Consider the following 58,517-nt stretch of genomic DNA (forward strand, 5'->3'; position numbering starts at 1 on the left):
AAAATCATCTCTATTTCTGTAATATGTCTTCCATTCTATCAAATGAGACCAAGAAATCGCAAATACAACTATAAAAAACATACTAAAAACACTGCAAAGTCGCTGTTTTAATCAAAAATCATGATTTCAGTTTTTTCTCATTATACACAGTGTGCTGCAGGATCTGTTTTATGTGGTGCACACATACCACATAGATGTATTCTCTCATATCTAGGCCCAAATGTACCACTCACAGTTTATCAGAGTGAGCTGAGCTCATGGCGTAGATCTACGGTTTGGACACTCACCGTAAAGCCGTAGATCTATGCCACTACGATTCTTAACCCTGAAAGGGTTAAGAATCGTAGTGGCATACACAGTGTGATAAGGCCTGTTCTGGAAGAAAATGCCAAACAGGACCTACAGTACTCAGGAGGAAAAGGCACTCCCAGGACACAGTGTCTCATCAGTCATTGCTGCATCTTCAATTAAGGTAAGTGTCATTTATTCTTCATTTAGTAGAGTAGTACATGCACAATATATATTGTGCATGTACTACTCTACTATTGTGCATGTATCCTTCTCTTTGTGTAGGAAAATGTATATTTCATGTGGTAAAAAATTTTTTTTCATACTTTTGGGTGTCTTGCACGGATTAATTTGATTTCCATTATTTCTTATGGGGAAAATTCATTCGCATACCGATCATTTCGCATAACAATCAGCCCTCTTGCACGGATTAAAGTCGCTATGCGGGGGTCCACTGTATTTACAGGTCTCCCTCAACATTCACGTTTTCAACTTTCACAGGCTTCACACATTTGCGAATTCCCAACCGCCAAATCCCCAGCCACCAAATTCCCAGCCGCCAAATCATATTTAAGTTTCCCGCCACCTGCAAGTCCCTACTACCCTCCCTCCGACCCCCGCAACTGGCAGCCAGCCCTCCCACCACTCAGTGTGGCGAGTGTTTTGTTTGTTCATTATTTGCTATTAAACTACAGTATAAATAATGTAAACCCATTCATGACTGTACAGTGGACCCCCGGATAACGATTACCTCCGAATGTGACCAATTATGTAAGTGTATTTATGTAAGTGCGTTTGTACGTGTATGTTTGGGGGTCTGAAATGGACTAATCTACTTCACAATATTTCTTATGGGAACAAATTCGGTCAGTACTGGCACCTGAACATACTTCTGGAGTGAAAAAATATCGTTAACCGGGGGTCCACTGTATATTGGAATGGCTATTAGGAAAGGTATTAGACAGTGGCATCATGTGTTTACTCTTGAACACTGAAAAGAATTAAACATTTCTGCTACAGCTAATAATAACAATAGTAATAATAATAATAATAATAATAATAATAATAATAATAATAATAATAATAATAATAATAATAATAATAATAATAAATACGATATAATTGAAGAAGGAAATTGTACAAAAATACGAGGGAGTGGTTGACACATCGTCAGTGTGACTTTGTTTATGCTGGAGTGAACATTAGTCTCCCTGCTCTACCAGCGATGGCATCGATTAACGATAAATCTGACTAGCGATACATTTTAACGCAAAAATTTTGCCTCGATTAGCGCTAAAAAACTCGACCAACACTATTCGTTCCGTCTGAGACGCGTCCACTTCTGGCCAGTGTTTACAAGCCAGCCAGCCACCGCGGTCGCTTCCAAGCATACAATCGGAACATTTCATATTATCACAGCCTTTTTAGTGATTGCACCTGCAAAATAAGTCACCATGGGCCCCAAGAAAGCTTCTAGTGCCAACCCTACAGCAAAAAGGGTGAGAATTACTATGGATATGAAGAAAGAGATCATTGCTAAGTATGAAAGTGGAGTGCGTGTCTCCGAGCTGGCCAGGTTGTACACAAAACCCCAATCAACCATCGCTACTATTGTGGCCAAGAAAACGGCAATCAAGGAAGCTGTTCTTGCCAAAGGTGCAACTATGTTTTCGAAACTGAGATCGCAAGTGATAGAAGATGTTGAGAGACTGTTATTGGTGTGGATAAACGAAAAACAGATAGCAGGAGATAGCATCTCTCAAGCGATCATATGTGAAAAGGCTAGGAAGTTGCATGACGATTTAATTAGAAAAATGCCAGCAACTAGTGGTGATGTGAGTGAATTTAAGGCCAGCAAAGGTTGGTTTGAGAGATTTAAGAATCGTAGTGGCATACATAGTGTGATAAGGCATGGTGAGGCTGCCAGTTTGGACCAAAAAGCAGCTGAAAAATATGTGCAGGAATTCAAGGAGTACATAGACAGTGAAGAACTGAAACCTGAACAAGTGTTTAATTGTGACACTGACAATGTTGTGAAACACTTTAGGAATGTCATAAGGGAACGGGAGGTACAGGCCTCTATGGACAGATATGTTGTGCGACAGAGGTCCAGTGACTCTCAAGCTGGTCCTAGTGGCTTAACCCTTTCAGGGTCCAAGGCCCAAATCTGGAGTCACGCACCAGTGTCCAAGAATTTAAATAAAAAAAAATTTGTTATTTTTTCTTATGAAATGGTAGAGAATCTTTTTGTGAAGGTAGTAAAACAAAAAGTACGAAATTTGATGGAAAATTGACGAAATTATGCTCTCGCGAATTTTGATGTGTCAGCGATATTTACGAATCGGCGATTTTGCCGACTTTGACTCCCATTTTAGGCCAATTACATTATTCCAGTCAACCAAATTCTTAGCTATTTCACTAGTATTACTTCTATTCTATCGATTGAGCACAAGAAATCGCCAAGTCAACTGTTTCAACTACAAAATAAAGTGATCGGAAATTGTTAATTTGGCCAATTTAACACAAAGTTCAAAATATTCCAATTTCAAAATAGGGTCCAGAATAAACAATGTAGGTATTCCTGGCACTAAACTAACATTTCCTCTGTTCATTAGTTATGTTTTGAGGCTTTACAAATAAATTCCATTTTGATTTTTTATTCACATAATGAATTTTTATTCACACCAAAAAATAGAAGATTTACTGTTATGCAATACTGTAATAATTGTATAAATATCATCACCATATTTGTGAATGTATATTAGACCCACCAGCTGACGTGTATTAGATGTGTGAGGTCGTTTGTTTACTCTTGAATATCGGCAAAAATTTAACATTTCCGCTACTTTGAGCTCAGTTTCAAGCCATTTCCAGTGCTAAAACCAATCAAAATCATCTCTATTTCTGTAATATGTCTTCCATTCTATCAAATGAGACCAAGAAATCGCAAATACAACTATAAAAAACATACGAAAAAACACTGCAAAGTTGCTGTTTTAATCGAAAAATCATGATTTCAGTTTTTTTCTCTCATTATACACAGTGTGCTGCAGGATCTGTTTTATGTGGTGCACACATACCACATAGATGTATTCTCTCATATCTAGGCCCAAATGTACCACTCACAGTTTATCAGAGTGAGCTGAGCTCATGGCGTAGATCTACGGTTTGGACCCTGAACGTAAAGCCGTAGATCTACGGGACGGACCCTGAAAGGGTTAATTGAGCTATGTGTAGAAAGAAATTTGGTAATAAGTAATACATATTTTATGAAAAAGAGGATAAATAAATATACAAGGTATGATATAGCACATAATGAAAGTAGTTTGTTAGATTATGTATTGGTGGATAAAAGGTTGATGGGTAGGCTCCAGGATGTACATGTTTATAGAGGGGCAACTGATATATCGGATCATTATTTAGTTGTAGCTACAGTTAGAGTAAGAGGTAGATGGGACAAAAGGAAAATGGCAACAGCAAGTAAGAGGGAGGTGAAAGTGTATAAACTAAGGGAGGAGGAAGTTAGGGTGAGATATGAACAACTATTGGCAGAAAGGTGAGCTGGTGCAAGTATGAGTAGTGGGGGGGGGGGGTTGAAGAGGGTTGGAATAGTTTTAAAAATGCAGTATTAGAATGTGGGGCAGAAGTTTGTGGTTATAGGAGGGTGGGTGCAGGAGGAAAGAGGAGTGATTGGTGGAATGATGAAGTAAAGGGTGTGATAAAAGAGAAAAAGGTAGCTTATGAGAGGTTTTTACAAAGCAGAAGTGTTATAAGAAGAGTAGAGTATATGGAGAGTAAAAGAAAGGTGAAGAGAGTGGTGAGAGAGTGCAAAAGGAGAGCAGATGATAGAGTGGGAGAGGCACTGTCAAGAAATTTTAATGAAAATAAGAAAAAATTTTGGAGTGAGTTAAATTAAGAAAGCCTAGGGAACGAATGGATTTGTCAGTTAAAAACAGAGTAGGGGAGTTAGTAGATGGGGAGATGGAGGTATTGGGTAGATGGCGAGAATATTTTGAGGAACTTTTAAATGTCGATGAAGAAAGGGAGGCGGTAATTTCATGCACTGGCCAGGGAGGTATAACATCTTTTAGGAGTGAAGAAGAGCAGGATGTGAGTGTGGGGGAGGTGCGTGAGGCATTACGTAGAATGAAAGGGGGTAAAGCAGCTGGAACTGATGGGATCATGACAGAAATGTTAAAAGCAGGGGGGGATATAGTGTTGGAGTGGTTGGTATTTTTGTTTAATAAATGTATGAAAGAGGGGAAGGTACCTAGGGATTGGCAGAGAGCATGTATAGTCCCTTTATATAAAGGGAAGGGGGACAAAAGAGATTGTAAAAATTATAGAGGAATAAGTTTACTGAGTATACCAGGAAAAGTGTACGGTAGGGTTATTATTGAAAGAATTAGAGGTAAGACAGAATGTAGGATTGCGGATGAGCAAGGAGGTTTTAGAGTGGGTAGGGGATGTGTAGATCAAGTGTTTACATTGAAGCATATATGTGAACAGTATTTAGATAAAGGTAGGGAAGTTTTTATTGCATTTATGGATTTAGAAAAGGCATATGATAGAGTGGATAGGGGAGCAATGTGGCAGATGTTGCAAGTATATGGAATAGGTGGTAAGTTACTAAATGCTGTAAAGAGTTTTTATGAGGATAGTGAGGCTCAGGTTAGGGTGTGTAGAAGAGAGGGAGACTACTTCCTGGTAAAAGTAGGTCTTAGACAGGGATGTGTAATGTCACCATGGTTGTTTAATATATTTATAGATGGGGTTGTAAAAGAAGTAAATGCTAGGGTGTTCGGGAGAGGGGTGGGATTAAATTATGGGGAATCAAATACAAAATGGGAATTGACACAGTTACTTTTTGCTGATGATACTGTGCTTATGGGAGATTCTAAAGAAAAATTGCAAAGGTTAGTGGATGAGTTTGGGAGTGTGTGTAAAGGTAGAAAGTTGAAAGTGAACATAGAAAAGAGTAAGGTGATGAGGGTATCAAATGATTTAGATAAAGAAAAATTGGATATCAAATTGGGGAGGAGGAGTGAGGAAAAAGTGATTTTTTTCAGATATTTGGGAGTTGACGTGTCGGCGGATGGATTTATGAATGATGAGGTTCATCATAGAATTGATGAAGGCAAAAAGGTGAGTGGTGCATTGAGGTATATGTGGAGGCAAAAAACGTTATCTATGGAGGTAAAGAAGGGAATGTATGAAAGTATAGTAGTACCAACACTCTTATATGGGTGTGAAGCTTGGGTTGTAAATGCAGCAGCGAGGAGGCGGTTGGAGGCAGTGGAGATGTCCTGTCTAAGGGCAATGTGTGGTGTAAATATTATGCAGAAAATTCGGAGTGTGGAAATTAGGAGAAGGTGTGGAGTTAATAAAAGTATTAGTCAGAGGGCTGAAGAGGGGTTGTTGAGGTGGTTTGGTCATTTAGAGAGAATGGATCAAAGTAGAATGACATGGAGAGCGTATAAATCTGTAGGGGAAGGAAGTAGGGTAAGGGTCGCCCTCGAAAAGGTTGGAGGGAGGGGGTAAAGGAGGTGTTGTGGGCAAGGAGCTTGGACTTCCAGCAAGCATGCACGAGCGTTTTAGATAGGAGTGAATGGAGACGAATGGTATTTGGGACCTGACGATCTGTTGGAGTGTGAGCAGGGTAATATTTAGTGAAGGGATTCAGGGAAACCGGTTATTTTATATAGCCGGACTTGAGTCCTGGAAATGGGAAGTACAATGCCTGCACTTTAAAGGAGGGGTTTGGGATATTGGCAGTTTGGAGGGATATGTTGTGTATCTTTATACGTATATGCTTCTAAACTGTTGTATTCTGAGCACCTCTGCAAAAACAGTGATTATGTGTGAGTGTGGTGAAAGTGTTGAATGATGATGAAAGTATTTTCTTTTTGGGGATTTTCTTTCTTTTTGGGTCACCCTGCCTCGGTGGGAGATGGCCGACTTGTTAAAAAAAAAAAAAAATCTGGATTGTACAATTTCCGCACTGGACGAAATCTGGGGGTCCACTGTATTTTAAACCAAACACAAGGTCAGAGGTCTGCTTTTCCCATCATGTACCAGGTGTGGCAAAATTTTTTCTTATACTGTACTATGCACACTCATTGCACACCCCCATTCTCTCATATCTAGGCCAAAATTTACCACTCACAGCTTATGTGAGGGAGATGAGCTAAAACACAGATCTGTGAGAGCAATAGTGGCATCCATAACGTAGCTCTACGTAAGAGACAGTGAAAGGGTTAATTTCTGTGGTCCTGACACTGAAAAGGTCAAACGATCTGTGTAAGCGACACAGGCACCAATCATGTAGATCTACACGAGTTTCAATAGAGCACGTAATTCTGAACACACAACAAGTAAGTGTTTTCTATTTAAGTCTGTATCTTATAATAAAAAACAGCTTTCATGCTTTAATTTTACATTTTTAACCAAGAGTTAAATTCACAATCAGGAACTTAAATCTAAAGTAGTGGACCTTTGACCTAGTGTTGAACCTGTTGTCGTCAGACCAATACCTGGCCTTTCCCCAAAATTACTTATCGACTTCAAATTTATTTAAAAGCCAATACGTACTAGAATAAAAATCTACCCCTGAACTGATGGAGTAATCACTTGTTAAATTTCAACACTAAGCACTTTGCTTAACCCCTCTCACATATTACAGTTTATTTATACATTTAATCAAAATACCTCAATTATAAGGAGAATTACAAAAATAGAATTAACATTTACTACATACAGTGGACCCCCGGTTAACGATATTTTTTCATTCCAGAAGTATGTTCAGGTGCCAGTACTGACCGAATTTGTTCCCATAAGGAATATTGTGAAGTAGATTAGTCCATTTCAGACCCCCAAACATACACGTACAAACGCACTTACATAAATACACTTACATAATTGGTCGCATTGGGAGGTGATCATTAAGCAGGGGTCCACTGTATAATACTGTACACAGGTACAATGGGCTCCTCTAATTTACCCTGTCTTTTAAGTCTATATGTTATTACATAATAAAGTTGAGAAGAAATTATACCAAAAAAGGTAAACTAAAGGACTTACTATTCAATCTTATATATTTGTCCACCTTTGTGTGGCTGGGTTGCTCTCTGCACTGTGTATTTACTCGAGCCTGGACAGACCTCTGACCTGTCTCTCCTAACCCCCCTTGGCTATCTAATGTGCTGGTGCTCCTGCACCTTCCTCGCACTTAACTAAAAGGATATGATCCCACACTAGAGTTCTTGATGTAAATCAAGTAGAGTTGGACTAACAAGCAAAAGCAATGACTCCCACAGCTTCCTTCAGTCAATGCTACAAGCATCCTGTAAACACATTAATGATATACTAAAACCTTACTAAAGTGTTGACAGTGACTTATGACATTACAATATGCACTCTACAGGCTGTGGATGCTCTATCAGGCTTCTTTCCTTTTTAGGAAAACATTTTATTAATACAGGCAATGAAATGTCAATGACATTATTTATTTATTCTGACATTTCAAAGACATCTTATTTCTTCAAAAGCTCAAGGAAATTTCAAATATTTCAAAGATGTCTGATTACTGTATTACAGAATGGATATAAATGCACTGGAAAATGTACAGAGGTGGATGATAAAGTTGATCCCATGAGCATAGACTGAGGGCCCTGAATCTGCACTCTCTAGAAAGGTGTAGAATTAGGGGGATATGATTGAGGTGTATAAATGGAAATCAGGAATAAATAAAGGGGATGTAAATGGCATGCGGAAAATATCTAGCCAAGACAGGACTTGCAGCAATGGTTTCAAGTTGGAAAAATTCAGATTCAGGAAGGATATAGGAGAGCACTGATTTGGTAACAGAGGTGTGAATGAGTGGAACTCCTGTGTACAGTCATAGAAGCTAAAACATTGTGTAGTTTTAAAAATAGGTTAGATAAATACATGAGCGGGTGTGAGTTGGACCTGACTAGCTTGTGCTAATAGGTCTGACGCCGTGCTCCTTCCTTAAGTGGATGTGACCTGGCTGGGTGGGTCACTGGCCTAAGCCGGAGGGTGACATGGACCTGCCTTGCATGGGCCAGTAGGCCTGCTGCAGTGTTCCTTCTTTCTTATGTTCTTAAGGGGGTGCAGAGCAAGGGAAGTACAAAAGGGACCAACAAACCCCTAGCTGTCTGTAACGTAGTTCTGGATTAAGTTCCTAAAGTCAGTTCCTTATCAGTCATACTGTGGTGCATACACTGGATGCATACAGCTTGCAATAACAGCCTGGTCAATCAAGTCAGCAACTGGAACTGTATACCTGAAAGAACCCTTTTGGGTTCTTTCAGGTATACAGAAATAAGATTAGAGACAAAATAGGCCCACTTAAGAGTTGTTCAGGTCAGATCACTGAAAGTGATAAGGATATGTGTGAAATTTTCAATACCTACTTCCTCTCAGTTTTTACCCAGGAAGATACTAGCGAAATTCCAGAAATAACAAATTATGTAGAACAGGACGATAATAAACTATGCACGACTGCAGTAACTAGTGACATGGTCCTCAGACAAATAAAGAAATTAAAACCTAACAAACCCCCAGGTCCTGATGAGTTGTTTGCAAGGGTTTTAAAGGAATGTAAAGAGGAACTTAGCAAACCTTTGGCTAATCTTTTTAACATATCACTACACACTGGCATAGTTCCTGATAAGTGGAAAATGGCAAATGTAATACCTATTTACAAGGCAGGTGATAGGTCCTTAGCTTTAAACTATAGACCAATAAGCCTTACCTCAATAGTGAGAAAATTTATGGAATCAATAATTGGCATGGCAATTCATAGCCATCTTGAAAGGCATAAACTGATAAATGAATCTCAACACGGTTTTACTAAGGGGCGTTCCTGTCTTACGAATTTACTAACTTTTTTCACTAAGGTGTGTGAGAAGGTAGATCATGGTAATGAATATGATATTGTGTATATGGACTTCAGTAAGGCTTTCGATAGAGTTCCACATCAGAGGCTGTTGAGGAAACTTAAGCCACACGGAATAGGAGGAGAAAATTTTTCCTGGGAAGAGGTATTGTTGGCAAATAGGCAGCAGAGAGTTTGCATAAATGGGGAGAAATCAAAATGGGGGCACGTCACAAATGGTGTTCCGCAGGGGTCAGTGTTGGGCCCTTTGTTGTTCACAATTTACATAAACGACATAGATGAGGGAATAAATAGCGACATAAGCAAATTTGCTGATGACACCAAAATAGGCTGTCCAATTCATTCTAATGAGGACATTAGTGCACTCCAGGATGATTTGAATAGACTGATGCAGTGGTTGGAGAAGTGGCAGATGCAGTTTAATATAGACAAATGCAAAGTTCTAAATGCTGGACAGGACAATAACCATGCCACTTATAAACTGAATAGTGTAGATCTTAATACTACTGACTGCAAAAAAGATTTAGGAGTTCTCGTTAGCAGTACTCTGAAACCAAGACAACAGTGCACAAGTGTTCACAATAAAGCTAACAGAATCCTTGGCTTCATATCAAGAAGTATAAATAACAGAAATCCTCAGGTTGTTCTTCAACTCTATATATCCTTGGTTAGGTCTCATTTAGATTATACTGCACAGTTCTGGTCACCATGTTACAGAATGGATATAAATGCACTGGAAAAAGTACAGAGGAGGATGAAAAAGTTGATCCCATGTATCAGAAATCTTTCCTATGAGGATAGACTGAGGGGCCCTGAATCTGCACTCTCTAGAAAGGCACAGAATTAGGGAGGATATGATTGAGGTGTATAAATGGAAAACAGGAATAAATAAAGGGGTTGTAAATAGTGTGCTGAAAATATCCAGCCAAGACAGGACTCGCAGTAATGGTTTCAAGTTGGAAAAGTTCAGATTCAAGAAGGACATAGGAAAGCACTGGTTTGGAAATAGAGTTGTGGAAGAGTGAAACAAACTCCTAAGTACCATCAGAGGTTGGATAAATATGTACATGAGTGGGTGTGGGTGGGCATGAGTTGAACCTGACTAGCTTGTGCTACCAGGTCTGATGCCATGCTCCTTCCTTTAAGTGGAAGTGACCTGACTAAGTGGTCATTGTTCTAAGCCAGGGGGTGGCATGGACCTGCTTTGCATAGGTCAGTAGGCCTGTTGCAGCATTCCATCTTTCTTATGTTCTTATGTCTACAACTGGGCTACTGGGGTGGTGACCCCTGATATTGCCTAACAGTAATCTACCACAGAGACCCTGTTTATAAAGGTAACCAAGCATACAGTGTGCTTCCCAGATTTCAGTTGACATTAAGTGTGACACACAAACCTCAGATACTAGCTTGAATCTTACAAGGAGCTACCATTTCTAAACCACTCACCTCTGGTGGAAAAGGTCACCAAAGAGCTGTCTTGCAGCAGCCAAAATAGTTGAGGTTTTACCTGTACCAGGTGGTCCATAAAACAGCAAATTTGGCAACTGAAAAAAAATACAGATGTTACTATACAGCAAGCCTAACAAAGATGTTACAACAGTTTCTGAAAATAGTTTTAGTGAAACAAATGAGGTTTGCCACTGCTCAAGAACCAAACAGAATGGATTAAAAACATAATGAAAGCAAAAGGACAGAAAAACAGATATCAATGTTTTGTATTTTCTGAGTTCCCTGGTAAGGCTCGCAAATATTCATGCATTTAAGGAATACTTTTTTGAACTTTTTTTTTTTTTACAGAGAGTATATACAGTATATCAAACACAAGGTAAACTTAAGACAGCTATGTGATGCTTGTGATAAACTCCATTCACTGAATATATTACAATATCTCTTGCTATCATTTTAAAGTCACAGCAATGAGTAATTACCAGCTTTAAAGTGTACCAAAACAAGAAAATTTATAACATTTATTATACATCAGTGAGTTGTATTATAATAATAAATACTAATAAGAATAATAAATCCTAGGTAGTAGGTTGGTAGACAGCAACTGCCCAGGGAGGTACTACCGTCCTGCCAAGTGAGTGTAAAACGTAAGCCTGTACTGTACTTGTCTTACATGATGGTAGGATTGCTGGTGCCTTTTCCGTTTCAGAAACATGCAAGATTTCGGGTACATCTTGCTACTTCTACTTGCACTTAGGTCACACTACACATACATTTTTTTTTTTTTACCAAGTCGGCCGTCTCGCACCGAGGCAGGGTGACCCAAAAAGAAAGAAAATCCCCAAAACGAAAATACTTTCATCAATCAACACTTTCACCTCACCCACACATAATCACTGTTTTGGCGGAGGTGCTCGGAATACAACAGTTTAGAAGCATATACGTATAAAGATACACAACATATCCCTCCAAACTGCCAGTATCCCAAACCCCTCCTTTAAAGTGCAGGCACTGTACTTCCCATTTCCAGGACTCAAGTCCAGCTATATAAAAATAACAGGTTTCCCTGAATCCCTTCACTAAGTATTACCCTGCTCACACTCCAACAGCTCGTCAGATCCCAAATACCATTCGTCTCCATTCACTCCTATCTAAACACGCTCATGCATGCTTGCTGGAAGTCCAAGCCCCTCGCCCACAAAACCTCCTTTACCCACTCTCTCCAACTTTTTCGAGGACGACCCCTGCCCCGCCTTCCTTTCCCTACAGATTTATACGCTCTCCATGTCATTCTACTTTGATCTATTCTCTCTAAATGACAAAACCATCTCAACACCCCCTCTTCAGCCCTCTGACTAATACTTTTATTAACTCCACACCTTCTCCTAATTTCCACACTCCGAATTTTTTGCATAATATTTACACCACACATTGCCCTTAGACAGGACATCTCCACTGCCTCCAACTGCCTCCTCTACATACATGTACAAGCATATATATACACACCCCTCTGGGTTTTCTTCTATTTTCTTACTAGTTCTTGTCCTTGTTTATTTCCTCTTATCTCCATGGGGAAGTGGAACAGAATTCTCCCTCCATAAGCCATGCGTGTTGTAAGAGGCGACTAAAATGCCGGGGGCAAGGGGCTAGTAACCCTTTCTCCTGTTTAAATTACTAAATTTAAAAAGAGAAACTTTTCGTTTTCCTTTTTAGGCCACCCTGCCTCTCTGGGATACGGCCGGTTTGTTAAAAGAAAGAATAATAATGATAAATACTACTATGATTAATAATGATAAATAATTATTTCTTTTAAACATGCATATTACAGACAATTAGTCTATTAAATCAGACTAACAGACTAAGTCTGTTAAATCAGAAAATAAATACTCTATACTCAGCAGACTGCAGTAACAACACAGTTCTGGCCTGAACTTTGTCCATTAAATCATGAATTGTCTGTAAAAAACAATTCTCATTTAATGGACAGTCTGTCAAATTTGAAATTAATTTACCCAGTGGACCCTAAGAAAAACGGGTAATTCTGGATTTAACAGGATTTTGTCCATTTCTGAATGTTGTCTGGCCACAGATTTTGCTTGTTAAATCCATAGGTTGGTAGACAGCAACCACCCAGGGAAGTACTACCGTCCTGCCAGATGACTGTGAAACAGAAACCTGTAACTGTTTTGCATGATGGTAGGATTGCTGGTTTCTTTTTCTGTCTCATAAACACGCTAGATAACAGGGATATCTTGCTACTCCTACTAACACTTTGGTCACACTTCACAGACACGCACATGCATATATATATACATACATCTAGGTTTTTCTCCTTTTTCTAAATAGTTCTTGTTCTTCTTTATTTCTTCTATTGTCCATGGGGAAGTGGAAAAGAATCTTTCCTCCGTAAGCCATGCGTGTCGTATGAGGCGACTAAAATGCCGGGAGCAATGGGCTAGTAACCCCTTCTCCTGTAGACACTTACTAAAAAAGAGAAGAAGAAAAACTTTATAAAACTGGGATGCTTAAATGTGCGTGGATGTAGTGCGGATGACAAGAAACAGATGATTGCTGATGTTATGAATGAAAAGAAGTTGGATGTCCTGGCCCTAAGCGAAACAAAGCTGAAGGGGGTAGGAGAGTTTCAGTGGGGGGAAATAAATGGGATTAAATCTGGAGTATCTGAGAGAGTTAGAGCAAAGGAAGGGGTAGCAGTAATGTTAAATGATCAGTTATGGAAGGAGAAAAGAGAATATGAATGTGTAAATTCAAGAATTATGTGGATTAAAGTAAAGGTTGGATGCGAGAAGTGGGTCATAATAAGCGTGTATGCACCTGGAGAAGAGAGGAATGCAGAGGAGAGAGAGAGATTTTGGGAGATGTTAAGTGAATGTATAGGAGCCTTTGAACCAAGTGAGAGAGTAATTGTGGTAGGGGACCTGAATGCTAAAGTAGGAGAAACTTTTAGAGAGGGTGTGGTAGGTAAGTTTGGGGTGCCAGGTGTAAATGATAATGGGAGCCCTTTGATTGAACTTTGTATAGAAAGGGGTTTAGTTATAGGTAATACATATTTTAAGAAAAAGAGGATAAATAAGTATACAAGATATGATGTAGGGCAAAATGACAGTAGTTTGTTGGATTATGTATTGGTAGATAAAAGACTGTTGAGTAGACTTCAGGATGTACATGTTTATAGAGGGGCCACAGATATATCAGATCACTTTCTAGTTGTAGCTACACTGAGAGTAAAAGGTAGATGGGATACAAGGAGAATAGAAGCATCAGGGAAGAGAGAGGTGAAGGTTTATAAACTAAAAGAGGAGGCAGTTAGGGTAAGATATAAACAGCTATTGGAGGATAGATGGGCTAATGAGAGCATAGGCAATGGGGTCGAAGAGGTATGGGGTAGGTTTAAAAATGTAGTGTTAGAGTGTTCAGCAGAAGTTTGTGGTTACAGGAAAGTGGGTGCGGGAGGGAAGAGGAGCGATTGGTGGAATGATGATGTAAAGAGAGTAGTAAGGGAGAAAAAGTTAGCATATGAGAAGTTTTTACAAAGTAGAAGTGATGCAAGGAGGGAAGAGTATATGGAGAAAAAGAGAGAGGTTAAGAGAGTGGTGAAGCAATGTAAAAAGAGAGCAAATGAGAGAGTGGGTGAGATGTTATCAACAAATTTTGTTGAAAATAAGAAAAAGTTTTGGAGTGAGATTAACAAGTTAAGAAAGCCTAGAGAACAAATGGATTTGTCAGTTAAAAATAGGAGAGGAGAGTTATTAAATGGAGAGTTAGAGGTATTGGGAAGATGGAGGGAATATTTTGAGGAATTGTTAAATGTTGATGAAGATAGGGAAGCTGTGATTTCGTGTATAGGGCAAGGAGGAATAACATCTTGTAGGAGTGAGGAAGAGCCAGTTGTGAGTGTGGGGGAAGTTCGTGAGGCAGTAGGTAAAATGAAAGGGGGTAAGGCAGCCGGGATTGATGGGATAAAGATAGAAATGTTAAAAGCAGGTGGGGATATAGTTTTGGAGTGGTTGGTGCAATTATTTAATAAATGTATGGAAGAGGGTAAGGTACCTAGGGATTGGCAGAGAGCATGCATAGTTCCTTTGTATAAAGGCAAAGGGGATAAAAGAGAGTGCAAAAATTATAGGGGGATAAGTCTGCTGAGTATACCTGGTAAAGTGTATGGTAGAGTTATTATTGAAAGAATTAAGAGTAAGACGGAGAATAGGATAGCAGATGAACAAGGAGGCTTTAGGAAAGGTAGGGGGTGTGTGGACCAGGTGTTTACAGTGAAACATATAAGTGAACAGTATTTAGATAAGGCTAAAGAGGTCTTTGTGGCATTTATGGATTTGGAAAAGGCGTATGACAGGGTGGATAGGGGGGCAATGTGGCAGATGTTGCAAGTGTATGGTGTAGGAGGTAGGTTACTGAAAGCAGTGAAGAGTTTTTACGAGGATAGTGAGGCTCAAGTTAGAGTATGTAGGAAAGAGGGAAATTATTTCCCAGTAAAAGTAGGCCTTAGACAAGGATGTGTGATGTCACCGTGGTTGTTTAATATATTTATAGATGGGGTTGTAAGAGAAGTAAATGCGAGGGTCTTGACAAGAGGCGTGGAGTTAAAAGATAAAGAATCACACACAAAGTGGGAGTTGTCACAGCTGCTCTTTGCTGATGACACTGTGCTCTTGGGAGATTCTGAAGAGAAGTTGCAGAGATTGGTGGATGAATTTGGTAGGGTGTGCAAAAGAAGAAAATTAAAGGTGAATACAGGAAAGAGTAAGGTTATGAGGATAACAAAAAGATTAGGTGATGAAAGATTGAATATCAGATTGGAGGGAGAGAGTATGGAGGAGGTGAATGTATTCAGATATTTGGGAGTGGACGTGTCAGCGGATGGGTCTATGAAAGATGAGGTGAATCATAGAATTGATGAGGGAAAAAGAGTGAGTGGTGCACTTAGGAGTCTGTGGAGACAAAGAACTTTGTCCTTGGAGGCAAAGAGGGGAATGTATGAGAGTATAGTTTTACCAACGCTCTTATATGGGTGTGAAGCATGGGTGATGAATGTTGCAGCGAGGAGAAGGCTGGAGGCAGTGGAGATGTCATGTCTGAGGGCAATGTGTGGTGTGAATATAATGCAGAGAATTCGTAGTTTGGAAGTTAGGAGGAGGTGCGGGATTACCAAAACTGTTGTCCAGAGGGCTGAGGAAGGGTTGTTGAGGTGGTTCGGACATGTAGAGAGAATGGAGCGAAACAGAATGACTTCAAGAGTGTATCAGTCTGTAGTGGAAGGAAGGCGGGGTAGGGGTCGGCCTAGGAAAGGTTGGAGAGAGGGGGTAAAGGAGGTTTTGTGTGCGAGGGGCTTGGACTTCCAGCAGGTATGCATGAGCGTGTTTGATAGGAGTGAATGGAGACAAATGGTTTTTAATACTTGACGTGCTGTTGGAGTGTGAGCAAAGTAACATTTATGAAGGGGTTCAGGGAAACCGGCAGGCCGGACTTGAGTCCTGGAGATGGGAAGTACAGTGCCTGCACTCTGAAGGAGGGGTGTTAATGTTGCAGTTTAAAAACTGTAGTGTAAAGCACCCTTCTGGCAAGACAGTGATGGAGTGAATGATGGTGAAAGTTTTTCTTTTTCGGGCCACCCTGCCTTGGTGGGAATCGGCCAGTGTGATAATAAAAAAAAAAATATGGCCAAAATAAAAAACTGGTGACTAAAGTTTGATCTTGCAACACCCACTGAGTACATGCTGTACCTTTATATTCTGAATTGACATACTGTGAATCTTTTCATTCAGAACATTATAAAAGCACTCACATCAGCACCCTGCAGTGTACTTTTGAGTACAGACACAACTTCATCTTGGTAAGCAACATCTTCTACTGTTTTTGGCCGGCTGAAAAGAAAAATCTCTCTTAAATAATATCTATGGTATTTTATTATCTTGACCAAATAGCAGTTATGAGATTATATTGAAAAATTAGTACAAATAATTTTTTCATGCTCAAGAGGTATTTTCAGTTTACAAGTGTTTGCCAACACACTTTACCCATTAATGAAAAGTGAGCCCACTTGGAGATAAATAAGACACAGGTAAAAAGAGAGGTAGCACAAGCTTCACTTAAAGTAACCCGTACCTGTCACTCAAACAGGCACCTATCACTTGCTCTAACACACCGTTGTTAAACAAATTTATATAAAGCAAACTACATGTAAACGACAAAGTACAGAGGATTAAGGACAATAAATTTCTGAAGCAGTGACAATGAATAAAACAGTAAGAGTTCCAAAGTGTACAGTGAACCCTCTTATTAATCAACTAATAGGGAAAGGGGATATACATGTATAATACTGCCAGCTGTCCAAAACTTCCAAATTATGAAATTAATTTTTCATGATTGTCCAACTGTCTTCTGAAGTAGTGGACTTGGTCCACTGATGTGGAAGATAACCAAACACTAAGAATATAAGCATTGTACAATACTGTATGGCAATTTTATGTGCCTTTTCATGGAGGAGAGACGAGGTGTAAACTGTCGTAATCAATAATGGTGACTCAAAATAAGTTATTCTGGGGTCAGAGATGCTGTAAAGCTCAACTAGCATCTACACTAAATTTAATGAGATGTTTTACATATTTACAAAGGAAATTTTTTTAATGAAGGCATTAATCAATAATTGTTGAAATAAAGTCCACTGTAAAAACCAAATGAGAAGTCAAGAAATAAGAGAATATTAATAAAAACAAAGTTTCAGGAGCAGCCGAGATATTACACAAGTTTAAAGAGAACGTAAAGGTAAACTGGTAGACAAATAGTAAATTTTGTTAAAGGTAACTGGGAGGCCCATGTAAACTATAGGCCTTTAGCACTGGTAAGTTAATAGATAAGAGGTAAGTGTTGTTGCAAAAATTCTTGAATATGCCATTGAATAAAAAGATTCTTATTATTCACAAGAAAGTGCTAAAACAGAATGGATCATGTAACAGATAAAAATAGATCAAACAAATGGAGAACAAAAATGGTATCCAAGAGGAATACTAATAATGCTGAAGGTCCCAAAAAGATGAATGAAATGTGAATCTCTGATGGTATCTAAGAAAATAGAGGATTAAGATATGCTTGCAGACAGCTCACCTGTCACTGAAACAGCACACTCCTTGGATCTGAAGAAATAATCCATCTGTACAATAAGAAAGAATGACAAGAAAATAGTCTGTGAAATGACTAGTGCAGACAGTGACATGCTAAAAATGACAGAGGCCAATACAGCTAAGAAAAAAAAGTATTAAGACAACAAGGGCAGGGCTTACATTAATACAGCATAAAACAGTGTAGAGATGGTTTGAAAACTTTACAAGGCATGATGGGCTTCATAAACATTAGTAGTGTAAGAGCATCAGTTGATTATGTTGCTGAGGGAAATTTCTCTGGAAAACGTACAGAGGAGGATGACAAAGATGATCCCATGTATCAGAAATCTTCCATATGAGGATAGACTGAGGGCCCTGAATCTGCACTCTTTCGAAAGGCGTAGAATTAGGGGGGACATGATCGAGGTGTATAAATGGAAAACAGGAATAAATAAAGGGTATGTAAATAGCGTGCTGAAAATTTCCAGCCAAGACAGGACTCGCAGCAATGGCTTCAAGTTGGAAAAATTCAGATTCAGGAAGGATATAGGAAAGCACTGGTTTGGTAATAGAGTCATGGATGAGTGGAACAAACTCCCGAGTACAGTTACGTTGTGTAGTTTTAAAAATAGGTTAGATAAATACATGAGTGGGTGTGGGTGGGTGTGAGTTGAACCTGACTAGCTTGTGCTGCTGGGTCTGGTGCCATGCTCCATCCTCGAGTGGAGGTGACCAGACTGGGTGGGTCATTGGGCTAATCCAGGGGAAGGGGGGTCATTGGGCTAATCCGGGGGGACGACATGGACCTGCTCCGCATGGGCCAGTAGGCCTGTTGCAGTGTTCCTTCTTTCTTATGTTCTTATATTCTTTGCACAAATGAATTCAGATTACACAGAGTCCCACACAAGTGTTTAATGCTGTCAAAGACAGGTATTTTGGAAGCAAATATTGTCAAGAAATTACATTAGCAAACAAAATTGTACAATTGGGTTCAAGGCAGCTAAATATAGGTTCAGCTTGCTTTTCTGTATAAATGTAACAGATGATTTCAAGTGCAAGCCTATGGTAATTTACTGCTCAGGTCAAGACAGCCTGTTTGCCTGTTATTTTGCACTAACAGTGCAACATAGATAACTGAAACCATTTGTTGATTGGTTCAAGCATTAATTTATTTCTACAGCCGAGATGTACCCAGACACAAAGAATCTTGCATTGAAGTTCTCCTCTTTCTTGATAATTCCCATAGGCCTCCTTAAATGTTGCAGTCTGTCTATCCAAGTGTCAAGGTTGAATTTTCACCACCAAATATGACACATTTGATACAGCTACTGAATCAGTGAGTCATTACAACACTTAAGTGGCACTACACACAGAAGGTCATGAAAAAATTCATCACATCATGGATCCACTTATGTAAAAATGGCACAAAAGAAAGTGCCTAATCAACCATAAATGCAGGCGGAGGTCAATTATGGCTTTCTGTAGTGAATAATTTCTTGTTTTTCCTCAGTAAATACTGTAGTCAGATCGAGGAAACAGTCTGTGACATGCAAAGGATTATGAGAAATTCCTGAAGTAAACTTAAACGAACTATTAGAAGACTATGACGACAAAGCACGTACTGAAGAAATGTTGGAGGACCTCAATTCCCAGTTAGGAATGATGCAGATAGAAGAGGATGATGAAGAACAACTTCAAGATATGTAAAGTAAAAGGACACAAGTGCAACTAATGTGACATTTTATTGTGGCAACGTTTCGCTCTCCGTAGCAGTAGCAGTAGCAGCAGTAGTAGCAGTAGTATAGTAGTAGTAGAATAGTAGTAGTATAGTAGTAGTAGTAGTATAGTAGTAGTATAGTAGTAGTATAGTAGTAGTATAGTAGTAGTAGTAGTAGTATAGTAGTAGTATAGTAGTAGTAGTAGTATAGTAGTAGTATAGTAGTAGTAGTAGTAGTAGTACAGTAGTAGTATAGTAGTACAGTAGTAGTATAGTAGTAGTAGTAGTATAGTAATAGTATAGTAGTAGTAGTAGTATAGTAATAGTAGTAGTATAGTAATAGTAGTAGTATAGTAGTAGTAGTATAGTAGTAGTAGTATAGTAGTAGTATAGTAGTAGTAGTATAGTAGTAGTAGTATAGTAGTAGTATAGTAGTAGTATAGTAGTAGTAGTAGTAGTAGTAGTATAGTAGTATAGTAGTAGTAGTATAGTAGTAGTAGTAGTAGTATAGTAGTAGTAGTATAGTAGTAGTAGTATAGTAGTAGTATAGTAGTAGTATAGTAGTAGTATAGTAGTAGTATAGTAGTAGTATAGTAGTAGTATAGTAGTAGTAGTATAGTAGTAGTAGTAGTAGTATAGTAGTAGTAGTAGTAGTAGTAGTAGTAGTAGTAGTAGTAGTAGTAGTAGTAGTAGTAGTAGTATAGTAGTAGTAGTAGTATAGTAGTAGTAGTAGTATAGTAGTAGTAGTAGTATAGTAGTAGTAGTAGTATAGTAGTAGTAGTATAGTAGTAGTAGTAGTATAGTAGTAGTAGTAGTAGTAGTAGTAGTATAGTAGTAGTAGTAGTAGTATAGTAGCATAGTAGCAGTAGTAGTACAATATGTTAGAACAATTAACTTGCACATGAGTAAACGATATAAAGGCTATTACTTGGGAAACATAAAAATTGGTTAGGCAAATATTTCTATTGGAGGCTGGATAGAGAAGGTCTGTTTCAATGTTCATTCTCTGTAATGTGCTTGTGTAGTATTAACAGGAGAGACTACGTGATGGCAGGATTTACTGTTTTCAGGAGGATTCTTACTAAGACTTCAGAGATGGTGAAGCTACCTTTGTTTTGTTTAATTGGGTCTGGTGCAGTGCTCCATCCTTGAGTGGAGATGATCAGACTGGGTGGGTCATTGGGTTAATCCAGGGGGGGGGGTCATTGGTCTAATCCGGGGGGGGGGGGGACATTGACCTGCTCCGCATGGGTCAGTAGGCCTGTTGCAGTGTTCATTCTTTCTTATGTTCTTAATTGTATTAGAAACAGCTATTAGTGAAGACTCGAGGCATTTGCGTCTGCGGAAATTAGTTTCTTTGATCACTAGTTGGGCTTCCCTGAACTTCATGAGATGATTGGTGGAATTTCGGTGTTGTACACAGGCGTTGTTCAAGTTATCGTTCCTACATGCATAAATGTGTTCACTGAGGTGGGTGTCGAGGTTTCTTGCTGTTTCACCTACATAAATCTTGTCGCAGCCTCCACAGGGTATAGTGTAAACCCCTGCGTTGACTGGTTCGTGGTGCTTGGATTTTGTTCTGGTTAGATCCTTTATCGAAGTGCTGGAAGCGATGGCGACTCTGGTGTTAGCTTGTGAAAGTACTTTAGAAACGTTCAGTGCAACCTGGCTGTTGGGAAGAATTATAATTTCATTATAATTATAACACAAGCACATTACAGAGAATGAACATTGAAACAGACCTTCTCTATCCAGCCTCCAATAGAAATATTTGTCTAACCAATTTTTATGTTTCCCAAGTAATAGCCTTTATATCGTTTACTCATGTGCAAGTTAATTTTTCTAACATATTGTATTACTTCTACTACTACTACTACCACCACTACTATTGCACCTCACTCTGAGCCTATATGTACCCTCTGTGTCCATGTACTGTTTGTAACAGCTTGACAAAGCTCCTGGAGAGCAAAATGTTGCCACAATAAAATGTCACATTAGTTGCACTTGTGTCCTTTTACTTTACATATTGTCGGTAATTCTACCAACTTTATTACAACTTCAAGATAAACAGTAAACACTGTGAGAGTTAAGCGAGAAATTCCAAGGTGTTTAGAGCAGGTGATGATGCCTTACTGTCACTGGTGTAAAATACTAATGTGAAACCAAAACAGACACAATTACATAAAAACACATGAACTGAAGAACACTAGCAGGTCTACTGACCCATACATGGCAGGTATGGACCAAAAGGCCAGCTGCTGCTATCTGTGACCTGGGAAGGGAGAGAGTGAATAAACTGTACAGGAGAAAGGCTCTTTATACAAACCCACAATGTGGAATTGTTTAAAATATACATAGTTTCCTATACCCATAATGCATAATTAACCCTTAAATGGTCCAAACGTATATATACGTTTTTTCAACATCTGAAAGTATGTAAAAAAATGTAGATGATCTTTTTTGTTTTACATTTGAAAACGTGTAAAAAAAACTTTTATCTACATTTTTTTTTTGTTATATTTGAAAATATGTAAAAAAAAAAGTAGATCTACTTTTGTAGCACTACGAATTTGAACGTCGATCTCTTTGGACCGTTTAAGGGTTAATTAAAAGATACAGTTTCCTTAAGTCAATTAATTGTTATTACAGTCATATTGGTTTTCAGCACTCTAAAAAACATAAGGTGAAATACAAACCTTTTTTCTCCAAAGCACAAAAATGTCTTAAAATTTGTAGACTTGTGTTATTGTGCCTATTTTTGTGTTGTCAAAGAATTTACTTATGTGCCCACTCCAGTACAAGCATCAACCATTGAGAACCCTACATTCACATCAACACAAGAACCATATTCATCCTCTTCAGCCTATGATGGCCACATCAACCATCTCCACAAACTCCCCATAGTCTTCAGATTAGTTAGTGCTAAATTAGATTACAGGCTGATTTCTAGAAATGTAACCTATGCTCTTGCTATTTGTGGTTGCGTGCGTGCGTGCATGTGTGTGGTTGCGTGCGTGTGTGTGTGGTTGCGTGCGTGTGTGTGTGTGTGGGTGGTTGCGTGCGTGTGTTTGCGTGCGTGCGTGTTTGCGTGCGTGCGTGTGTTTGCGTGCGTGCGTGTGTTTGCGTGCGTGCGTGTGTTTGCGTGCGTGCGTGCGTGTGTGTGTGGGTGTGTGTGTGGGTATGTGTGGGTGTGTGGGTGTGTGTGTGTGTGTGTGTGTGTGTGTGTGTGTGTGTGTGTGTGTGAGACTCGACAATCAATATTTGCACCAGTAACTCATTACAGTTGTGACCGGGTGTGGAAGTGTGAATTGCTCATTACACTATAATTTGTTCATGATTGTAGCCATGTATAAATGTAAGTAACCATTCTACAGAATTCATTACCTTTGTAACTTGTGAGCTCATTATCTTTGTACCTAGTTCAGCTATCAAAACTTTGGGGGCCCAGTCCCTGGACCCATTACGTACCTCTGTAATCTGTAAATACCTTTGTAACTTGTCATGATTGTGACCAGACCTACCTGGAGTTCATTACCTTTGTAAATTGTGAGTTCATTACCTTTGTAAATTGTGAGTTCATTACCTCTGTAACTTGCTCAGCTATCAAAACTTTGGAGTCCAGTCCCTGGACCAATTATGTACCTCTGTAATCTTTTGACTACCGCCCACAGGATGGGTATGGGGTGCATAATAAACATATTAAACTAACTAACTGCTCTTGCTGACAGTCTACTGTACTATATAATATATGTATATACTATGCAGGTGACCCATGACTTATGATCCCCCACCAGCATTTATGACCATTTTTCATGGCAAAATAGCCCCTAAAAAAATCATGTCCACAGCTGGTATTTACAACATGATACCATGGACTACACACATCACCCCACAACAAGTAAGAGAGAGAGAGAGTTAGACTTGCTAATCTGCAGCTTCTGCTTCAACTGTGTGCATCTCTTTCACACAGTTCTTCATTGTTAGTTTTGTACATTACCTTAACAATTTTTGATGGTCACAACGTCTGACAAAACAAAAAGCAATCCAAGGAGTGGAAAATAAACAAAGGAGCCCAGGAAAGCCCTTACTTTGGAAATTAAACATGTAATTGTGAATATTCATAATTTAGAAATTAACGTGTAAGAAATGGCTAATAAACATGAATTTAGGAATTCAACCATGAAAAAGACTTTGAAGGATAATGCTAAATATTTAAACTGAACTGAAGACAGCAAGATCAATGCAAACACTGAATGGAAAAAATACAAGCCTATTTTCATTTTAAATGTTTTTAGTTAATAAATGTAAAGAAATATACAATGGAATATTAGTTTTATTTGGCCTTCCTTCATATCTGAGGACAGTTTTGGTAATTTTATTGTAGGAAATTAGTTCTCATGAACAAAAATCACCATTTATGACATTAAACCCACAGAAAATAAGATCTTTAATTTGCAATGGTTCAATTTATGGTAGGTCTCCATATACCAATCAAGTTGTAAGTGAAGGGGTCATCTGTGTATATACGCACACATGAAATCATGCAGTCATAACTGTGATGAACAGTTCAGTTTCTTCTCAAGCTTCCAACACAACTGAAACAACTCAGGACTGAGAAAAAATTTCAGGAACACAAACACATCCAATCAGAATCAGAGTGGAACAATTTTATTCATTGTTGCAATAGGGGCTACGACGTCCAATTTCAAGAGCAACCCCATTTCACGACAGCTAAGTCTGTATAAGTTATAATATGTACGTGTAGAAATAAAGATTATCATCATCATTATTATATACACACATTCTCAAGATACTTTTTGGGGGGAAACAAAGCAGAAAGGGGAGCTAAACCCAGGATAACTTTTTCTCCTTCACTTGGAATGCTTAACAACAACAACACTTTCAAGCTTCAGCACCCCTCAAGGAAGGTTCCTTGATGTTGGTGAGGGGCTCTTGATTTAGGGAATTGGATCTGTGCTCCAGTTCCCCGAATTAATCCTGAATGCCTTCCACATCCCCCCCCAGGTGCTGTATAATCCTCCGGGTTTAGCGCTTCCCCCTTGATTATAATAATAATAATAATAATAATAATAATAATAATAATCAAGCTTCAGCAAAAAACATACTATTTCTCAACCCATGGTGTAGGTCCCTTCTTCTTGGGAACCTTTTCCTTACTAGGACCTGCTGAGCTGGAGCTTGCACTCAGCTTGCCTGTCTTCAGGAAAGCATGCATGATTCCTCAACTCTGTAATAAGATAAAAAAAAAAACTATTTATAATTAACACACACTCAAGGATAATCCAAAATATTTCTGTAAAATAAGTGATTATGGTGTCACAACATACATGTACAGTGTAGTAATTGCATCTTTCCTTGGTTACTAGCAGATATATCTGGATATATATTCGGGGTTATGCTGAACAAGGTATGTTTGTGCAAAATTAAACTATGCCACAATGAATAAAATAGAAAATATCATACAAGGAAATAAATTTATAAATCTACAAATAGAAAATATGATATAAGGATCCTGGGTAATTTACATTATGTATGATAATTGTATTTATGTGTACCTGTGCCTAAATAAACTTAATTACTGTCTTATTCGCCAATGAAAAAAACGAAAGGTAACCTCAAAAATTTATTAAAATAAGTATCTGCTAATGTGTCATTTCCTCTTCAGGATTATCTAGGCAACATTACACAGAAGTTTTATATACCACACTAAATACGTTCAAAATAAACATACAAATGTATTATATGATGAATTAACTTTGATAAGCTCAACAAGGTGGTGATTGACTTCCCTTGTTATCTGTACCACTTACACGTTATGTATCATATTTACAACATAGAAGTACTCACATAAACAACCTAGAGGCACAATTACAGCTAATAAACATATAAAGGATGTCTTCCAACTACAAAAAGCCTTCATAAAGCAGCAACAGCTGAGTGATATTTCCCGCCTGACTGAGGTAAACACTGGCTGGCTGCTGCTCCTGGTGCCTCACACAACTGAAAATTATTACTCAACTTCCCTAAATAAATAAAAGTAACACATTACTTCATCGTGTTCTAGTATTTCTTGTTTTAAAACAAAAATTTATTTATTTTAATATATATTTTTGGCATTTTATTAAGAGAAAAAAAAAACTTAAAAATTTTTCAATAGTGCAACTTTTCCATTGTAATGGGTTCTCTAATTTTTTTTTCCGGTTTGAGGGCGTTAAGACCGTAGGGGGTTCAATGGAAGATATTTAGGTTCGATCCAAGGAAGGAGATGACAATTCCAGTTCCTTGGATCACGAGCCTCTTCATAAAATACATGATTTCGTTCGGATTTTTAACCCCGCAGGGTTAGCCACCCAGGATAATCCAAGAAAGTCAGTGTAAGTCATCGAGGACTGTCTGTCTTATTTCCCTGGCACTCCGATTTATTTGTTTATTTATTTATTAATTTGAACATGATACAGAGAAGTACAAGGAATACAATTTTTTAAAGTGCAGCATGCCAAAGCCCCTTGTATGCAGAGCATTATGGGCAGGCTTAAAATTTACTTAAGATTAACTAAGCAATGATATATTCAGTGGTACAAAAATTATTGTAAAACAGATAACAATTTAGTACAAATGAGTATTACAAAGTCAGGTCATGTGGTCATTTACCGTGTTGCTGTGTAATCAGTAGAGTGGAGTATTCTGTTAGGTAATGAAATTAAATAGTAACAAAGTTTGATTGGGTCACAGGTTGACATTTATGAGATACAGTAATGAGATACATATATGAGATACAATTTATGAGATACAATTATTCAGTATTTATTTAGTTGTGGGTGAGTAAGTGATTTTTGAGAAGAGACTTGAATTTATAAACAGTGTTTCTTTTATATTCACAGGTAATGAATTCCAGATTTTAGGGCCTTTTATGTGCATTGAGCTTTTGCATAGCGTGAGATGGAGACGAGAAACATCAAAGAGTGATCTGTGCCTTGTGTTATGGTCATGTGTTCTGTTGAGGTTGGTAAGGAGATGTTTGAGGGAAGGGTTTATGTCAGAGTTAAGTGTTCTATGTATGTAGTAGGTGCAGTAATAAGTATGGATGTTTTGTATTGTGAGTAGGTTTCGAGTTTTGAATATTGGTGGAGTGTGCTGTCTGTAGTGAGAATTTGTTATAATTCTGACTGCAGCCTTTTTTTGGGTGATTAGTGGTCTGAGATGGTTTATTGTTGTTGAGCCCCATGCACAAATTCCATAGGTGAGATAGGGGTAAATAAGTGAGTGATATTGGGCCAGGAGGGCTGACTGTGGAACATAGTACCGTATCTTCGATAGTATGTGTGGAAAATTACATTTATCTGAATGTATCATTATGTACATAACAGTAAATGAACAAAAATAATTATTATTTATCAGTTAGACAAGTAGGAATTTGGGACACCTAGGTCGCAAAAAATGTCCCCCTTCGATACCTACCACTATTATATCCACAAGTTGCTCTGGGCCCATTAATTACAAATAAAATATGTATGACCAGGAATGCTGGTAAATATATAAATTTGTGGACTGTATATTAAAAATAATAAATGATAATATATATGCACATATACATAACGGAAGAATATCTTAAAATCACTCACCAATTTGACTGGAGATCAAGGTGTATCATACTCAGAAAACCTCACTAACTAAATTTATGAAAATACTGGCCAGAATTATAACACGAATCTATATAGCTTATCTGAGGTTCCTGGAGCTGTCTTGTCCAGTCGTCTGATATCTCAATTTATGCAGGAATGCAAATCCAACAGTTTCGCCTCCTATTTGAGAGGTGTCAACCCAATTTTACCTCTAGAGCACGAAAATTCTTCACATTATTAACTAACGTCTGTTACTCAATTCAAACAACAATGGCGAGTCTCTTCTGCGCAGGCGCAGGGTTTCCCATTTTCGATAACATAATTTTTATTAAATGCAATATAGGCCATATATTTACCTATAAATTACCGTATTTCCGGAAAATATACAGTATTTTCCACAGTATGCCTACGGTCTTGGAAATTTTTGGGGAAAGTTGTTGTATATGTGTTTAAAATTTGAGTCTATTATCAAGGTGGATTCCTAAGAATTTTCCCTCTGTGAGTTTTGTGATAGGTGATCCATTTATCATTATGTTAAGAGACACATCTGTAACTCTGTTACCAAACTGAATGTAGTAGGTTTTGTCAATGTTTAGAGTAAGTTTGTTGGTCCTCATCCAGGTTGATATTTTCTGTATTTCGGTATTTACAGTATTGGCTAGCATGACTGGGCTCGGGTGAGAGTAGACATATGTAGTGTCATCTGCAAATAGTGTGGGTTTGAGTAGTTGCGATGCATTTGGAAGGTCATTTATGTATATGAGAAAGAGAGGAGGGCCTAGGACACTTCCCTGTGGGACACCAACTGTAATTGGCTGTGCGGAAGAGTTTGCCCCATTTGTGTACACATATTGGCTTCTGTTGCTGAGGTATGACTTTAGGTAGTTGAGGGAGTGCTCTCTTATACCATAGTGGGACAATTTTATATGGACCAAGTCATGGTCAACTGTATCGGAAGCTTTACATAAGTCAAATGAAGGTCCCCAGTGATACTTCTTTTTTCTCTATTGCTGTATAAATATGTTCTAGCATGTGGATAGTAGCATCATTAGTATTTTTATTAGGCCTGAACCCAAATTGACAGGGGTTGAGTATGTTGTGGGAGATGAGGTAGGAATAGATACGCTTATAGATTAATTTTTCAAAGATTTTAGAGAGAGGGTGTAAGTTGGATATTGGCCTATAGTTATTCAAGTCTGTGTTAAATCTACATAATCATTACATTAATAATGGTCTCCTCCTGGGTGTGGAATGAGACACTTGGTGCAACATTTGGGAATCTTTACTGTGGAAACGTTTCGCCAGCCAGTGGATTCTTCAGTCCAATACAGAGAAGAATGTTGTAAGACGAGGAGTTTGAGGTAATCAGTCCCTCAGCTGAGGATGGATGAGGCTCAGACTTCAGGACAGGTGGATGAGGTTCAGACTTCAGGACAGGTGGATGAGGCTCAGACTTCAGGACAGGTGGATGAGGTTCAAACGTCAGGACAGGTCGATGAGGTTCAGACGTCAGGACAGGTGGATGATGTGCAAACGTCAGGACAGGTGGATGAGGTTCAGACGTCAGGACAGGTGGATGAGGTTCAGACGTCAGGACAGGTGGATGAGGTTCAAACGTCAGGACAGGTGGATGAGGTTCAGACGTCAGGACAGGTGGATGAGGTTCAGACGTCAGGACAGGTGGATGAGGTTCAAACGTCAGGACAGGTGGATGAGGTTCAGACGTCAGGACAGGTGGTTGTGGTTCAGACGTCAGGACAGGTGGATGAGGTTCAAACGTCAGGACAGGTGGATGAGGTTCAGACGTCAGGACAGGTAGATGAGGTGCAAACGTCAGGACAGGTGGATGAGGTTCAGACGTCAGGAAAGGTGGATTAGGTTCAGACGTCAGGACAGGTGGATGAGGTTCAAACATCAGGACAGGTGGTTGTGGTTCAGACGTCAGGACAGGTGGATGAGGTTCAGACGTCAGGACAGGTGGATGAGGTTCAAACGTCAGGACAGGTGGATGAGGTTCAGACGTCAGGACAGGTGGATGAGGTTCAGACGTCAGGACAGGTGGATGAGGTTCAAACGTCAGGACAGGTGGATGAGGTTCAGACGTCAGGACAGGTGGATGAGGTGCAAACGTCAGGACAGGTGGATGAGGTTCAGACGTCAGGACAGGTGGATGAGGTGCAAACGTCAGGACAGGTGGATGAGGTTCAAACGTCAGGACAGATGGATGAGGTTCGAACGTCAGGACAGGTGGATGAGGTTCAGACGTCAGGACAGGTGGATGAGGTTCAGACGTCAGGACAGGTGGATGAGGTTCAAACGTCAGGACAGGTGGATGAGGTTTAGACGTCAGGACAGGTGGATGAGGTCCAAACGTCAGGACAGGTTGATGAGGTTCAAACGTCAGGACAGATGGATGGGGTTCGAACGTCAGGACAGGTGAATGAGGTTCAGACGTCGGTGGTAGAAGGTGAAGGAGTGGAGGGGACACGGATGTGATCCTGAGCCACCTTTTCCTAACTCTGGACGTGGAGAAGCAGTGTGTTGCAGAGTTGTCACTGGTGTGTCCAGAAGTCCCTGTAGGGACACGTGACCGTCATGGGGTCGATCACTTCGATTCTAAAAACTCTGATGCCCGAGCAATTTTTCTAGTTTAATTTCTTTATTATGCATCCCATACCCATCTTGTGGGTGGCAGTCAAAAGATTACAGAGGCACATAATGGGTCCAGGGACTGGGCTGCAGAGTTTTGATAGTTGAACAAGAGCTGCTTTGGGGATTAGCGTGGACGGTTACAAAGCATGGCTTGCTTCTGCAGTGTTTTAAAAATTGAGGTTGGAGAGTTGAAGGAGGAGGTCTTGCTTCTCCAGGAGGAGATTAGGAGGCTGAAGGTCCACCTCAATGGGTCTGGGAGAGAGTGTGAGGTGGCTGGAGTTGTGGGGAATGAGGCTTCTAGCAGTGAGGTGCAGTCTGTCTCTCGCTGTGAGGAGGCTGTAGGTGGGGAGGTAGCAACGGCTACCAGCAGTGAGGTGCAGCCCAGCACCTGCTACAAGTGGCGAGTGGTTCACAGTAATGGGAGGCGCATCAGAGTAAGGAAAGTTAAGAGTGAAGATCTGAAGGTAGGAAATCGCTTCTCTGTTCTTCAGGATGAATGTACTTCAGTGGCCAGTGAAGGTAAGGGTACTACTGCCCCTGCTAATAGAGGTAAGCGCATTCTTGTGGTTGGTGACTCTCAGGTAAGATATATTGACCGTGCTTTTTGTAATAGGAATAAGAAGATGAGAGATAGAGTGTGCTTCCCTGGAGCTGGTGTTGGGGACATAGTCAACAGGCTGGATAATATCATGTCAGGTAATGGGAACAAGCCCATTATCTGTCTCAGTGCTGGTGGAAATGATATTGGGAAGGGTAGGAGAGAAGAGCTGCTAGATAAGTACAGGTCAGCTATAGATTTCATTAAGTCTAAGGGAGGGATCCCAATCATATGTAGCATCTTGCCTAGAAGGGGAGTAGGAAATGAATGGTTGTCTAGGGCAATTGGTGTAAATTGCTGGCTAGACAGATACTGCAAGGAACTTGCAATCCCATTCATTGACAACTGGAACAACTTTTATGGCAAACATGATATGTATGCAAGGGATGGGGTACATCTCTCTGGGGCTGGGGTGGTAGCACTTGCAGACTCGATTGAGAAGGCCATTGGTGAAATGCCTATGATTTTAAACTGATAGAAGATAGAGGTATGGGTGTGTGTGGGAAACAAGCAGGTTGCAACACTAGGGTTGGAAACAGTAAATGTATAAAAGGCATTCAGCATGAAGTTATAAATAAAAACAATAGATCAGGTCAGCAAACAAAGGGGGACAGCAGAGGGCAGCAAGGGACTAGCTCCCTTAAGGTTTACTATACTAATAGCAGGAGTGTAAGAAATAAGATAGATGAGCTAAGATTAATTGCAAGTGCAGGAAACATAGATATTATTGCTATAACAGAGACCTGGCTCAATCTGAAAGATAGAGAGATGCCCTCTGAATGTCACATACAAGGCTATAAATTATTCCACACTGACAGGGTCAACAGGAAAGGTGGTGGAGTAGCGATGTATGTCAGAGACAATTTAAATTGTTGTGTTAGACAAGATATAAAATTAGAAGCGTCAGCCACTGAATCTGTTTGGTTACAGCTTCTCGAGGGCCGAGAAAAACTAATTTTGGGTGTGATTTACAGGGCCCCAAATCTTGATAGGGAGTGCAGTAAACTTCTATGGGACGAAATTCGTAAGGCATCTACATACGAAAATGTTGTGCTAATGGGAGATTTCAACTATAGACAGATTGACTGGAGCAATTTGACAGGAAATTTAGAGTCAGGTGACTTTCTTGATACGATCCAGGATTGTTTTTTAAAACAGTTTGTGACAGAGCCAACTAGGGGAAATAACCTCCTTGACTTGGTTCTTGCCAGTAGGGAAACACTAATTAATAATCTTGAGGTTAATGATGAGCTTGGGGAAAGTGATCACAAATCACTCAGTTTTAATATATCATGGAATTCCCCTAATAATGGCAATCAAGTCTCTGTCCCTGACTTCCGCTTGGCTGATTTCATAGGACTGAAAAATTACTTAGGTGGGCTGAACTGGAATGACCTGACTAAGGGTCAGGTAGGTGGTGATGGTTGCCGATATGACGCTTTCCAGGGCATAGTTCTAGCTGCTCAGTCAAATTATGTTCCAAATAGGGAAATCAGATCAAACAAAAATGATCCTAAATGGATGAACAATAGATTAAAATATCTAATTGGTCAAAAGAGAGGCATATATAGGCAAATCAAAAGAGGAGAGGGGCAATTAAGAAATCGATATATTCAGTTAAAGAGAGAAATAAAAAAAGGAATTAGAAAAGCAAAAAGAGATTATGAGGTTAAAGTTGCAAGAGAATCGAAGACTAACCCAAAAGGATTCTTTCAGGTATACAGAAGTAAGATCAGGGACAAGATAGGCCCACTCAAAAGTTCCTCGGGTCAGCTCACTGACAGTGATAAGGAAATGTGTAGAAGTTTTAACACATACTTCCTCTCAGTTTTTACACAGGAGGATACCAGCGATATTCCAGAAATGATAAATTATGTGGAACAGGACGATAATAAACTGTGCACGATTAGGGTCACAAGTGACATGGTCCTTAGGCAAATAGATAAATTAAAACCTAACAAATCCCCAGGCCCTGATGAACTGTATGCAAGGGTTCTAAAGGAATGTAAAGAGGAGCTTAGCAAACCTTTGGCTAATCTTTTCAACATATCACTACAAACTGGCATGGTGCCAGATAAGTGGAAAATGGCAAATGTGATACCTATTTTCAAAGCAGGTGACAGGTCCTTAGCTTCGAACTATAGACCAATAAGCCTAACCTCCATAGTGGGAAAATTTATGGAATCAATAATTGCCGAGGCAGTTCGTAGCCACCTTGAAAAGCATAAATTAATCAACGAATCTCAGCATGGTTTTACAAAGGGGCGTTCCTGCCTTACGAATTTATTAACTTTTTTCACTAAGGTATTTGAGGAGGTAGATCATGGTAATGAATATGATATTGTGTATATGGACTTCAGTAAGGCTTTTGACAGGGTCCCACATCAGAGACTATTGAGGAAAATTAAGGCACATGGAATAGGAGGAGAAATTTTTTCCTGGATAGAGGCATGGTTGACAAATAGGCAGCAGAGAGTTTGCATAAATGGGGAGAAATCAGAGTGGGGAAGCGTCACGAGCGGTGTTCCACAGGGGTCAGTGTTGGGCCCCCTGCTGTTCACAATCTACATAAACGACATAGATGAGGGCATAAAGAGCGACATCAGCAAGTTTGCCGATGACACCAAAATAGGCCGTCGAATTCATTCTGACGAGGACATTAGAGCACTCCAGGAAGATTTGAGTAGACTGATGCAGTGGTCGGAGAGGTGGCAGATGCAGTTTAATATAGACAAATGCAAAGTTCTAAATGTTGGACAGGACAATAACCATGCCACATATAAACTAAATAATGTAGATCTTAATATTACGGATTGCGAAAAAGATTTAGGAGTTCTGGTTAGCAGTAATCTGAAACCAAGACAACAGTGCATAAGTGTTCGCAATAAAGCTAATAGAATCCTTGGCTTCATATCAAGAAGCATAAATAATAGGAGTCCTCAGGTTGTTCTTCAACTCTATACATCCTTGGTTAGGCCTCATTTAGATTATGCTGCACAGTTTTGGTCACCGTATTACAGAATGGATATAAATGCTCTGGAAAATGTACAAAGGAGGATGACAAAGTTGATCCCATGTATCAGAAACCTTCCCTATGAGGATAGACTAAGGGCCCTGAATCTGCACTCTCTAGAAAGACGTAGAATTAGGGGGGATATGATTGAGGTGTATAAATGGAAGACAGGAATAAATAAAGGGGATGTAAATAGTGTGCTGAAAATATCTAGCCTAGACAGGACTCGCAGCAATGGTTTTAAGTTGGAAAAATTCAGATTCAGGAAGGATATAGGAAAGTACTGGTTTGGTAATAGAGTTGTGGATGAGTGGAACAAACTCCCAAGTACAGTTATAGAGGCCAGAACGTTGTGTAGCTTTAAAAATAGGTTGGATAAATACATGAGTGGATGTGGGTGGGTGTGAGTTGGACCTGATAGCTTGTGCTACCAGGTCGGTTGCCGTGTTCCTCCCTTAAGTCAATGTGACCTGACCTGACTAGGTTGGGTGCATTGGCTTAAGCCGGTAGGAGACTTGGACCTGCCTCGCATGGGCCAGTAGGCCTTCTGCAGTGTTCCTTCGTTCTTATGTTCTTAAAAACACATAAACTTAGTCTGTATATTTTAACTTCCAAGTTCAGTTGACTCTTGAACAACGCAGGGGATAGGGGCGCCGACCCCCCCCTCCCGTTCCCCGCGCAGACGAAAATCTACATATAACTTTTGACTCCCCAAAAACCTGAACCACTGATAGCCTACTGTTGACTGGAAGCCTCACCGATAACATCAACAGTCGATTAACACATATTTTGTATGTTATATACTCTATTCTTACAATAAAATAAGCTAGAAAAAAAGAAAATGTTATTACTAATCACAAGGAAAAGAAAATACATTTACAGTACTGTACTGTATTTATTTTACGTCGTCTGTTTACAAGATGTTTTGGCTGTTGTAGTACAAATGTACTTCTATTAAATAGTAAAATCGATAAAGTTAAAAATATAATCATGATGTATTTTAAAAATGCATGAAAAACGTCACAGGTCAATATGGAGTTACAGACGTAAACACATGTACTTGTATGCATCAAGACAATGACTCAGTGAGGAGAAAGAGAACACGACCAGTCAGGTCCAGTTCACGTACTGAACGTCAATCACGTGATTGATAGTCTTGTAAATGTTTAATTACAGCTAAACTGAGTGACACTGAAAGACACAAAAATATTGCCAAGGACAAGAAAACTGAAGAACTATTCAGTACACAGACAAACAATGGAAATCAAGGACCCCCAATGTAAATCACTTTGACTTTTTGGGTTAACCTCCGGCTAGCCGCAGTGTTCTTACTGATTAAATGCCCTCCCGCTTCACACACGGAGGGCCCGGGTTCGATTCCCGGCGGGTGAAAACATTTCGGCTCGTTTCCTTACACCTGTTGTCCTGTTCACCTAGCAGCAAATAGGTACCTGGGTGTTAGTCGACTGATGTGGGTCGCATCCTGGGGGACAAGATTGAGGCCCACAATGGAAATAAGTTAGACAGTCCTCGATGACTCACTGACCCTCTTGGGTTATCCTGGGTGGCTAACCCTCCGGGGTTAAAAATCCGAACGAAATCTTATCTTATCTAACTGAATTTCTAGCCTACGCAGTCTGTCTGCGAGTTTTTTCAAATTGTCGCAAATCTCCAAAAAAATTTCAAATACATTTATCGAAAAAAATCAGCGTGTAACTGGACCTGCGTAGTTCAAACCCTTGTTTTTCAAGGGTCAACTGTATATATAAACCCTCTATATAACGGACCTTTTTATAAAGACTTGAAATAATGGGTAATATCACGTTAATATTATAATGTTAACTCATTCACGGTGTTTCTTACACTGTCATTGTAAAATGTTCACAGTGATGTACACTAGAGTACTTTAAGTCATACTTTTTTTTTTCTAACATTATTCCGATTTCAAAGGTTTTTCTGAAGATTTCAGTTTCTGTTATATCCAGAATTTATTTATATATGTTGAGAGAGAGAGAGAGAGAGAGAGAGAGAGAGAGAGAGAGAGAGAGAGAGAGAGAGAGAGAGAGAGAGAGAGAGAGAGAGAGAGAGAGAGAGAGAGAGAGAGATAGAGAGAGAGAGATAGAGAGAGAGAGAGAGAGAGAGAGAGAGAGAGAGAGAGAGAGAGAGAGAGAGAGAGAGAGAGAGAGAGAGAGAGAGAGAGAGAGAGAGAGAGAGAGAGAGAGAGTGAGCCTTACACCGACTTTATGAATATGTATAAATGACCCCACATTCAACGGAACAAAAAGAACACAAACATTTTCGTTCTAACTAAAAATCTTCCTGAGGCGATGTTAAACTTGTTGAGAGGAAGAACTTACATATATCATCTTCACCCATCTACACAGATCTTACAAACATCGTCCTCACTCATCTACACAACTCTACTGATAAATGAGTAGTACTCTTACACATGGATTGACTGCCTAACACAGCATGAAGGGAGGCCTTGGACTCAACATTAGATGGACGGTCTAACACAGCATGGAGGGAGGCCTTGGACTCAACACTGGATGGACGGTCTAACACAGCATGGAGGGAGGCCTTGGACTCAACACTGGATGGACGGTCTAACACAGCATGAAGGGAGGTCTTGGACTCAACACTGGATGGACGGTCTAACACAGCATGGAGGGAGGCCTTGGACTCAACACTGGATGGACGATCTAATACAGCATGGAGGGAGGTCTTGGACTCAACACTGGATGGACGTCCTAACACAGCATGAAGGGAGGGAGGCCTTGGACTCAACACTGGATGGACGTCCTAACACAGCATGAAGGGAGGGAGGTCTTGGACTCAACACTGGATGGACGTCCTAACACAGCATGAAGGGAGGGAGGCCTTGGACTTAACACTGGATGGACGGTCTAACACAGCGTGAAGGGAGGGAGGCCTTGGACTTAACACTGGATGGACGGTCTAACACAGCGTGAAGGGAGGGAGGCCTTGGACTTAACACTGGATGGACGGTCTAACACAGCGTGAAGGGAGGGAGGCTTTGGACTTAACATTGGATTGACGGCCTAACACAGCAAGGAGGGAGGCCATGGACTCAACATTGGAGTACCTGGAGTTTACCTGGAGAGAGTTCCGGGGGTCAACGCCCCCGCGGCCCGGTCTGTGACCAGGCCTCCTGGTGGATCAGAGCCTGATCAACCAGGCTGTTGCTGCTGGCTGCACGCAAACCAACGTACGAGCCACAGCCCGGCTGGTCAGGTACCGACTTTAGGTGCTTGTCCAGTGCCAGCTTGAAGACTGCCAGGGGTCTGTTGGTAATCCCCCTTATGTGTGCTGGGAGGCAGTTGAACAGTCTCGGGCCCCTGACACTTATTGTATGGTCTCTTAACGTGCTAGTGACACCCCTGCTTTTCATTGGGGGGATGTTGCATCGTCTGCCAAGTCTTTTGTTTTCGTAGCGAGTGATGCGATTGATACAATGTTATGGTCCTTGAAGGTGAGATCCTCCGACATGATCACTCCCAGGTCTTTGGCGTTAGTTTTTCGCTCTATTGTGTGGTTGGAATTTGTTTTATACTATGATGAAGTTTTAATTTCCTCATGTTTACCATATCTGAGTAATTGAAATTTCTCATCGTTGAACTTCATATTGTTTTCTGCAGCCCATTGAAAGATTTGGTTGATGTCCGCCTGGAGACTTGCAGTGTCTGCAATGGAAGACACTGTCATGCAGATTCGGGTGCCATCTGCAAAGGAAGACACGGTAAGTAAGTAAGTAAGTTTATTCAGGTATACACAAATACAGTTACATAGAATTATAATACATAGCAGCATATGTGTAGAGAACCTAGGATAACCAAAAAAAGTGGCTGTGGCTTATATCCTTGTCTATGTCAGATATGAAGATAAGAAACAAGATGGGAGCGAGCACTGTGCCTTGCGGAACAGAGCTACTCTTTGTGTTCTGTTTATCAGGGAATTGTAGATCCATCTACCAATTTTTCCTGTTATTCCTTTAGCACACATTTTGTGCGCTATTATGCCATGGTCACACTTGTCGAAGGCTTTTGCAAAAGTCTGTGTATATTACATCTGTATTCTTTTCGTCTTCTAGTGCATCTAGGACTTTGTCGTAGTGATCCAGTAGTTGGGACAGACAGGAGCGACCTGCTCTAAACCCATGTTGCTCTGGGTTGTGTAATTGATGGGTATCTAGATGGATGACGATCTTGCTTCTTAGGGCCCTTTCAAAGATTTTTATGAGTTAGTTTAGTTTAATATGTTTATTATGCACCCCATACCCATCCTGTGGGCGGTAGTCAAAAGATTACAGAGGTACATAATTGGTCCAGGGACTGGACTCCAAAGTTTTGATAGCTGAGCAAGTTACAGAGGTAATGAACTCACAATTTACAAAGGTAATGAACTCACAATACAAAGGTAATGAACTCACAATTTACAAAGGTAATGAACTCCAGGTAGGTCTGGTCACAATCATGACAAGTTACAAAGGTATTTACAGATTACAGAGGTACGTAATGGGTCCAGGGACTGGGCCCCCAAAGTTTTGATAGCTGTACTGGATACAAAGGTAATGAGCTCACAAGTTACAAAGGTAATGAATTCTGTAGAATGGTTACTTACGTTTATACATGGCTACAATCATGAACAAATTATAGAGTAATGAGCAATTCACACTTCCACACCCGGTCAAAACTGTAATGAGTTATTGGTGCAAATATTGATTGTTGAGTCACACACACCACACACACACACACACACACACACACACACACACACACACACACACACACACACACACACACACACACACACACACACACACACACACACACGGGGCCAGGAGCTCGGACTCGACCCCCGCAACCTCAACTAGGTGAGTACACACACACACACACACACACACACACACACACACACACACACACACACAAAGGTCACACTCGTCGAAGGCTTTTGCAAAGTCTGTGTATGTTACATCTGCAATTTTTTTGTCTTCTAGTGCATCTAGGACCTTGTCGTAGTGATCCAGTAGTTGGGACAGACAGGAGCGACCTACTCTAAACCCATGTTGCCCTGGGTTGTGTAACTGATGGGTATCCAGATGGGTGGCGATCTTGCTTCTTAGGACACTTTCAAAGATTTTATGATATGGGATGTTAGCGCTATCGGTCTGTAGTTCTTTGCTATTGCTTTACTGCCCCCTTTGTGGAGTGGGGCTATGTCTGTTGTTTTTAGTAACTGTGGGACGATCCCAGTGTCCATGCTCTCTCCCCATAGGATGTTAAAAGCACGTGACAGGGGCTTCTTGCGGTTCTTGATGAACACGGAGTTCCATGAGTAAGGCCCTGGGGTAGAGTGCATGGGCATGTCATTTATCGCCTGTTCGAAGTCATTTGGCGTGAGGATCAAGTCAGATAGGCTTGTATTTACCAAACTCTGTGGCTCTCTCATAAAAAATTCATTTAGATCTTCGACTCTCAGTCTGGTTAGCGGCTTGCTAAAAACTGAGTCATACTGGGACTTGGATGGGCGGTCTAACACAGCATGAAGGGAGGGAGGCCTTGGACTCGACACTGGATGGACGGCCTAACACAGCATGAAGAGAAGGAGGCCTTCGAACATATATATGCAGAATCATAATATTAATTTCCGTGATGTGAGAGTAATGTTAGGCTGCAACAGCATACAGGAGAGACAGAACAATGATAAAGGACTGAATGCCATTAAATTACCTCCTCTTCTACTGTCTCCAGTACAAAGGTTGCCTATGTAAAGGTGCATTGTTTCTGTACTATTGAATGTGGGTTATGACAATTCATAAACAGGAGAAATTATTTACAAACATTATTTACAAACATTATCTCTCAGTCCACAGCAGGATATGAACCTGCACACTCTGCATCAAAGTACGCAGGTTCGAATCCTGATGTGAACTGAGAGATAATGATTACATACATATCTTACTAAATTTAAAGGAAGAACTTTCGATTTTCTTTTTGGGTCACCCTGCGTCGGTGGGATACGACCGATTCGTTGAAAGAGAGAGAGAGAGAGAGAGAGAGAGAGAGAGAGAGAGAGAGAGAGAGAGAGAGAGAGAGAGAGAGAGAGAGAGAGAGAGAGTGAGATAGAGAGAGAGAGAGAGAGAGAGAGAGAGAGAGAGAGAGAGAGAGAGAGAGAGAGAGAGAGAGAGAGAGAGAGAGAGAGAGAGAGAGAGAGTCATCTATAAATGAAATATATAAAAACAAAAACCTAGCAGTAACTAATGTAAATGTTTGTAGATGAATGGTTCAGAGAACCGACATGTTGATAAATTAGACACATGTGCAACTCTTGGGTATCTTTATTGAGGAAACGTTTCGCCACACAGTGGCTTCATCAGTCCATACGTAGGAGAAACTTGAAGAACAGGAGGAGAATGAGGTAATCAGTCCCTCAACCTTGAGTCGATGTGTTCAGTCCATCAATCTATTCAAGATTGATGGACTGAACACATCGACTCAAGGTTGAGGGACTGATTACCTCATTCTCCTCCTGTTCTTCAAGTTTCTCCTACGTATGGACTGATGAAGCCACTGTGTGGCGAAACGTTTCCTCAATAAAGATACCCAAGAGTTGCACATGTGTCTAATTTATCATCAAGGCACGTCATCTTTCTTGAGGGAATTTTGCTACATAAAATTTTCTTCTTAAATCACATGACTAGACGAATATCCTCACTATTTATAGTGTTCGTAACACTATGTTTTATCCAGTGACATCATTATAGTATATATATGGCACAATAACGTATAAATAGGTAGGCAGAACCCGTGTACTACATGTCTAGTTCAACTTCTCAGTAAATAAACTTATCTAGTGTAAACTATTATGTTCAATATACCACACGCCTTTGATCTGTTAGTAAAATAAATATGAAAACTTAAATAAGGCGTCATTTGTTCTGGTAATTTTACACTCATAGTATCACTAAATTTGTGGATTTGTCCAAGCGTTTGGTCTTTAATTCAAAACAAATTATGAAAAAAAACACATTAGTAGAACTTAAATGTTTTCTTCTGTTTTGAGTTGAAAGAAACATGGTGTTAGAGTCGCTCAGGATGCTGGAGTGCGTCTATGGTGTGTTCAGAGGCTGTGCCGTTACCTATGGCATGACACAGTATACGGTCTCTTAGGTCCCCCCAGCCACCGTTGCCTCTCTTAATCCTGCCTGAGGAGCGGTATGTTCCTTGCAAGATCAGCGTCATAGGGAACAACCACTTCTTGGCAGTGTTGATGCGGTTAATCGCTACTTTTACATCCTTCTTCACGTCACACGACCGCTTCCTGACGTGCGTTCCGCTGGGGACACAATGAATATCAGTGAAAGTTACAAACAAACAAACAAACAAACACAAACACAAACACACACACATACACACACACACACACACACACACACACACACACACACACACACACACACACACACACACACACACACACACACACACACAGGCCTAGTGTCTAATCGACATGTGCCTAGGACAAATAGTAACTAACTAACTCAACACACACACACAACACACACACACACACACATACACACACACACACACACACACACACACACACACACACACACACACACACACACACACAACACACACACACACACACACACACACACACACACCCACACACACACACACACATGGCAGGGGCCAGGAGCTAAGACTCGACCCCTGCAACCATAAATAGGTGAGTACAGTATAAAAGGAAAACAGGAGTTGAACCGGAGCAGCCACAAATAAATATGCATAGGTAAGAGAGAAGCCCAGCGTCAATACTTAGCAAGAAACAACATTAAAAGTCAAATCTGACCCAAAGTTGTTATACAGCCGCATCAGGAGGAAAACAATAGTCAAGGACCAGGTAATCAAGCTGAGGAAGGAAGGAGGGCAGCTCACAGGAAACGACCAGGAAGTATGTGAAGAGCCCTGCATGCGATTCGGGGGAAGTATTCACAGTGGAGACAGAGAGGATTATAGCAAAACTGAGGTGGTAGGGTGCACCAGCAAGTGCTGATCACACTGAACACAACCTGAGGAGGAAGTATACCTGGAGAGGGTTTCGGGGGTCAACGTCCCCGCGGCCCGGTTGCTAGGGAAACTAGATACCTCGAAGGCGGTGGGCCCAGATAATATCTCTCCTGGGTCCTGAAAGAGGGAGCAGATGCACTGTCTATGCCACTAACAGCAATCTTCAGTAAACCTATAGAGACAATGCAACTGCCTGAGGTGTGGAGGACAGCAAATATAGTCCAGATTTTTAAGAAAGGAGTCAGACAGGCTGCACTAAATTAATGACCAGTGTTACACACATGTATTGCATGTAAAGTTGTAGAGAAGATTATCAGGAAATGAATAGTGGAGCACCTAGAAAGAAATGGATTCATACATGACAACCAGCACAGCTTCAGAGAAGGTTGTTAGTTTAATATCTATATTATGCACCCCATACCCATCCGGTGGGCGGTAGTCAAAAGATTACAAAGGTACATAATGGGTCCAGGGACCGGACCCCAAAGTTATGATAGCTGAACTAGTTACAAAGGTAATGAACTCCAGGTAGATCTGGTCACAATCATGGCAATAAACAAGACTACACTACACTAAACAAAACTACACTACACTACACTAAACAACACTACACTAAACAACACTACACTAAACAAAACTACACTACACTACACTAAACAACACTACACTAAACAAGACTACACTACACTAAACAACACTACACTAAACAAAACTACACTACACTACACTAAACAAGACTACACTACACTAAACAAGACTACACTAACTACAACACTAAACAACACTACAACAACACTACACTAAACAACACTACACTACACTAAACAACACTACACTACACTAAACACTACACTACACTACACTAAACAATACTACACTACACTAAACAACACTACACTAAACAACACTACAACACTAAACACTACACTAAACAAGACTACACTACACTAAACTACACTACACTAAACAACACTACACTACACTACACTATACAACACTACACTACACTACACTACACTACACTAAACAACACTACACTACACTAAACAACACTACACTACACAAAACTACACTACACAAAACTACACTACACTACACTAAACAACACTACACTAAACAACACTACACTAAACTACACTACACTACACTAAATACACTACACTAAAGAACACTACACTAAACAACACTACACTAAACAACACTACACTAAACTACACTACACTACACTAAATACACTACACTAAAGAACACTACACTAAACAACACTACACTAAACAACACTACACTACACTACACTAAACAACACTACACTAAACAACACTACACTAAACAACACTACACTACACTAAACAACACTACACTACACTAAACAACACTACACTAAACAACACTACACTACACTAAACAACACTACACTAAACAACACTACACTACACTAAACAACACTACACTACACTAAACAACACTACACTAAACAACACTACACTACACTAAACAACACTACACTACACTAAACAAAACTACACTACACTAAACAACACTACACTAAACAACACTACACTACACTAAACAACACTACACTACACTAAACAAAACTACACTACACTAAACAACACTACACTAAACAAAACTACACTACACTAAACAACACTACACTAAACAACACTACACTAAACAACACTACACTAAACAACACTACACTACACTACACTATACAACACTACACTACACTAAACAAAACTAAACAACACACTACACTAAACAACACTACACTAAACAAAACTACACTACACTAAACAACACTACACTAAACAACACTACACTAAACAACACTACACTACACTAAACAACACTACACTAAACAACACTACACTACACTAAACAACACTACACTACACTAAACAAAACTACACTACACTAAACAACACTACACTAAACAACACTACACTAAACAACACTACACTACACTAAACAACACTACACTAAACAACACTACACTAAACAACACTACACTACACTAAACAACACTACACTACACTAAACAACACTACACTAAACAACACTACACTAAACAACACTACACTAAACAACACTACACTAAACAACACTACACTACACTAAACAACACTACACTACACTAAACAACACTACACTAAACAACACTACACTACACTAAACAACACTACACTAAACAACACTACACTACACTAAACAACACTACACTAAACAACACTACACTACACTAAACAACACTACACTACACTAAACAACACTACACTAAACAACACTACACTACACTACACTAAACAACACTACAACACTACACTACACTAAACAAAACTACACTAAACAACACTACACTACACTACACTAAACAACACTACACTACACTACACAACACTACACTATACTAAACTACACTACACTACACTACACTAAACAACACTACACTACACAACACTACACTACACTATACTAAACTACACTACACTAAACAACACTACACTACACTAAACAACACTACACTACACTAAACAACACTACACTACACTACACTAAACAACACTACACTACACTAAACAACACTACACTACACTACACTACTACACTACACTACACTAAACAACGCTACACTAAACAACTACACTACACTAAACAACACTACACTACACTAACTTCCAACACTACACTACACTAACTTCCAACACTACACTACACTAAACAACACTACACTACACTAAACAACACTACACTACACTAAACAACACTACACTACACTAAACAACACTACACTACAATAAACAACACTAACACTAAACACTACACTACACTAAACAAACACTACACTAAACAACACTACACTACACTACTACACTAAACAACACTACACTACACTAAACAACACTACACTACACTAAACAACACTACACTACACTAAACAACACTACACTACACTAAACAACACTACACTACACTAAACAACACTACACTACACTAAACAACACTACACTACACTAAACAACACTACACTACACTAAACAACACTACACTACACTAAACAACACTACACTACACTAAACAACACTACACTACACTAAACAACACTACACTACACTACACTACACTAAACAACACTACACTACACTAAACAACACTACACTACACTAAACAACACTACACTACACTAAACAACACTACACTACACTAAACAACACTACACTACACTAAACAACACTACACTACACTAAACAACACTACACTACACTAAACAACACTACTCCATCAAGGAAAACACTTGTACATAATCTCACCACTTACCAGATATTCTCTGGTGGTCACTTGATGTAGCTGGATCACCCATAACCTATCCAATTACAACATACCTAACTGGCCAGTATCAGTCTGCTATAACTAGAAGGGTTACTTAACTGTGGGTGATTGATACTCCTTATTCCCTCCATTCACCATCTCATTTCGATGTCCTGCTACACCGACACGGTTCTTATTCCAGCAGGACGAGGTATCCGTCGGTTTGTCCCGGTTTAGAAGTCGTGATTCCATAAAGCTTCACTATCCTACTTCATTTAGTTTGGTAGCAGAACTACAGATGTACCTCTTAACATAACGATAAACGGATCACCTATCACAAAGCTAACAGAGGGAAAATTCTTAGGAATCCACCTCGATAATAGACTCAAATTTCATACACACATACAACAAATTTCTAAGAAAATTTCCAAGACTGTAGGCATACTATCGAAGATACGGTACTATGTTCCACAGTCAGCCCTCCTGGCCCTTTATCACTCTCTTATTTACCCCTATCTCACCTATGGAATTTGTGCATGGGGCTCAACAACAATTAACCATCTCAGACCACTAATTACCCAACAAAAGGCTGCAGTTAGAATGATAACAAATTCTCACTACAGGCAACACACTCCACCAATATTCAAAACACTCAACCTACTCACCATACAAAACATCCATACTTATTATTGCACTTATTACATACATAGAACACTTAACTCTGATATTAACCCTCCCCTCAAACATCTCCTTGCCAACCTCAACAGAACACATGACCATAATACAAGGCACAGATCACTCTTTGATGTTCCTCGTGTCCATCTCACGCTATGCAAAAACTCAATGCACATAAAAGGCCCTAAAATCTGGAATTCATTACCTGTAAATATAAAAGAAACACTACCTGTTTATAAATTCAAGTCTCTTCTCAAAGATCACTTACTCACTCAAAACCAAATAAATACTGAAACACTACACTACACTACACTACAACACTACACTACACTACACTACACTACAACATTACACTACACATACAACACTACACTACACTACACTAAACAACACTACACTACACTAAACAACACTACACTACACTAAACAACACTACACTACACTAAACAACACTACACTACACTAAACAAACTACACTACACTACAACAACACTACACTACACTAAACAACACTACACTACACTAAACAACACTACACTACACTATACAACATTACACTACACTATACAACACTACACTACACTACACTAAACAACACTACACTACACTACAACACTACACTACACTAAACAACAACACAACACTACACTATACAACACTACACTACACTAAACAACACTACACTACACTACACTAAACAACAACACTACACTACACTACACAACACTACACTACACTAAACAACACTACACTACACTATACAACACTACACTACACTACACTAACACTACACTACACTAAACAACACTACACTACACTAAACAACATTACACTACACTATACAACACTACACTAAACAACACTACACTACACTAAACAACACTACACTACAACAACACTACACTACACTAAACAACACTACACTACACTACAACACTACACTACACTACACTAAACAACACTACACTACACTATACTAAAACACTACACTACACTACACTAAACAACACTACACTAAACAACACTACACTACACTAAACAACACTACACTACACTAAACAACACTACACTACACTACACTGCACTACAACACTACTACACTAAACAACACTACACTACACTACTAAACTAACACACACTACACTAAACAACACTACACTACACTAAACAACACTACACTAAACAACACTACACTACACTAAACAACACAACAACACTACACTACACTAAACAACACTACACTACACTAAACAACACTACACTACACTACACTACACTAAACAACACTACACTAAACTACACTAAACACACTACACTACACTAAACAAGACTACACTACACTACAAACTACACTACACTACACTAAACAACACTACACTACACATACACTACACTACAACACTACACTACACTAAACAAACTACACTACACTATACAACAACACTACACTACACTAAACAACACTACACTACACTAAACACTACACTACACAACACTACACTACACTACAACACTACACTACACTAAACAACACTACACTACACTAAACAACACTACACTACACTAAACAACACTACACTACACTACACTAAACAACACTACACTACACAACACTACACTACACTATACTAAACTACACTACACTAAACAACACTACACTACACTAAACAACACTACACTACACTACACTAAACAACACTACACTACACTAAACAAAACTACACTACACTAAACAACACTACACTACACTAAACAACACTACACTAAACAACACTACACTATACTAAAGACTACACTATACACTACATAATCCAACACAGCAAATACACCACTACATAATCCAACACATTACATAATATACCACACAAATACTACAATGTTAGACATTATTTTACACTATACGTACAATGCTGTACAATACACATAACTAATACCTAAGAAGACTACTCGTTATTAATTCAGTAATTTACAGGATTCTACCACAACTAATATGTTTCTAAGAAGACTATATTACTTCAGTAATTTATAGGACTCTAGGGTAACTATTTTTAAGTGAGCAGTCTCTGGCGAGAACCTCACATCTCTCATCTTGGATATACAAAGGTTGTACTTCCAGCGATAATACTTAAGTATTCGTCGGATCTAAGAAGAGTATATTACTTCAGTAATTTATAGGATTCTAGGGTAACTATTTTTAAGTGAGCAGTCTCTGGCGAGAACCTCACATCTCTCGTCTTGGATATATACAAAGGTTGAACTTCCAGCAATAATACTTAAGTATTCGTCGGATCTAGGGTAACTATATTTAAGTGAGCAGTCTCTGGTGAGGACCTCACATCTCTCGTCTTGGATGTGCAAAGGTTGTACTTCCAGCGATAATACTTAAGTATTCATCGGATCTTCGAAGACATCCACCAAAATGCGGATCATAAAGTTGGATTACCAGTGGGCAAATTATGTTGGCTTCACTGCAAGGAGTGGTACCCAAGATGTATATTTTATTATCGATACCGGTTCTCCAAACTCTTTAGTCTCAAGATCATTTCTGAATGGTTGTGAAATCAAGAACAAAAAGAGTTACGCGACAATTGAAACCTGTAGGATTGTTTTACGTTTTCAAGGATATGGAATAGACCTCCCTGTTAACATAATAGATGGTAATTTGAATTTTGGTCTTCTAGGCATGGACTTCTTGGTTGGCCATCAATGTTCCCTGGAATATATGTATGATGAGCCACAGCTTGTAGCTCGTAAACTATTATTCAAGACATTTACTCCTCGGCACATGTTCCAAGAGCTGGAGATCGAGGGCCAAGCTGCAATATGCCATTTGGACACAGGAAGTCCTATGTCAATCATAACAGAGGAAGTGGCCCGCAAATTCGGCCTAAAATTAACTAAACTACGACGTCCATTATCCATAAATACTGTATATGGTGTGTCACCGGTTACACATTTAGCTCTAAATGTTAAATTAAAAATAGATTCAGAGATAATAAATGTTGATTTTCAAGTTGTAAAAAAATTTATGCATCCTATAATCATTGGACTCCCAGTGTTAAAGAAACTGAAGGTAATAAATTTTACAAAACAACGGCATAAAATTTCTCCCGAGAGACATGTTTCTTACAGTGATGTAGTTAGAGATTATACCAGAGGACTTCCTCTTAAACAACGTATTAAGGAAGGTTTTCTCAAATTGTTTGGTTGTTTTGTACATAAGAATTAAACACTTAATTGAACTTTTAAAATATATATTTTGTTATGTAATAAGCATTGCATCAAACCTGCATTATATGCTCAATATATGTTTTTTTACATAAAGGAAACAGTTTTTTTTATAATAATATATAAAGGAAAACGATATAATTTACATTTGAGAATTATGCAATTTATGCCTCAGAAAATAGAAAACTGACAAGTATAAAAACCCAGGTTTAAGTTTGCTGAGGGAACCCTGAATAATACTGCACGACGTGATACCGGAGCCGTCCATCTGTCACCTACAAGTCTCATACCACCCAAGATTTTATCAATAACTACAGACAGTGACTTTGTAAGGGGGATGGGGACGCCCCGGGTGACACCATAAAGGGGTGACACCATAGAGCCTCTAAAGAAGGTGACACTAATGCCCAAAACAGTGCTACAGCAACATAAGAGAAGAATCTTACTGTTATGTACAAGGCCAATATTGTCAAAGTACCACACTTGGATCCACTTCGAGGACAGCGTGAAACAAGCTTTTATGCCACAAGACGGGCAGAAAGCAGCAACTTCACTCTGGCTGTACCCTTCTCCAGAACATCACTCCATCTGAGATCATATATGCCCAGGATGGCTCGAGTACGGAACACATTCGTACAGCATAATGATGTCAACAAGATAAAGTCAGTTGATCAAATGAAAATGCTGGCCCACAGATGGCTCCAATTTCATCCTGTTCCTTACTTGTATGTCTCATAACAATAAAAATGCTTTCAAATGAGCTGATGTAGGTAACAGCTCTTAGCTTGCCAATAAAGTTAGGAATCCGTAACCTGTAAATAGCTTGTCAATAAAGCTAGGGATCCTTAACCTTGTCAAACCCTGTGTAAAAAAAAAAATCCTTCATTTCTATATATCCTTATATGATTACAGAGTACAAATAGGCCTATATAGGGAAAAATAATTGATTTTGATGATGTTTAGTTTTTAGTTTAATATGTTTATTATGCACCCCATACCCATCCTGTGGGCGGTAGTCAAAAGATTACAGAGATACATAATGAGTCCAGCGACTGGACCCCAAAGTTATGATAGATGAACTAGTTACAGAGATAATGAACTCCAGGTAGACCTGGTCACGATCATGGCAAGTTACGAAGGTAATGAATAATCTACGTGCGCGCTAGTGTTGGTGTATGACCCACTTAATATTTTGATAATGTGACAGACCTGGGAGTGATCATGTCCGAGGATCTCACCTTCAAGGACCATAACATTGTATCAAACATTTCTTTAATAACCGTTACCTCCTTGAAGTTGAACTACATAATTACAATCCCGATGTTATACTCTTGAACGAGACAGCTGCAAGAGTTGATCAACATATTAAATTACGTGGTTACTCTACTGTGGAGAAATCGAGAGGACCCTTTAGTGGTGTAGCCATCTTAATTAAATTAGGCTATGCATTTAAAAATATTCATGTTGATGAAGATAACATTCTAGCAACAGAAATGACAACGTCTCATGGACAACTAGTGATAGGAACTGGATATTTTCCCCCGAGACAACAATATATAGAGTCATTTCTACATAGGATATTAAGCAGGAATATTCCAACAATTCTAGCAGGAGATTTTAATGCTCATCACCCTGCCCTCTTCAACTGTGGAGCTGGTAATCCACTGGGTGACTTGAAAGGAAAACATCTATTTAATACCATGACAGCCAGAAACTTGTCATTTCAAGGCCCATTCTTTAAATCGTACATTGGTCCTTACCCAGGGACACCAGATGTAGTCGTGACAAACAGAGACTGTGACCTCTTTCATTGTCGTATCTCTCCTGGTGGAAACAGGATCTGATCATATCCCTGTTTTAATACAACTACAAACTTCTCCATTTAGAATACCTGTAACTCATAAACCCAATCTCAACACCCTAGGATTTGACCCCTTCAGGGCATTTCTGGGTGACGATGAAATTATGTCATTGGAAAATCTACCTTCCACTGCAATTGACGACGCGATCAGGTCCCTTCACAATCGAATAATTGATGCTACTAATGCAACCTGTCAATTAGCTTCCACAAAGATCTACCAACAATATAAACCTACGAGGGAAATTAGAGACGCTTTGAGAAATTATCAGAATGTCGAAGGCATCTTCAAACGGGACAACCACCAGTAGCTACATTGCACAGATTGAGGCAAGAATTAATTAACATGATTAGTCATCACAAACGTGACTTAGGGAAACTGCTAGTTCTCCAAGTTAATCAGTACAAACGTGAACCAGCAAAATTTTGGAGTATGATCCGACAACTTTTAGGGGCAAAGCACAAGGCTCCTAACTACCTAGTTCATACCTTCACTGATGAGGATGATGAAGATGTTGAGATTAAACTTGATGATCCACAGGACCAGGCTAATTTGATGGGTGATGTATGGGAGAAAATTCTCTCCCACAATAACAGTCGTCGATTTAACAGTAATCATTATCAGTTGGTAAATGAATGGAGAGATGAGAACTTAGATGATCTACAACCACTACCTTCCATCGATACATCAACTCTCGAAGACGCCCACGCGCTTACTAGACCTATTACATTACTCGAGATGAGTCAGGTTATTGGAAGAATGAGAAATAGAGCCCCTGGTCTCTCTGGAATAACAATGAAACAAATAAAGTTCCTTCCCAGAAATTGTAAACAGTCTTTGGTAAATATCTTTAATGCCATCTTGGCCTCAGGACATTTTCCAGTGGTTTTTAAGACTGCTAGGATGATCTTTCTTGGTAAGCCCAATAAAGACATCCACCAACCTGGGAACTATAGACCTATATCTTTACTTGAAGTTACTGGAAAAGTTCTTGAGAAAGTCATTTCCAACAGACTGAACTACTATATGGAGTTTAATCACTTTTTTACTGAAAAACAATTTGGCTTTAGAACACATAGAGGTACCCATCATGCAATAAATGTTATTTTCGATACTGTAGCAAGTCTAAAACATCAGGGCAATCTTGCCTTAATTGCCACCAGAGATGTTCATAAAGCTTTTGATAGCTTATGGCATGATGGCCTTATATACAAACTCATTGACCTACCTGGCCATAACTGGACTTTCCTCAGATTAATATATAATTTCTTAACTCAAAGAAAAATCATTCCCACCTTTCATGGCAGGTCGACAGAGCCTTTTATACCGACAGCTGGTGTCCCACAAGGTTCTTGTCTTAGTCCAATTCTATTCAGCATTTATGTGAATGACCTTCCTCAACCAGAGTTTAATGATACAATTATAATGCAATTTGCAGATGATGTTATCCATGTCGTCTCTTCAACTCCGGTAACAGGAAAATACAAGTATGAGAGAGTCATAGAAAAAATGAATATTGAACTTCGTCGGACATCTAATTGGGAAAAGAAATGGAGAATTACGACTAACCCTGACAAAGTTCTTGTTAGCACGATAGGATGTTTTGCATCAACCATGGAAGATAAAGGGGGTATCTCCATCAGAGGTACACCTGTAGCCATTAGGAACCCTAACAAGATCTTGGGATATGAAATGGACAGGCTGCTCCACTCAACATCTCATGTAAATAAAAAGATCAACATAGCCAAAGCCGGTCTTAACAGTCTCTTTAGATTCAATCAAGCTGCTCCACATGTCAAAAAACATCTGTATAAAATGATAATAAGACCTATACTCGAATACCCTTGTGTCCCAATGTCATTAACAACAAAGACCAACATGCTACGGTTGCAACGGGTCCAGAATAGAGCTCTTCGCTTCATTACGGGTACCAGGAGGAGGGACAGAGTTAAAATGGCAGATTTACACGTACAACAAGATATTACTGCCATAAATGTACGCCTTGACACCCTGAAAAAGAAACAACTCTATGCAATGCAAGAACTCTACAGGCAGGATCCACACATTGCTTTAAGAAGAGATACGATAAAGCTCATGGAGCAGGGACCAGTGAAGAGGCGGGGCCAGGAGGTGACTCGATCCCTGCAATCACAATTAAGTGAGTACAATTAGGTGAGTACACACACACACACACACCTACACACACACACACACACACACAAACACACATACACACACACACACACACACACATATACACACACACACACACACACACACACACACACACACACACACACACACATACACACACACACACACACACACACACACACACACACACACACACACACACACACACACACACACACACACATACACACACACACACACACACACAAAAACACACACACACACACACACACACACACACACACACACACACACACACACACACACACACACACACACACACATACACACACACACACACACACACACACACACACACACACACACACACACACACACACACACACACACACACACACAAAGTTCTTGTTTAATGTTTCTTGAAAAAAAAAAAAACTTTCTGACTGATTCGGATTAATTAATCCCCGTGCCGGGAATTAATCCGAGTCCCTCAGTGTGTGAGCGAAGGACGCTATCAACCAAACCACGAGTACCTATTACACAATATTAACCTTGACCTAAAACGCTTTCTTGATAGTTGTGACAGAACCAACAGGCATAACACCAGACACAAACATCTCTACGACATTCCCCGTGTCCGACTAAACCTTTACAAAAATTCAATGTATGTCAAAGGCCCTAAAATCTGGAATACCCTACCTGAGAACTCTAGAACTGCAGAGACATTCATCACCTTCAAAACTACCATTAGAAAACATCTTATCTCCCTGATACACCCCGTCAACTAACTACACGAATACCACCTGGTGGTTCACACTTACACTCACTGACTCATTTGACCATAAACAGAAAAATTAATCTCAGTCTTAAAATAATGAATCCTGTGATACTCCAATACTGAAACTATATACTGTGCCAAAACAAAAGCATTTACATTGCTAAACTCACAAACTAGTATTTAGTCACTTAGCCATAATACAAACTACCTCATAATTTGTAATATTTTACAATTAAGAATAAAACTAAGTCTGCCCGAAATGCCTAGCCATGCTAAGCGTTCTAGTGGTACACTCTGTAATCACTATTTTACTACATGTAAACCAAACAATAACCAAATTTCTGTAAACTCAGCATTGTAATCCTTATAGAGAATAAACTTTGAATTTGAATTGAATTGAATTGAATTACAGTTCAGGAGAATGTATATGACCGTATTTGCATGTCGTCCCTCGCCATCTTTCCAGCAGTGTGGACAAAAACATGAACACACAAGAACACTATTTGTATAAAACTTTTCCAACACACTTGTGTCTCCTCGCACACACACACCTGTCTAAGTTACTCCCTATAACCAGGTGCATCACCCTTCCTGACCTACCAGGTGCATTACCCTCCCTGACCTACCAGGTGCATCACCCTCCCTGACCTACCAGGTGCATCACCCTCCATGACATACCAGGTGCATCACCCTCCCTGACCTACCAGGTGCATCACCCTCCCTGACCTACCAGGTGCATCACCCTCCCTGACCTACCAGGTGCATCACCCTCCCTGACCTATCAGGTGCATCACCCTCCCTGACCTACCAGGTGCATCACCCTTCCTGACCTACCAGGTGCATCACCCTCCCTGACCTACCAGGTGCATCACCCTCCCTGACCTACCAGGTGCATCACCCTCCCTGACCTACCAGGTGCATCACCCTCCCTGACCTATCAGGTGCATCACCCTCCCTGACCTACCAGGTGCATCACCCTCCCTGACCTACCAGAGGCATCACCCTCCCTGACCTACCAGAGGCATCACCCTCCCTGACCTACCAGGTGCATCACCCTCCCTGACCTACCAGGTGCATCACCCTCCCTGACCTACCAGGGGCATCACCCTCCCTGACCTACCAGGTGCATCACCCTCCCTGACCTACCTGTTGCATAACCCTCCCTGACCTACCAGGTGCATCACCCTCCCTGACCTACCAGGTGCATCACCCTCCTTGACCTACCAGGTGCATCACCTTCCCTGACCTAACAGGTGCATCACCCTCCCTGACCTACCAGGTGCATCACCCTCCCTGACCTACCAGGTGCATCACCCTCCTTGACCTACCAGGTGCATCACCCTCCCTGACCTACCAGGTGCATCACCCTCCCTGACCTACCAGGTGCATCACCCACCCTGACCTACCAGGTGCATCACCCTCCCTGACCTACCAGGTGCATCACCCTCCCTGACCTACCAGGTGCGTCACCCTCCCTGACCTACCTGTTGCATTACCCTCCCTGACCTACCAGGTGCATCACCCTCACTTACCTACCAGGTGCATCACCCTCCCTGACCTACCAGGTGCATCACCCACCCTGACCTACCAGGTGCATCACCCTCCCTGACCTACCAGGTGCATCACCCTCCCTGACCTACCAGGTGCATCACCCTCACTTACCTACCAGGTGCATCACCCTCCCTGACCTACCTGTTGCATAACCCTCCCTGACCTACCAGGTGCATCACCCTCCTTGACCTACCAGGTGCATCACCCTCCCTGACCTACCAAGTGCATCACCCTCCCTGACCTACCTGTTGCATAACCCTCCCTGACCTACCAGGTGCATCACCCTCCTTGACCTACCAGGTGCATCACCCTCCCTGACCTACCAGGTGCATCACCCTCCCTGACCTACCAGGGGCATCACCCTCCCTGACCTACCAGGTGCATCACCCTCCCTGACCTACCAGGTGCATCACCCTTCCTGACCTAACAGGTGCATCACCCTTCCTGACCTACCAGGTGCATCACCCTCCCTGACCTACCAGGTGCATCACCCTCCCTGACCTACCAGGTACATCACCCTCCCTGACCTACCAGGTGCATCACCCTTCCTGACCTACCAGGTGCATCACCCTACCTGACCTACCAGGTACATCACCCTCCCTGACCTACCAGGTGCATCACCCTTCCTGACCTACCAGGGGCATCACCCTCCCTGACCTACCAGGTGCATCACCCTCCCTGACCTACCAGGTGCATCACCCTCACTTACCTACCAGGTGCATCACCCTCCCTGACCTACCAAGTGCATCACCCTCCCTGACCTACCAGGTACATCACCCTCCCTGACCTACCAGGTGCATCACCCTTCCTGACCTACCAGGGGCATCACCCTCCCTGACCTACCTGTTGCATAACCCTCCCTGACCTACCAGGTGCATCACCCTCCTTGACCTACCAGGTGCATCACTCTACCTGACCTACCAGGTGCATCACCCTCCCTGACCTACCAGGTGCATCACCCTTCCTGACCTACCAAGTGCATCACCCTTCCTGACCTACCAGGTGCATCACCCTCCCTGACCTACCAGGTGCATCACCCTTCCTGACCTACCAGATACATCACCCTTCCTGACCTACCTGCTGCATCACCCTCCCTGACCTACCAGGGGCATCACCCTCCCTGACCTACCTGCTGCATCACCCTCCCTGACCTACCAAGTGCATCACCCTCCCTGACCTACCTGTTGCATCACCCTCCTTGACCTACCAGGTGCATCACCCTCCCTGACCTACCAGGTGCATCACCCTCCTTGACCTACCAGGTGCATCACCTTCCCTGACCTACCAGGTGCATCACCCTCCCTGACCTACCAGATGCATCACCCACCCTGACCTACCAGGTGCATCACCCTCCCTGACCTACCAGGTGCATCACCCACCCTGACCTACCAGGTGCATCACCCTCCCTGACCTACCAGGTGCATCACCCTCCCTGACCTACCAGGTGCATCACCCTCCCTGACCTACCTGTTGCATTACCCTCCCTGACCTACCAGGTGCATCACCATCACTTACCTACCAGGTGCATCACCCTCCCTGACCTACCAGGTGCATCACCCTCCCTGACCTACCAGGTGCATCACCCTCCCTGGCCTACCAGGTGCATCACCCTCCCTGACCTACCAGGTGCATCACCCTCCCTGACCTACCAGGTGCATCACCCTTCCTGACCTACCAGGTGCATCACCCTTCCTGACCTACCAGGTGCATCACCCTCCCTGACCTACCAGGTGCATCACCCTTCTTGACCTACCAGGTGCATTACCCTCCCTGACCTACCAGGTGCATCACCCTCCCTGACCTACCAGGTGCATCACCCTTCCTGACCTACCAGGTGCATCACCCTCCCTGACCTACCAGGTGCATCACCCTCCCTGACCTACCAGGGGCATCACCCTCCCTGACCTACCTGCTGCATCACCCTCCCTGACCTACCAGAGGCATCACCCTCCCTGACCTACCAGGGGCATCACCCTCCCTGACCTACCTGTTGCATAACCCTCCCTGACCTACCAGGTGCATCACCCTCCCTGACCTACCAGGTGCATCACCCACCCTGACCTACCAGGTGCATCACCCTCCCTGACCTACCAGGTGCATCACCCTCCCTGACCTACCAGGTGCATCACCCTCCCTGACCTACCTGTTGCATTACCCTCCCTGACCTACCAGGTGCATCACCCTCACTTACCTACCAGGTGCATCACCCTCCCTGACCTACCAGGTGCATCACCCTCCCTGACCTACCAGGTGCATCACCCTCCCTGGCCTACCAGGTGCATCACCCTCCCTGACCTACCAGGTGCATCACCCTCCCTGACCTACCAGGTGCATCACCCTTCCTGACCTACCAGGTGCATCACCCTTCCTGACCTACCAGGTGCATCACCCTCCCTGACCTACCAGGTGCATCACCCTCCCTGACCTACCAGGTGCATCACCCTCACCTACCTACCAGGTGCATCACCCTCCCTGACCTACCAAGTGCATCACCCTCCCTGACCTACCTGTTGCATAACCCTCCCTGACCTACCAGGTGCATCACCCTCCTTGACCTACCAGGTGCATCACCCTACCTGACCTACCAGGTACATCACCCTCCCTGACCTACCAGGTGCATCACCCTCCCTGACCTACCAAGTGCATCACCCTCCCTGACCTACCAGGTGCATCACCCTCCTTGACCTACAAGGTGCATCACCCTACCTGACCTACCAGGTGCATCACCCTCCCTGACCTACCAGGTGCATCACCCTTCCTGACCTACCAGGTGCATCACCCTTCCTGACCTACCAGGTGCATCACCCTCCCTGACCTACCAGGTGCATCACCCTCCTTGACCTACCAGGTGCATCACTCTACCTAACCTACCAGGTGCATCACCCTCCCTGACCTACCAGGTGCATCACCCTTCCTGACCTACCAAGTGCATCACCCTTCCTGACCTACCAGGTGCATCACCCTCCCTGACCTACCAGGTGCATCACCCTTCCTGACCTACCAGTTACATCACCCTCCCTGACCTACCAGGTGCATCACCCTCCCTGACCTACCAGGTGCATCACCCTCCCTGACCTACCAGGTGCATCACCCTTCCTGACCTACCAGATACATCACCCTTCCTGACCTACCAGGGGCATCACCCTCCCTGACCTACCTGCTGCATCACCCTCCCTGACCTACCAGGTGCATCACCCTCCCTGACCTACCAGGTGCATCACCCTCCCTGACCTACCTGCTGCATCACCCTCCCTGACCTACCAGGGGCATCACCCTCCCTGACCTACCAGGTGCATCACCCTCCCTGACCTACCAGGTGCATCACCCTCCCTGACCTACCAGGTGCATCACCCTCCTTGACCTACCAGGTGCATCACCCTCCCTGACCTACCAGGTGCATCACCCTCCCTGACCTACCAGGTGCATCACCCACCCTGACCTACCTGTTGCA

At 41.0% G+C, this 58,517-nt stretch overlaps 1 protein-coding gene across 1 annotated transcript; it reads right to left on the reverse strand.

Annotated features, from left to right (window-relative positions):
* Window positions 1-10,608: 10,608 nt before the first annotated feature.
* On the reverse strand, window positions 10,609-25,517 carry LOC128706286 (replication factor C subunit 4). The gene is made up of 4 exons (XM_070081395.1): window positions 25,376-25,517; window positions 24,634-24,755; window positions 16,476-16,554; window positions 10,609-10,752 (listed from the first exon to the last, which is right to left on the reverse strand). Exons 2-4 carry the CDS (start codon window positions 24,741-24,743, stop codon window positions 10,651-10,653), a joined length of 291 nt encoding a protein of 96 aa, XP_069937496.1. The 5' UTR covers window positions 24,744-24,755; window positions 25,376-25,517; the 3' UTR covers window positions 10,609-10,650.
* Window positions 25,518-58,517: the final 33,000 nt, after the last annotated feature.

This window comes from Cherax quadricarinatus, unplaced genomic scaffold (genome assembly GCF_038502225.1).
Source record: "Cherax quadricarinatus isolate ZL_2023a unplaced genomic scaffold, ASM3850222v1 Contig2560, whole genome shotgun sequence".
NCBI lineage: Eukaryota > Metazoa > Arthropoda > Malacostraca > Decapoda > Parastacidae > Cherax > Cherax quadricarinatus.

Bases quoted from the DNA above. Each gene is read 5' to 3' on its own strand.
- LOC128706286 (XM_070081395.1), bottom strand. From the start codon at position 24,743: ATGCATGCTTTCCTGAAGACAGGCAAGCTGAGTGCAAGCTCCAGCTCA. The intron at 16,555-24,633 runs GTATGTTTTTTG...TTTTCTTTTCAG, and splicing joins ACACCATGGGTTGAGAAATA to CCGGCCAAAAACAGTAGAAG. The intron at 10,753-16,475 runs GTGAGTGCTTTT...ATTTTTTTTCAG, and splicing joins GTACACTGCAGGGTGCTGAT to TTGCCAAATTTGCTGTTTTA.